General features: G+C 32.9%; 4 protein-coding genes and 2 long non-coding RNA genes across 9 annotated transcripts in view; 5 read left to right on the top strand and 1 right to left on the bottom strand.

Moving 5' to 3' along the window:
- The window catches only part of LOC104883354 (uncharacterized), an 8,347-nt gene extending 5,663 nt beyond the window's left edge, over nt 1-2,684 (top strand). Inside the window, exons 2-3 of the long non-coding RNA XR_007272117.2 lie at nt 1,203-1,332; nt 1,445-2,684. This is a non-coding gene — a long non-coding RNA (uncharacterized LOC104883354). The remainder of the gene's footprint in view (nt 1-1,202; nt 1,333-1,444) is intronic.
- Nucleotides 2,685-18,638: 15,954 nt separating this feature from the next.
- On the top strand, nt 18,639-25,519 carry LOC104883351 (uncharacterized). Of its 4 annotated transcripts, none has more exons than XR_007272109.2 (4): nt 18,639-19,331; nt 19,411-20,203; nt 21,389-21,447; nt 25,091-25,519. It is a non-coding gene; the product is annotated as an uncharacterized LOC104883351 (long non-coding RNA). The 4 variants fall into 4 exon arrangements; XR_007272110.2 differs by having other exon boundaries at nt 18,645-19,331; nt 19,440-20,203; XR_007272108.2 differs by having other exon boundaries at nt 18,645-19,331; nt 19,437-20,203.
- A 7,843-nt stretch (nt 25,520-33,362) lies between these two features.
- On the top strand, nt 33,363-36,096 carry LOC109133696 (uncharacterized). Its single transcript, XM_019247345.3, has 2 exons — nt 33,363-35,165; nt 35,466-36,096. Exon 1 carries the CDS (start codon nt 33,885-33,887, stop codon nt 34,932-34,934), a length of 1,050 nt encoding a protein of 349 aa, XP_019102890.2. The 5' UTR covers nt 33,363-33,884; the 3' UTR covers nt 34,935-35,165; nt 35,466-36,096.
- A 1,625-nt stretch (nt 36,097-37,721) lies between these two features.
- LOC104883350 (syntaxin-related protein KNOLLE) lies at nt 37,722-40,023 on the top strand. The gene is made up of 2 exons (XM_010667860.4): nt 37,722-38,528; nt 39,366-40,023. The coding sequence occupies exons 1-2, from the start codon at nt 38,146-38,148 to the stop codon at nt 39,907-39,909; spliced, it is 927 nt and encodes a 308-aa protein (XP_010666162.1). The 5' UTR covers nt 37,722-38,145; the 3' UTR covers nt 39,910-40,023.
- A 12,554-nt stretch (nt 40,024-52,577) lies between these two features.
- LOC130590874 (auxin-responsive protein SAUR32) lies at nt 52,578-53,625 on the top strand. The gene has a single exon (XM_057393487.1). The coding sequence runs from the start codon at nt 53,003-53,005 to the stop codon at nt 53,420-53,422; it is 420 nt and encodes a 139-aa protein (XP_057249470.1). The 5' UTR covers nt 52,578-53,002; the 3' UTR covers nt 53,423-53,625.
- A 9,986-nt stretch (nt 53,626-63,611) lies between these two features.
- Nucleotides 63,612-65,389, bottom strand: LOC125495452 (uncharacterized). Its single transcript, XM_048640137.2, has 2 exons — nt 64,186-65,389; nt 63,612-63,946 (listed from the first exon to the last, which is right to left on the bottom strand). The coding sequence occupies exons 1-2, from the start codon at nt 65,330-65,332 to the stop codon at nt 63,912-63,914; spliced, it is 1,182 nt and encodes a 393-aa protein (XP_048496094.1). The 5' UTR covers nt 65,333-65,389; the 3' UTR covers nt 63,612-63,911.
- Between the last annotated feature and the right edge of the window lie 6,700 nt (nt 65,390-72,089).

Raw genomic sequence — 72,089 nt, 5'->3', positions numbered from 1 at the left:
CGTAGGAAACTTTCTCACTCATATATGTACACATCTTTTTCAACTTTTTGTTTTTCTTTTTTTTCAATTTTGTGTTAAATATTTAAATCACAGTCGCTGAGTCGCAGCTGTATTTGCTTTTGATTTCGTTCAACGGTTATTATGGGTGCAGGTATTTTTGCTTGTTTATTGCAGACCCACCATAGGATATGGTTATGTTTTTGTGAGTTTTCTAATATTGGAGATATATATATATATATATATATATATATATATATATATATATATATATATATATATATATATATATATATATTAGTGGCTTCACTGGATCATATAAATATCTTCGTCCCTGAACCTCTCAAAGTGCAGCAGTTGGTCTGTTGTTTATTTACCTTGTCGACAAAAACGTCCATGTTTTAACTGCCTCTGTAACTTCATTTTACCCTGCAGCAGACGAGATCGTGAAAAGGGGAAAGTTTCAGTTATCTGAATTTTCTTTACCTGTAATACCCAAAGTTTAGTTTATAATGTGCTTAATGGCTGTGTTTTTTTCAACTAAAACTAGCTGAGTAAAAGTGTGTTAGTAATTGAATATGTATAAAGTAGAGATTTGATATTTCTTGTAACAGGCAATTGTATTAGACACTAGAGATCCTCTATCCCGTTTGTGGTTTATTCTATGTCCTGTTAGCTGCAATCGCGCCACACATGTGGTTTTGACTTGGTGAAGTTCTAGATTAGGGTGTATTCTCTTAACTTGATTTTCACTTATCTGCACTTATAATCCCAAGTCTGAACTTAAGTTGTCTGATCTTATTGGCCATGAACTTAATCTATTTGAACTTATTAGAAACTGTTGTAGTTGTTCACCCTGAACATAACCTAGCCGACCTTGTGTAAACCTAATTATCCTGGTAGAAGTGTAAGCGAGGTGAAGAAAACAGAGCCGTGGAAGCAAATGGAACATAAGAGGGGATAACATATGATCCCAACCCATAAATCACTACCAACAAGGAGCTGAAAAGGCTACTTGATTTAAGTACGGTTTTACGTGAGAATTAAGTCACTTATATGCCCCAGCCCCCAAGTCTTTCTTGCAACTTTGACGCACAATCACATTCTACTTCTATATTCTCTGCTTGTTATATGGCAATTGGTGTTGTGTCTATGTACTCAATGTAATAAGTCATTTTCGTCTTGTTTGCCATTATGTGCTACAGGGCAGAGTAGACTTTTTTGGGAGATAAAATTTTGAAAAGCTAGCAAAAAGGCTGGGTGGTCCTGCGTACCGAATTCATTGCAAAAGAGAATTGGCCATAAAGACAAGGTGGGAAGAGATAGAAAAACAAGGTATCCCTCTATAACACTTGATCATTGGCTCCCTTTGCCGGTCATTTGTAGTTAGGTAGTAATACATTTCATGCTTTCACCTATCTTTTGCTTACCCCATCCATGTGTTTAGGAGCAAGGATGAGCAAAGATAAGCTCAACTGAGCTTGGTTTGGAGGCTTGGAGCTTTCCGAGCCTTGAGAGTTCAAGGTCGAGCTTAGTATGCATCTTTGCTTGATACTTTTCAACTTTTTTGTAATGTTCGAAACCCAAATCCAAATCGAGCTCATCACTAGAATGTGATCCAAATTAACTCAATTAACTTGATCAAAGTTCGATTTGAATGACCTGTTTGCCACATTTCTATGTTGGCTTTGGTTTAGCGTAGGTCAATATGAGCATACATATGCCCTCTCCTTTTATTACTATATACTCCTTCCGCCTCTTAAAGACGTCCGTTTCCATTTTAGTATATCCATATCACATTTCTCATATCCTTTTTTTTGGATCGAGTAATTGAGTTCACTATCTCTACTTACTCTATCCTAAATATAAATTATCACTAACTATTTTTTATCACATCTAACTTTCCCTCTCTTGTCAATAAGATCTACTCTTTTTTCATTTTTCTCTCTTCCCAACATAAATTTGCTCTTTCTAAAACCAACGGTTCAACAGAAATGAGCAATGTTTTTAGAACGGAGGGAGTACTTAAACAGAAATCCACTAATACAAAAATTTTGGATCCGGATCTTATAATACCTCTCTTTGGAGAATTTTATAAGTTGAGCTCGCAAACGCTAAATTTGCGAGCTCAACTGTTTACATTCTTAATTCTATCCTCCACATTGCTGGCAAATTTTGTCCAAGATTCTTTATTTTGTTTGTATTGAAGTTTTTGTGGGTAGAGTTAGGATCAAATTTGGTCCACTAGCTTGCTATCCAAAAGATCTCTTCAATAATATGAATTGGTTCATTGATTTCAGATTACGAGAATGACGTGGTTTTATTAGGAATCATTAGTTTGTTTGTTCAAGCCAATGTCACTTCTTGGTGGGATGATCCGTCCTTACTACCAGATTATAACTCGAAGTTTGGTTGAAAGTAATCTACTGTTGAAGCTACATGACAAATTTTGTGATGAGTTGGTGATTTTAATTAGTTTACGAGTGGTAACATAAGTACAATTTGGATGAGAAAGGTTACATGATTTGGGCCCATTTGGAACATTTTTGCTTTTAAATCTATGGTATACAAATTCAATGCATGTTGATGTTGGTCATGTTGCCCTACTTGACAAGAGATTAATGTGGTAACGTTAGGTTGTTCATACAAGTATTTGTTATGATCACAATTCACATCTTTTGTCTAAATATACTTTCTCCGTTTAGAAATAGTTGTACTGTTTTATGTTTTCACACTTGTCGATGCATGGTTTCGAATGTTAAAATCTTCAATTATCAATGAGTAAAAATTATAAAAAGTTAATATTAAAAAAATATACATTGAGACGAATCTAACAAGATCTCATATGATTATGTTTTTACTAAAATATAAATCGTCAAAGATAATGGAAGTGTAAGATTTGAATAGTGAACACTATGTAAATGGTGCAATTATTTTTAAACGGAGGAAGTGTAAGCAAATTATGATTATACAACCTCCGTCCTCGTATAATTCTCTCTTTCTCCGTCCTCGTATAATTCTCTCTTTTTTTTGTTAATTTGTTAATCTCTATTACCTAAGGGAAGGGGGGAGCAATAGTGTCCTATTTTGAAATGTCTATTCTACCCCCTTCCCTTTCTAAATTACAAAAGGAATGTCAATACCAAAATTGGGTTCTAACAAAGCCACCGATAATTAGATTTCAACATCACTCAGAAATCACTTATATCAGGATACTTTACAAATCATTCATAGAATTGAGAAAATAAAAAAAATCACGAAAATGATCAGAAACTTTACAAAAACAAAAATTTAACTTATAAACTAAAATTAATATACTAGGACGTCAATACATACAAAAACATTCACAAATTCACTTACAAATCATTATTCTCAAAATTTTGATGTCCCCGAATGAAGAGACTATTTTACCCCTTTTCCTTTCTAAATTACAAATTCACTTACAAACCAAAGGGAGATTCAAATAAAAATACTGGAAATAAAATTATAACAATCACTCACAAGTCAATTAAAATCATAGAATTGCATAATTTACATTATACAAATCACTCAAATGAGTAAACTTTACAAAAACCAAAAAATTAACTTACAAACTACAACCAATACACTACAACATCAATACATACTCACAAAAATTTGACTTGAAATCCAAGTGTCCACTTTCTTCACAATATATGAAGTAGTACACTTAATTCAAAAACCAACTAAAAAATTATAATATTTGAAATCATAGATAAATTCAATAAAATTTCTATTTTGTTCATAGAATTTAACTTTGAAAAGTAAACAAAAAAGACTGGTGAGAGACTTAAGTGACAGAGACTAAACCAATAAATTTTATAACTAAAAACAATTATACTCAATATGTCTAATGTTCAAATTTTGACTTTTACATACGTCGAAAAAAAATCAAGTTTATGTCTTAAAAAAAAAATTTAAGCACGCATCGCGTGCAAAAAATGCTAGTATATATATAAGGTAAGGAGAAATGTTGACAAGTTAGGGGAATAAAAGTGATCGCTATTTGTCTAGGGTGAGAAATCGATCGCAAAACCTCTTAAAATCCAAAGGGAAGCTCTAACCATTAGGCTATTCCTTACTCTATTTACCATTCAAATTTAATATTAAATTTTCTAATGTATATTTCAATATATAAAGAGTTAGCTCGTATTAGATTTATCTAAATTTATACTTTCACTATAACAAAGTTTAAATAATTTCTTTTTACATTGAGAAAAAAGGTTTGATAGATTTTAAGTATTAGAAGTGTGTAATGAATATATTAATGGTCAAATTAGTGAATTAAGATAATTATATGAGATACTGTTTTCCCCTAAAAAATAATTATATGAGATATAGAGACTACATCAGGCAAGTTTGACAAGATTATGAGAAATTTCTGATTTTTTCCCCCCTGAATATCTTACAAGCAAGTTGCATACCCACAGAAAAAGAGGACTAGTATATCTTTTACAACATAAATTCCCTTAGGTTTTTGGATGGTATCTTTTTAGCATTGTTTGGTCATCTTTCTTGAGTTACTTTTTTTTGTCTCTCTCACATCATTATCTTTCTCTCACGTTTCTTTTTACTTGCAATGGTTTGCCTTGTATATTATTCACTAAGAGGATTGTTAAACATCGCCACAAAAATACTTAAAATCGCCCAAACTCTCACATGAATATACCATAATACCCTTACTTATATTTTCTGATTTTTTACCCCTCCTCTCTCTCATCTCCTCTCTCAGTCATTCACTCTCTCATCTTCTTCATTCACTCTCTCATCTTCTTCATTCACTATCACCATCTAACTCAAAATGTCAGGCATTTCATCGGAGGGAAATCCAAAGAAAAAGAAAAAACTTATTTTCCGACCTGCAGCGGAGAAGGCACTTTTAAGGGCTGCGGAGGTAAGACGGCAACAAGAGGAGGCGGAGGCGGCGACGTTGGCAGCGGAAACGGCGGCAACAGAGGAGATAGACGCGGCAAAACCAACGACGTCTTCTCAGGTGACGTTCCATCCATGGGGCAACCGTTTGGCTAAAACGTTCCTTCCATGGGGCGAACGAATTGAGCAGACGTACGGTGCAATTTCCCAAAAAATTATCCTGCCCAATGTTTTTGTTCCCTATGTTGTTGTTGTTGTTGTTGTTGTTGTTGCGCCCATGGGTAGAACGTTCTGGCTAAACGTTCGTTATTTTAAAACAATTAAAAAAATATCACCTCAAAAGAAGACGACATTTTCCGGTGTTCGTGCTGCGTTTGGTTGGAGGTCGACGGTGGCGATGAGTGGTGGTAATTTTAGAGAGAAGTGAGAGTTGGAGTAAATTTGAAATGAAGTAAAAAAATTCAAATGATAAAGTAAAGTAAAATGGTAAAATGCTGAAGTAAGGTAAGATTGGTAAAAAAACAACAAGGGCATAATAGTCCATTCATATATAGATTTGGGCGATTTTAAGTACTTTATGGGCGACGAATAGAAGTTCAGTTCACTAACTCTACTTAGTTCGTCTTTGGTCATTTGTAGTTAAGGAAAAATATATTTATGTGAGATTTTGTTATATTTGTCTCAATCAAAATATAAGTGATAACGTTTACAAAGTTTCTTATTCTTTTTTCTAAGAAATAGTTTCTTATCCTTTTTTCTAAATAATAGTTTCTTATCTGTTTACAAAATCCTCGTTTACAACTTATAACCGTTAGGAATATGATATAGGTCTTATTAATATTTGTAATTTTAGGCTCCATTTTTTTGGACTTCTTCTCAGTTTGATTAATTTCAGTTCAATTTCTCGTAATTCAAAAGAATGGGGTCTTATCATTAGATTATTCATATGTCCTATCGAAGTTTGTTAGTGAATACAATTTATAAAAGACCTTCAAAATTCACACTTTGATGCTTTACTTGTTTGAAATTTTAGTTTTCTCCATCTTAAAGTTGAGTTCTTGAGTGTTTGGACAAACTAAGGTGGAGGTGACCAAGTGGATATTAACATCATTTGCCTTTAGTATGAATTTTGCAGATAAGATCCAACAAAGGAAATTACAGAATAATAAGTATAAGACGTTATAAACAAGTGGCTTTAAGAAAGTGAGAGGACTATCATTTTCGCCTAATAACACCAAAACACAAGAGAGAGAAAAGACGCAAATCTTTGTTATTTTTTATTTTGTAAATTACTGCAAATTGTAAATTGTAATGATGAAATTTCAACATCATTTTTTGTTTTCCTTTATAATGTAAAAGAATAATCTACAACTTGATGTTAACTTGGATGTTTGGACTTTGGAACACCTTTGTCTAGACTCTGCCGTTGGATCCTAAGAATTGTGCGAGTCTCTAACACGTTTTTGAACTACGATATCTTTTATTTCTTATTAATAAAAAAAATATAAAAAGTTGATATTATGGATGTACACGTTTAGACGAATTTAATAAAATTCTACATAAGTATGTCTTAGTCTATACATTAACGAAAATATTTGGTCAAAATTTGTAAAATTTGACTCTCAAAATAAAAACAGGAATTATATTTTGGGACGAAAGGAATAATTAAATAACTTTTTATATTAATTAGAAACTTTAATTTGCTTTATAGATGAGAAAAGGAGATGCATGAACTTTTATTCTGCAATTATGAAATGTACTGGTTGATTACTCATAGTCTATGCGGAACCAATTTTTTAATGGGTAGTAGTAGTAAACCATCTGTTTAACGCGTTAACTATTAATATTTCTAGTTACATACTTATAAATTTTGTAACTAGTTATTAGGTCCGTGTTATGCTCCGGGTAAGAAAAAAATTTCATTTATTAATATAATATTTTATGATAATAACACTAAATATAACTTAGCCTAGTAGTTAGAACTAGTACTTTAGTATATGTACTTGATGTCTTGGGATCAAATCCTATACTATGCAATTTCTTTATTTTTTTATTGTACATGGATTACATGAACTAAAACTCCCTAGGAAGAACGCCACGTGACACAGTTTCTTGTTTTCGCACGCCTTTTAATATATTAGTATAGATAATTTATATAAATATATTAAGAAGCATTTTGAAGCAATTGAAAGAGTCATGTGACATTCTCATTTTTAGCTGTTTAATTATTCCATGTCATCATTTTATTTAAAAAAAAATCAAAAACATGTTCCGTATATATTCAACCATGTGACCTCTAGTAAATATACTAAAGTTACAGAGGCGATGAGGGGTGCTAACCCGGCCATCCAAGGTCAGGAGTGGGTCGGCCATAAGTTTTAATCATTAAGCTATGCAACATTAGATAATATTTTTTAACATGAAAATATTAGAAAGCATCGCTTGAAAATAAAAACTAGTTTGAATTTTAAAAATATGAACTAAAATAAATGTAATGAAAGTAATATCGTACATAATAATATTTATTTTAATATATATTTTATTTTAATAAATATTTATAATTTATATTACTACGATCAAAATGAGATATTTAAATAGTACCAAGACGAAACTAGAAAAATAATTAATAACGAGATGAGTACACAATTCGATATAAGTCTACTAGCTTGAAATAACTCCAACTTGTATTTTTTTTTGCCTTGGAAAAGATGGGAGAACAAACTGTTTAAGTTGTTCCATGTTGATTGGATAATTCTATGTTTTTATTTGCTTTACTACATAGAAGAAATCATAGTGAAGTCTTAACTTTGTTGAAGATTCTACAAAATTGTCGTCCTAATGGATAACGGAATTCCGAGCTCGAGGAATCTATAATCTACAGGTGGTGGTACTAAATTTTCAACGACTAACTCTATTATTACAATATAAAATCATCTATTGTTTTCTTATAATCTTATTTTAGATTAGTGATATAGACAATTTATCTTAGAGCATGTATAATGGCCAACGCGTGGGTGAATTTTTGGTGGTCTTTATATTTTTTCCATTCTCTCCCATTTTCTTCTTCTTCCATCTTACATCCGAGTATTCCACTATGATTCGTCTTTTAGTTGCTTCTTCCTTTTCTCAATATGGTTCGTCATCTCCCTCTCTTTATAAGATTTTATCATGTCTCAAATTCCGCTCATTAACAACTTTCAACATGCGTTCATCGACTATTGATGCTACTTATTCCTCTTCGGTGCATTATTTCTTTTTCTCCCTCAGTTTGTGGGCGTTGCTGGTCTGTCACCTTTGTCAAAAATTCGCGAGTGCTAATGGTGTGTCGAAACATTAAGTGAGTAGTAGGGAGAGATAAAGCGAGGATACAAGGGAAAAACGTTGATTTTTGAGTTATTCCATCATAAGTTATAGTGTAATAGTTACACCCAAAGAATTTCTGTAAAACAACACCTAATAGCTTAATACGGTTCGACCCAAATTTTATAAATGATGATTTATTGGTTTAGTATGACTGAATTCAACCAAGTGACTAAATTAGCTCACTTTTCATACTTAGGCCTAATATGTGGTCAACTAAAATGTTTTGACTTATCAATCAAAACTTATTATTAGTTATCATGATTCATCAATTAGAAAATTTCTTCCTAGGGCTTAGGGCCTCGTCATGAAGGTTCTATTTTTGGTGGTAAGTGATAACATAATAGATTCATCGACACACTTAAGATAAGAAAACTACTAACTAAAGTGAAATTGCTGGATAAAAGACAAGTTAGGCAAAAAGAAAATAGCTATGTAATTATGTATAAACCCCCCAAAATTTCAATGTATGTCTCTATCAATTTAATGTACATCTCATAGTGTGGACAATGGCTTAAAAGTTAAAACCCTTGTGTCGAATTCTTGGGGACTATGCTGTCAATTTTGAAGAAATTTGCTCTTAATTTTTTATGAATATGGTAAAGTGGGCTACCACCCAAATATATACTCACAACTACTATCAACGAGGTTGACACTTCAATTTGTCTTTAAACGGCTATATAATTATATTTATAAGGAAAAAACAAACGAGTGTTTCGGGGCGTTAAATAAGATAATTTAAAATGAAAATCAAGTTTGGATTCTCTAGAGTTTTAATGAAACTCTATAAAATAGAGTTGTATCTGAATCATATAATTTAAAATCAAATTAAGAGGTGGATTTTGATGAGAAAAAATATGAAGGATTTTAAAAAGAGAATATACGAGCCATTGATGTTTTATTCAATGGTTGATATTGTTGAAACTCTACCTTGTAGAGTTATTTTACAACTCTAGAAGATCCAAATATAAATCTAAACGTTAATTATATTGATTGATGTGCGATTTTGGTAAGTGTCCCATAATTATATCATTTAAGGAAATATATTTAGTACTTATCCAACATCCGAAGTGTTTGTTAGCAAGATACTATTATAGTAGATATATTCTAAATCTATATCTAATTTGATCCCAAACAAGAACCTAATGCCGGCATATCCAATTTTAGTATGTTGCTTAAGGAGTGGGATAGAACACGTGTATACAAACGAGTGGTGCCACGTAGACGTCGTTACACTTGTCATGCATAAATTTGGAGTGCTTAATATTTTCCATTATCTTCATTATAATTAAGTGTTGGTGGAAAGCTTACGGATTTGACTAGTTTCAAAAATGGAAAGGATTAATTTGAAGCTACTTACAATTTTGTTTGAAGTTAAGGTGAAAATGATGATCAATTGAAAGACTAATTAAAATCTCCTTCCCTACCAAGAGATTAAATCAATTGCTTCCACATGTGATATGTTTGCCACCTTTTTTATCTTTTTCTTTTTTCTTTGGGGGTGTGTGTGTTAGGGGTGTCAAGGAGAATTCTAGAAGGTTTTATAGTGCTTGAGCTTATAAATTAGGTGTGGTTTTAGTCTTGTTAAAAATGAGTAAATTGTATTTTAGTTATTTGTAGAAATCAATTAAGCAAGAACTATGTACAAATTAATAGATTCTTTTAGATGTCATTTATGGAAAATGGGTTGTCTATTTCAACTATTTGGTAATTAAATAGTATCTTTGGATAGTGAAATTCATTTCTTTTCTTTGAATTGGGTGGTATTTTAATTTTTATTAGGGTACTTTATGTTCATCAACAACAGAATTTAGTCTAGTAGAATTACTTTAATTTGTATTGCTTGATGCGTCGATTGAAAATTTAGTAGGGTGTGGCTGAAAAACTCTCAATAATGTAAGTAGCTGGATAAGTAATTGAGTAGTTGAGTAACCAAATAAGCATAATATATGTTATTAAAATCAAAGACTCTCGGTTTGTAAGTTGGCCCCCTTTTAAACAGTACAACTCAAACAACGTTTAGAAGTTTGACAAGCTGAAACTAATTAAAGGCGTAAAATAGTATTTGGTAAAGTAGCATTTATACATACTAGTGTTCAAATAAAACTACTTCATCTATTGAATAAGTGAAAACTTTTTTTGAAAAACCTCTCACATAAAGAGAGAAGTTTCAATTATTTCAAAATAAAGAATAGAAGAAAATATATTATTTTAAAAAAATGTTGACTAGCTTATATTAACAAAATAATGGGAGTTCTACCCAAAATTTAGGGTTCAATTAATCCATTGTTATTATTGATCATCGTATTCTAAGGTTTATATTGGATAAAGGCTCGCATTAAATTAATTTTTTTGATTTAGTAAAAAGTCTACTAGGTAAAGACTCTAAAGAGTGGCTCCATCTTTTCTTACATTGTTTTTTTTAATCATGTACGTTCATACTCGGACTAATTTGTAACCTTATTTGGAGGATGTAATCAAGGAGAGATTTTCTTTAAATCAAAATATTGAAAATTTCTAATAGAATTAGGTACTTGGATTATTTGACTACATGCATATACACACAAGTTTATCAGTTATTCATGTAACTAGTTCTCTCGGAAGGCATTTATATCAAATAATAGGATAATATGTCATCAACTACTTTTTCTTAATACCCAATTATTTACATCCTCTATTTTATACCAAAATAGCATAGAATTGTATTTTTTTTGTTGAAAATTATAATCATTAAACACTAATGTTTAGTAGAATCGAACTAAGTGATAATTTTTTTAAAAAAATAATATTATCTCTATTAGGTAGATTACTCACTAATATATGTATTTATCTTTCTAAGTTTCACTTAGATCTTTTACGTCCTCACGATTATTTTTCCTAATCCCCCCTAAAATCCAACAATAATTGTTGAAAATTGTCCATGCTAGAAACTAGAATTTTGGAGTAGATTAGTGCATAAGCTTTTATAAAGCTAAAAAAACTAATATGAATCCGGTATACATTAAGTCGGTCCATGCGAGATGGATTATTATAAAGCCTGTTTCACTCTTGGTTCTGGACTTTTCAATAGGCAAAAGACTGTCCTAATGTTGAGCCCATCTTTGATGGATTCTTTACCTGTGGGCTGTGGCATGTGCCTCGTTTAGTGCACATATTTTGGACTAGAACACTAAGTTGCCAGGTCTTTAAAACAGGAAGCCAATATGTATAGATTGGGCCATTGGCCCACATATCATCTCTAGAGGCCCAATCAATAAATGAAAATAAGTTAGCCTCTCAACGCCCATTTGATTAGTTTTAGTTCCTCTAGTGTAGAGGGCTAGAGGCCAATGACATGCTTGCGCTATTCTTAATTTGTTTTGTAAGAGATCGCATACTTTTAAATTAAAATTAGGCAATGATAAGTCTTATATTAAAATGAGTCCAATAGTGACTAAATTAATATCTTTCAGTGACTAGTTTAATCAATTTAATTACTCTGTCTACTTTTATATTAAAATTAGACCGTCTCTTTTAATAATTTTTGATTCTCATAACAACAATCACATTCTAGAAAGTTACACACACTTTACTATTCTATCCGTGTTCTACCCTTTTACTTTTCATGATTTTCATATCTTAATTTTGATGTTTTATATTTTTAATTATATACAATTCTATTCGTCTCATGATATGATGCTTATATTCTTTTTTAAATCAGTTATTTTCAACTTATTTTTATTTATTAGAATTTATTAGCGTTCATCTGAATTTATATTTAGAAAGTGAATTTATTATTGTTATTATTATTATTTAATATAATGTTTGAAATTAATTAGAAGCTATCTGAACTAAAAGGTACTCCCTCTGTTTTTTTTTATCATTCCTACTTTTCTGTGCGCGTCTTCCAATGCACGTTTTAAAACTTAAATATCTTTCATTATATATTAGTAAAAATTATAACGATTGAATATTAATAAAGTACTAATTGAGACGAATCAAACAAGACCTCACATGACTATGTTTTTTCTTATAAATTGAGAACATTTAAGAAGATTCTCTCTATGCATGAATAGTGTCAAAATTCTAAGTGAGAAAGATAAAAAAAAACAGAGGGAGTAATTATTAAGATGAAATGAAGGCATCTCAAGTAGATTTATTCAATCCTTCAAAAAAAAAAAAGTAGATTTATTCAATAGAAATTGGGGTTGGCTGAAGTGTGTAGTTTTTCCATCTTTCATATCAAAATTTAAGGTTCAACTAGTTATTAAGCCCGGGCTATGCCCCGGGTAAGAAAAACTTTCATTTATTAACATAACACTTTATGATACAAACACTAAATACAACTTAGTCTAGTGGTTAAGACTTTAGTATATGTACTTGAGGTCTAGGGATCAAATCCTATACCATGCAATACTTATATATTAGTATAGATTCCTACCTTCAATATTTGATTGGAATTTAATAGTGGGGTAGTGGGTTGCAGAGTGTTGGCTTGTAAATTGTAATGGGCTAGTGGATAGAGGCTCTATGCGAGAAGAGTTTAGATAACTTATCAACACGTAATACTTATACAACAACAAAAAAAAATGCCTTGTATAGAATTTTATCTCGTGACTTCAAGTTTATATACTAAAGTATTAACTACTAAACCATATGATATTTAGTGATAGCATTTTAAAGTAAGATATTAGTGTTGAAAATTATAAGTACCCGAAGCATAGTCCGGATCAACAAACTAGTTTATATTATAAAGGTAGACTTATTCAACAAAAATAAGAGGTAACCATCTAGAGAGAAAGGCTTGGTAACCAACTGTTTGAGTCCAAAAAAGACTCAAACACCCAAAAAGAAACACAATGGTACCATTATAACCTGACATTGGTATCAAATTGTTATCAGGACCGGTACCAAGGTATCAATATTTTCGGAGAATGGTACCATTATAACCTAGCATTGGTACCAAGCAACTCTTTGCCACACGCGCGTGAAATCTTCCAACGCATAGAATGACCAAATTACCCCCGTTTGAGTCACCTAAGAGACTCAAACAGTTGGACGCCTAGACAAGCTCCCATCTAGATGCAGAGTATCTCGTAGGCAAAGCCAAGGGAGGTAGCCGTAGCTGTTGCATAGACAATAGATAGACATTTTTGGGGTGCATGGCATTGGTGATCATGGAGCTTGTTTGGCCCATTTATGTCAAAAAAGGTTCCCACGTCTTGTATTTTCACCGTTCTAACTTTTGGTCAAGTCTCCTGCTCGATAAAAACAAGTCAAGTTGTGCCTTTTTGCCTTACCAATATTGTTCCTTTTCTTCATCTTATTGCTTTCTAAATTTTGGAAGTTATAACTTATTAAATTCTTCATCTAGGTAAGCCAGAGATTGTCCCACAATCCAAGTCTAGGCAAGCACTAGAGGCGATAAAATCAAAATGCGAATGGAGTAAGAGTTGGAAAGAGAATAGTAATCAAGGATTTAGAAATCTGGAAAGATTCCAAGCAACTGATTGAGGAATTTCAAGAAAATAAGAATACTCTTTCTACTATACAAAATATTATTAAAGATATTCTTCACACAGCGAACGACTTTGACTCTATTAGAGTAACAAAAGATGGTAGAGAGCAAGTAGAAAAGGCCCATTGCCTAGCTACTCAAGCCAGAAAGATGGGCTAAAGTTTGTAATTTATTTTCTTTTCCTATCTATCCTATTGTCAAAAAAAAAAACTTATTAAATTCTAATATTATTTTAACAATGAGCATGAATTATGTTTGATTTAATATTTTTAGGCTCCATAAATTAAATCAATTATCTGTTCTCTTCTTATTTGGTTCAACTCCTCCTCAATTCATTCATTAATACTGATGGTAACGAACTCTCGTATTTTGTTACTTTCCTTCCTTCTCAATAACAAAATGAATTTCTTGATGGTAATTATTATCATTTTCGTTATTGTTTTTCATTTTTAACTTTCAATTTTTTAAAGACTAAAAAAACAGAAAATCGAAAATCAGAAAAGTGATTTTCACTATTTAGCTGTCAGTTTTCAAACTCATCATATTTCTAATAAGTTTGACTAACTTTTGATTCATTATAGGACATATATCAGATGACTTTTAAATACAAAAAATTGAAAAATAAAAATCACAGTAATACACAACGAACCCTTTTTTCATGGGTGTTATAAAGGTTTTTTTAAAAAAATTTAAAACAACTATTAAATGGGATAAATACAACAAAAGATGAAAAAGTGTATTGAAATGAATTTCCAGCTACGTTGATTCTTTAATATCTATGGATAAAAGTATGATTTCTTATATAACATGTAGTTAGATTAGAGTACTATAAAACGTTTTGTACACTTTTTTTTTTTTTTGGTACATATTGAACGTTAGGACACCCTTCTCTCAGGGGAGACTCTTAACGAATCCAGAATAACTAATTTATTTAACAAAGGTTCCGTAGAAGCATCCACGTATACCGAAGCAGCAGAACTATTGTGACCTTTTTTTGATAGAAGATCTGCTACCCGATTAGCTTCCCGAAAAATATGCTTGATGGTGTAGAATCTAAACTGTCGAAGCAAATTTCGAATGTCATCAATTAGGGTTTGGATAGTCCAGGGGCAATTGTAATGCCCTTGCAACACTCTTATAACTACTTGATTATCTCCTTCAATATACAGATCTTGAATATGGTGCTGCATGACAAGTATCAATCCATTTCTTAAAATGTTTTGTACACATAAATTACTTAGAGAGCCTCCATCCTTCTAAGAATATACATTTTTCTTCTTAAGAACTCTCAACTTGATAAATTAAGCTTATAACTTTATAAATTTACCAACCTTCAAATTTTCTAATCACAATTAGTGAAAACCATTGAAAATCAATTACGGTAATATTCATATCACTGTCATTTTCCCAACCCTTCAACCATACATTAGTCCCTTTTCAGGATAGACTATAGTGAGTAGTGGAATACTTGATTACTACAATGAAAACTGCAAAATCCTCATTTGTTATGGTTTCTTATTTTCTACAAGTGAGATTAAGATTCAAATTTTAATGGAAGCAAATTTCAAAATTGTCGAGAGAGGAGAAGGAGGGGGCCTCTGGGTGAGTAGCCTTTTACGATAGTAGAAATTGTTCTTACCACGAAAAAGAGCGAAAAAAAAAAAGTGAACAAAAACTTTTACCAAAGACCTAATTGCAATGGCTTAGCAAATCCTCCCAGATTGTACTTTAAGTTGCCAATTCATTAATTATTATCTCTGCCTCGTGTAGACAAAAGCAGTAAGCTAAAGTCGGCCAGCAACAATGATAACGGTTGACTAGAAGAATCAATAATAATGTTTGGAGTTATTTTTTATTTGTAATCACCAATACTTTGTATTTTTTTTTTCCATCAAAAAAAAAATTAAAGGTGTTTTGAATTTCTTCTTATCAGACACTAAATTTGAATTTTGTTTTCATTAAGAATGATAAATAATCAACTAAGCATTAGTTAATTTCATTTATTTTATTGTAGAGTAAAAAAGAGAATTTAGGATACTCGACCTACTCTCAATGGAAACTAGTATGAAGTGAAACATACGAAAATGAAGAATAAGTTGAAGGATTTATGTCCTCGACTTAAATGCAATTACTAATGTATAATGGATCATATTATAGAGATAATAAGTTCGTTATATTGGGTCGTCTATACGTCTTGCTAGAGAAAGCTATAGAACTTCGGATTAGTAAATAAATAAACCCGAAGCCCAATGTAACGGATCCTACAAGGTCACACATTAAACTTGGATCAATAAAAGAAACCTAGAGCCCAAGAGGGCCCTAGGGTGGCCGGCCAAGAGATGGGAAAAGGGGAGAGAAATCTGACCTAAATACTTTTATATAATTGGGTTAGGCAGAAAAGAAAACAGTCAGTTTATTCTCTTATTATTTTCTCTCTCCTATTCTCTCTCTTCAAAAGTCACGTTATACTCCAAGAAACCAAAGAAGAAGTTTTCTTCCTTTCCAACTAGCATTGGTGGAGTGTTGATCTGGGTTGGTGGACTAAGTAGAGGAATCACATCTGAGATTCTCAATCCGGGTTCTTCAAGCTTTGTGGAAATCACGCTACAAAGGTTATTTCTAAACCTGTATGTGATCCTTAATTGTATATGCATGTGATCCTGATTTAAGTGCTTATGAATTTGATTCATGAAATTCCGCTTTATAGTACTTATATATTCCTACATAAGTTTGTGTAAAGTGTAAATTCTCATAAATGTTTTGAAACACTCCAAAACGAAATGCTACTAAAAGGTAGTTCTCTTCACCTTATAAAATAAATTTCACGTTCAATTAGTTTAGATAAGTTCAGATAAGTTCCAATAAGGTTTAGTCAGTTTCAATCAGGTACAATACATTTCAATAAGGTTCAAATAATCAATGATCAATAAATTGAAATTAAGTCTTTAATTGAAGTATCACATGAGTATATAGTATTATAATCGTATTATTGTCTATTGTTTTATTATCTATATTATTATAGTTGATTATGTTATTACTAAAAAGAATATTATGATCATGATCAAATAAGGTTAACAATAATAATCATAAGAGATCATTAGAAGATGTTATTCTGTTGAAACCCATTAAGTGCCCACTTGTGAGTGTCCCACATTGGAGACAGGAGAGAATAAACCACTTTATAAGATAAGGAGTTACTTCTCCTATCACCAATTGGTTTTAGGATGGAACCTCCTAGCTTATAAGTGGGCTAAACTCTCCTCCTTATTGGGTTACCCAGGCCCATTTTCAAAAAATTAACATGGTATCAGAGCCCGGGTTGCGGGTCTCGTTTAAAACTGGGTGTTTGATAGCTACTGGATAAGGATTTACCTCGACAGGATGTCCAGTCCCTAAGAGGATTATTGCTCTGACCTTTCCAGTTAGCTCTGAATCTCTAAGGATACTCACAAGTGAGGGGGTGTGTTGAAACTCATTAAGTGCCCACTTGTGAGTGTCCTACATTGGAGACAGAGGAGAGAATAAACCACTTTATAAGATAAGGAGTTACTCCTCCTATCACCAATTGATTTTAGGATGGAACCTCCTAGCTTGTAAGTGGGCTAAACTCTACTCTTCCTTATTGGGTTACCCAGGCCCATTTTCATATAAACTAAAAAATTAACATATTCATAAGAAATTAATAATTACTATTTTTCGAAGAGTAAAGCTTAACAATTACTTATGTTATCACTCATCAAATCTTTACGTGAGTTGGAAATTTTCTTATCCTGTGGACCTATCCACAATAAAAAGAAAACTATTAGAGCTTGCTCCCAATCAACCCTAACTTATCTTTCTTTTCATCAAGCTAAGGAAGTCAAACCTAAAATTGTGTGCTACATGAAAAAAAGAATAAGGAGCATAACTATCTCCTAGGCGCGGTGGCTTTTCTCCATGACCCTAACAAGGCTTGCACGCATTCAGTTTTTTTTTTTCCTAATGCGTGGATGAGATTTGAACCCATGATTTTCTTGTCACGCAGACTCTAATAATATGTCTGAGGACCAACTCAACGAAAAGGTTAAAGTGATGATTGGTGTCCTAAAATTGATTTTGTATTCTATTAAATGAGTTGCAAAGGAGGGACATGATTACCTTATATAGTTTCGACTATGTCCTCATGATCTAATATATACCATATTTAATTTATTTTCTAATACTAACATTTTATTAACTAAAACTTCCATCAACATTGAGTTCTACCTACTCACTAGAGTTTTTGTCTTATTCAATAACTAGTTTGATATATGTTGATTAGTTGTAATAATTTCTATAAGTCGAAGTGAACTAGGCTTGAGTGGAATTCTCAACTTGTTGATAGTTGATATTAGATGAAACATCACCGAGCTAATCAACAAGTAATTTATTGCGTACATGTTTGGTATAAAATAGCTTTAAAATTAAGAACCACAACATTTAGTTTCTTCCTATTAGGATGAGACAAAGAGTGAAACAAATTACAATATTCGTCACTAAAACAATCGCGAGGATAAAGCCAACTAAATCATATATTTGCAAAGAATTGAAACCCCTATCTTACTTGCACTTCTTTTACCCATGATTTCCCTAAGTTTGTCTACTGACATAAAATCTTATAATGGTGACAAGCGAACATATATAAACAAAACAACTTCTTGATTTTTAGATAGGATTGACTAATGATGCGTTATTAATTTCCACTCATGTCTATGCTGCACACGTATCAGAAAACTGACAACACCATTACCCCGATAGATATCTACCCTTATTACGCCATTTAATTTAACTATGACAAATGGCATATGAATACTCTCTTGTTACTCAAAAGGGGGGCCAATCCTATAGTTAACCCTCCTACAACCTCACCTAAACACCTTTATTTCTCATTACACCTTTTCAAACCTCCCCTCCTATTCCTAAACAAACAATGCATTAAGGTCAATGTAGATCCATTTTTCAAATGTACACACAACAACTAATTTCCTAACCTATTTGATTAAGTTGACATATGCAACCTAACTAGGTAATTAGTAATCCTTTTTAACAACATTATTATGGCCATTATTACAGTAATATAAGTTTAGAACAGAGCAGTCAAATGTAGCTCTAGGTCTTTGATGGCACCTTTTTTTTCCACATCTCCTTGTCTTTTAACCAAACAACCCCTTCCTTATCTCTCACTCTCTCACCTCTCCTTCTCTCTCTCTCTCAAATAATTATGCTCATGATTATGTTCTCTGTTTCACTCCACTAACCCCCATAAAATCACAAACTTTCTTGTTTTCTGAATCATACAGACATTATCAAAAAAAATTCATCATAAAAAAAAAAAACTCTGAATTTCACAATAAGAGATAAAGTGGGAAGCTTGAATTTTGAGGGGAATGTTGTTTGGCTCGAAGACTGCTTAAAGTTACAATCTTTCTTCAAATTTTTCATCAAAATTTCTAGAAAATTAAATTTTGTCTTCGGACCAGGCTTCATTCCCCTCAATTTCAGCTTCCAAATCATTCAGATCATCAGACGAATCTACAAATTGGGGTCCTAATTCTTCGATTCGATATGGGTATGATCTAATTTTCTCATTCAATTCATTAACACAATTATTTTGATGATTTTTTTTTATTTAATTTTGGATTATATAGGTGATTAAGGGTTTTGATCTTTGTAGTAGAGTGCAGATTGGTGTAATCATGAAAAGGGTTTTTTTTTTTGGTGGGGAGTTGGCAGAGTAGGTATGTTTTTGAAGATGAGATTTCATCATTGCTGTTTCTTATTATTCCATATAAAATTTTATTTTAATTTTTTCTTGGATTTTATTTTTGTGAATTTCAACGCTAGTTATCATGTCTTGTTATGTTTTTATGTCAGTCATTTGACTGTTAGTTTATAATCCCTAGTTTTCATCATTGAAGTGATTTTTCTCATCATGACACACTTTGAAGGTTCTAAAAAATCCCATCTATCACTTATTCTAGGGTTTATACTACTATCATCATTCATCATCTTATTCATCTTCTTTTTTTTCTTCAATTTCTTTTGCTCTAATATAATCTTATATGCTTGTATTAATCATTAAACGCGTCGTATAAATCCTATAAATCGGATTTATACTGGGGTTGTTGTTGTTGCTGACTTTTTTTTCGCGTAATTAGATTTATATACATGTGTTTCTTCAAGATTATATCATGAAATATGGTTAACATTTCAGATCAAAGTTATCAGCTAACTTTAATGGGTACTAAATTCATTATTTACAAATCTCAAGCACAAGCTACATGTGATTTTATTTAATGTTGGTAGGTGAATATATTACATAAATGGAGTACAAATTATTTTATTCAATGTGGTGCATAATTTTTCAATGAAGATTTTGCAGGCAATAAAATGTTACTGGAAAGTGTCAATGGAAGATATGGGTATAATTTCTGGGAAGAGGTATTTTTTTTATGGATCTTTTTAATAGCCCTAGCTTTATGATATGAACAATAAAAATGGTCCCTTTTTTTTTTGTTTTTCTATCTTCTGTTACTTAGATTCTTTCTTTAGAATAATTTCTTTGCTGAAATATCTCCCAAGAATTAGATGCATATTCGACACTTTGAAAAGTACGTTTTGAAGTTTGTGAAAAATTTGTCAATTTGTTAGTATGAAGTTACAGCATCTCTACTTACAATTACAGCCAATGTTTGCTGAATCTTTTTATGTTTTACCCCTTTTTCGCTTGCTTTTTCTTGTCTGTTATAGAAAGTGAAAAAATGCAAAAAAAGGAAATGTATTACTACATTTTACTATAGTTGTTTTTGCTGAATTATTCATTTTTGGATCTAAAATAGCATTTCCAAGATGACAAATTGCAAGCTTACTAGTAGCTAGGGTTCTTGTAATTAGAATAAAGCATAGGTTATAAGGGTCTGTTCTCCCCAACTTATTTTCAGTTCAACTCAGTTCAGTTCAATTCAGTTTAGTTTAGTTTAGTTCAGTTCAGCTCTAGACAATACTTTTACTCTCACATATCACTATTCATTTCAGTTCAATTCAGTTCAGCTGTTTTATGCCGAAGAGAACAGGCCCTAAGAGTGAGACTAAGGCCCTGTTCTTTTGGACTTATTTTAGTTCAGTTTAATTCAGTTTTTCTTTGCAATTCAGTTCAGTTCAGTTTCTTTCAGACCAACATAATGAGGCCTAAATCTCTAAATTTTTTGTCTATGTACTTCTAACGAGTGGGAACAATGACCAAGATGCTCATATGAGGTGAATCGATTGACTCATTGATTAACGGAATGTGCATTGTTTCTCCAATGTTATGTAACTAATTGTTAAGGCAAAAATATCATTGCTAAGCTATTAATAATGATGCAATTTTCAGCTATATGAAGTCTTAAGGGTTGACTCCGAGTGTATAAGCATGAGGTGAATTTGTTGTATTCGGGACTTGTTTATAGCTATATTAAACAGTGGATGACATGAGAAACGCCTTCGATATATTGAGTATGATATACAATTAATTATCGAGCTAAGAAATGTCCAAAGTCATTGCATTTAATATGAGACTAGAGTTTGATTTGATCAAATGAAATTATTGAAAGAATTGGTGTAGATCTTTAGCCTTACTTTTTGCAGATGACTTTGGTGGATAAGTGTTCTTGAAGATCCATGGGTCTCAAGTTTCAAGCCTTACTGTAAGCTCTCCCTGATTTTTTTTGTGCATAAATGCTAACCATTGTGTAGATAATCTATTGAATGTGCAAGGAAAATATAGCACCTTCTATAGTTACTAATATATTATCCACTTGCCATGCCTCACAATTTTGGCATTAACCATTTTAAAGATCCAATTTATTTCTTTTATTTGCAATTCTATATTGTGGTTAGCAGTAAACGTAAAATTTTATTACTTATATATATGATAATATATATCTTGTAAAGTTTGGAAACTTTAGAAAACACCTTTTTTTTTTGGAAAAATTCAAAATTACAAATAAATATGATCAATATATGCACTATTTGCATGAGCTCATGTACTTTCGGTCTTCCGCCACTCCAAAATGAATGGAACACTTGCATTTTTAGAGTATTTCCATCACTTTTTAAATAAAAATATGGCCATATCTATACTAATATATTAGAAGACGTTCCTAATCAAAGAACGATGACATGTGGCGCTAGAGTGTTTTATGCCATGTTATCCACATACACTAAATAGAAAATGCATTAGGTAAGATTCAATTCCATGATCACAAACATATATACTAATGTCTTAACCACTAAACCTTGGGGCATGTTCTCCCCAGCTTATTTTCCGTTAAGTTCAATTTAGTACAGCTCTGGACAATATTTTTACTTTCACATATCAGTATTCATTTCAGTTCAGTTCAATTCAATTCACTTCAGCTGTTTTACGCCGAAGAGAACAGGCCCCAAGTGATATTTAATGTCATTAGTTCAAAGTAAAATATTAATAAATAAATAATATAATTACTCTAGACATAGCTCGGACCTAAAACCTGGTTGTAATGTTAATTGAGCATGGGAGATTGTAAGAACTCAAAACATAAAAAAAATATCCCTTGCTACGTCTGCCAATGCCAATCAAAAAGGTTATAGAAACTTGAAATTCCTCTAAATTCAATTTCAAAAACCCCACAATATTGCCTTCACAACCACATGCCTTAACTAGTTTACTGTAGCCACCTACTAGTAGGGTAATTTCATTAAATAGATCAGTGTCCAATAATAGAAGAAATTTGGCTCAGACGAAAATACAAAAAATGACGTAGTCAACATGTACTTAATTTTTTAGGCCCATACAAATTGAGGGCTTTATCTTTAAAATATTGACAAGTCAACTTATATAATACCAAAGTGGCAAATCAAAGCCTCCTATATTGGTTATATATGATACTTCATATATGTAAAATTGTAGATATAAAAACAACATGCTTGGTCATTCTAAGATCACATACAATAAGATACAACTTTTAAACAAGTGAATTTCTTTTTGTTGTTGTAATTTGAGGTGACTAAATGATAGTACTATTGTATTGTACATTTGTACTTCATGAAGTTTGATACTTTATACTTCATGTAAGTATAATAAAATTTCTAAATAATGGGAACACAAAAATCTTACTATTTTTACCTAAAAATACTCATCACTTTGTTTAGACCAAAGGTTATCAAGCTTAATGTACTTCTATATTGTAATAATCGGTTTATATAAGTTTAAACAAAGGCTGTACTATTGGATTGAAAAAAAAACATATGCCTTATCCGATAGTAGTACATATGTATATATCATTTGGAATTGATAGTCATATATTTTTGTTAGATGTATGATTAACAAGGAAATCGGATATACCACTGCAACGTTTTTTTATTAGTTTAATTTCACCTATGATCAATGGTTAACACGAAATAACCAATGAAATACAATAGAGAGAACAATTCACAAAGATGATATTCTAAGGTTGTGAAGAACACTTGAGAGAAAGAGTACAAGATTTTCTCTCAAGAGAAGCAAGTTTGTTTTGTGAAAATACTTAATTATTAATTAAGACGATGTGACAACTCTTAAAGCTTACGAGCTGTTAGAGGTGAAATAAACAAGGTTTGCTAAAGTTATATTTAAAGAGAACTTTTAAATGAAGAGGTAATTCCTAGAAATAAATAAAAAAAAAAAAGTAACTTTTGAGGTAAAGAAAGATTTGCTAATCAAGTGAGTCAAGTTACTCCCTCACAACCTCATGGTGTGTGGTCCAATTCTCCTAAGGGGTAAAAAGAGGCTTGGCTGCTACAGGCCTAGGTTGTACTGCTGCACCTTGAGATGAACTGATGAAGCGGCCGACTTGATCTGTAGTTGTACCCAAAAAGAATAAATATATATAAAGAGATTATAATCAACTTTATTCACCAAACTCTACCTGTTCAAAAACAACTATATTGATGTTTACGACAAATTTCACATAAAGATCAATTTGCTTGGAGAGTGGGTTAACAATTAAGTTGTAATATTTGGTAATATAAATGAGCGAAATATAGTGTATAAATAAAGAAATAACACACGGCAATTTTACGTGAAAACCCTCTAAATGGGGAGAAAACCACAGGAAAATCGGTGAAGACGAGCAACTTAGATTTTAGAGAAAAAGAGATAGCAAATTAAGAATATAAAAGAAAAATAACGAAGAGAGTGAGGCGAAATATAGGTTTTAGGGGCATGAGTTAGTGGGAGAAACTTTATATGTTTTGCATGGTTTACAATAGGAGTATTTATAGTTGGAAGAATGGCGGTTTAAACAAAATCTGTCAAATGTGGTGCAACTTGTTAGTTCCTACCTTTTAGGAATATCCCTTGATCTTCTCAACAGTTTGACAACCGCTTTGACTAGTGACTTAGGGCCTGTTCTCCCCAACTTATTTTCAGTTCATTTCAGTTCAATTCAGTCAGTTCAATCCAGTTCAGTTCAGATCAGTTCAGTTCAGTTCAACTCTTGACAATACTTTTACTCTCACATATCACTATTCAGTTCAGTTCAGTTCAGTTCAATTAAGTTCAATTCAGTTCAGATCAGATCAGTTCAGATCAGATCAGTTTAGTTCAGCTGTTTTATGCCGAAGAGAACAGGCCCTTACTGTTTATTGATCTTCCTCCACTTACCATTATTTTAGGAACTACCTACCAGCATGGTAAGAGCTACCACAACAACTTGCCACATTGACAACATGCTTGATGCTTCCATCTTCAAACCAGTCGGTTGCTGTCACCTGTACACATATGCTACCACTATATTGCTGTTACGTGGGCTGAAATTTTACCCCATAACAATCGACAATTAAATTCTAACACTATACTATAACAGATGCAATAAAGCAACAAAAAATTAAAAAACAACCGACACAAGAATTAACATGGTTCACTAACAATGTGTTCGCGAGATTCCATGCTTGATTAATCCTAGCGTCAGATATTCAGATAATTAATTCAAGATATAGTTCAACACACTATACCATTAGACATTAGTAGAATACAATTTAAGCCATATTCTTTTGGATTTATTTTCAGTTCTGTTTTTCGCATTTCAGTTCAGACACTCTTTTATGTTTAATTTTTTCTGAGTTTTAGTTCAATTCAATTTCTCCCAATTCAGTTAAGTTTCTCCGAGTTCAATTTACTTCAATTCAGTTCAAATCAATTTGTTTCAGTTCCAAAGAACGGGCCCTTAGCCCCTTACTAGTGACTACCAAAGACAATCATGTGTAACTATTTGACCTTGTAATGTGTTTGAGTTCAAGTTTTGTTCATATTTACATTGTTGATTGTAGGCTATCAAAAGAATTCAAGGATCAAGTGTGGCCGTACTATGAGTATATGAAAGAGACGAAAAAAAATACTGTAGTATAGCAGTAAACTTTAGAGAAGAGGACAAGAAGCGCAAACATCGGGTGTTGGCTGGCATTTCACAGTAGCAGAGAGGACGCCTTTTTTAAGCTTTACCTTTTAAAAAATGTCAGATTCTTGCCGATTTTGCATTTTCACCTCTACTTTCATCTGCATATCAGCATATCCATTTCTCAAGAATTACAATTGTTTGGGATAAATTTGGCAAATTCTTTAGAGTGATTTGGTTGAAATCTTATAAACTCAATTGACTGTAAATTATATCCTTAAATTGACAAAAATTGGGTTCGTTATCTTGTAATAATTTCAACTATAAATTATTTCATAATAATCTCAACTATTGTCTTCTGAAACTAATTCAGTGAGCTGAAAAAAACTCATTTAAAAGGTTACATATAATGTGTCAAATTCTAGTTGGCTAGATAAAGGAAGGTGACACGGGAGAGGAGCGAGAAATGTGAAAAAACAAACAAAAAAAAACTAATTAATATTCCATCTGTCCTATAATATACTCCCTCCGTTTCCTAAAGATCTTCCCACTTACTGTTCCTACAGATACCAAGGAAAATCAAGTTGTGAAGAAGGAGTTAAGATAAATAAACAAATAAAAAGGGGTTAAAGTAGGAGAGAGAAAGGGAGTAAAATTGAATTAATAATGTCATGGTGGACCATATGATAGTGACATGAGAGGGTAAATAGGGAAATTTATTTTGCCAAATAAGGAATAAAGCAAAAGAAGGAAGATCTTTTGGAAACACCCTTAAACGGAAAGAGGGAAGATCTTTAGGAAACGGAGGGAGTAGTGCTTGTTTCTTCTTTACACGTTCTTCAAGACGTAACTTTTATCTTTAATATTTTCAATCGCGTATGAATAAAAAATATAAAAAGTTGATATTATGATCAAAGTACATGTTGAGACGAATCTAACAAGATCACACATGATTAGGTTTTTTTTTTGTATATAATAATGAGAATATTTGGTCAAAAATTTTAAAATTTGACCCACCAAAAATGAAGTAAGCACTACATTATGAGACGGAGATCATTGCAAAAAGTAACCCCATAGTTGTGACTTGTGATTATTCTAAAATAATCTATAATTGAGATTAATATGAAAGACAACCCATAATTTGCATAATTCTTGTGAATATTTCCTTTATAATTTCAAACATATATCTATAAGTTTCTTATCCCCTATATGGGCTATGGCTATATCCCTTGAATCACATACCATCTTCACCATATTGAGAATAGGTGGCATCTCCTTTGAGTAATAAGAGCTTTACATCAACGCTTTGAATAAACCAAAATATAATTCAAAAAAACAGTTGATATAGCTAGTCTTCACTCAAATTCTCCGCGGTAACTATTACACCATAATTTATGATGTAACGATCCACAATACAACGCTTCTTTTGTAAATAGAAATCAAATAACGTGAAATAAATGACTGAATGACATAAGATTCATACCATTATGTATATAATCCATGTCATACCATTATTGTTGGAATCTATGCCATATACATGTCGTTATACACAATACGCTATAGTGTAAGTTGTTATACCCAAGATGTACGCTCTCGCATACCTATTAGTATTACTCTTTGAGGTTCTCATTCTCATAGTACGTTTCAAAAATTTGAACCCAACATAGCCAAGGAGGGTTAATACGGAGGTGGAGCTAACCAAGATGAGCCCAACGTACGTCCATCAAATGCTCGAGTAATTATAACAACAATGGGAGTATAAGAATTAAAGCATGTGTCACAGAAATATCATTTGTAAATTGTAATATACATCAATGACATGGTAGTTGTTTAAGAACTCTTCAACCCATCAAATATTGAAATAATATTTCAGCTCAAGCAAAGACTATGTGACTAAGTTTATTCCTTGCACGACACAAGTTCAGCAACTAACAAGGAACGACTGCTAGGAAATCAATTTTGACATAATATTGTTGGAACAATCAATTTGTTTCAATATAATGATAATAAGTCACAGTTCCTCGATCCCAAAAAGAAAAAGTAACAACTCCTAACAAGTAGATACATCTAACAAATTTTTTGTAGATGATAAATCGTGTTTAATTTATGTATATATATAACCAATAACAAATGCGTTGTTCCTCCTTTATTTTACTACTTTACAAACACAAACAATATAAATACTATTTGTTTACCCACGAACACTATCTGTTACACGAATTCTTTTGTTAAATATATACTCATAAAAATATAGTCTAAAGAGAAAGAAGTAAAGAACCATCAAACAAGTAAGATAAATTGGTTATGTCATAATTATGAGAAAGATATATGCACGCATGGTTTTCCGGAATCTTTCCTTCAATTTTTTCACGGACCGTATTTATTTTGGGGTACCACCTTATATATATTATTCTTATAGCTTTGAGCCTTCTTCTATATACTCTCTTTGAGTATCAGTGTGTCACCCTATAGATCTTTTTAGTTGTTATCTTTTTGCCTTTGCTAGACTATTTTTCCACAGTTCCACCTACAAAATTTAACTTGTATGCTACTGAAAGGTTTGGGAAGGATAGTCACTTCAATAGAACAGAAGTAGATTTTTCATGGTGATAAAAACACGACCGATAAGAGTTGGCTTAAGTACGTAAGCAACTAGATATCGTTTAAGGAAGGTCTTGGATTCCAGCGTCACTCATTGTATGAAGAAATTTTTGTTGGGGGATTCATCCATCGAAAACAAGTGTGCAACACGAGTGGATCTGGATATAATCGGAGCTGAGTTCTGGTGAATCGGGTATAAAGTGTAATGTGAGTATATAATTAAGAACTTGCATATACATAAAAATTGTACACGTAGAATATGCGATCCTTGGACCACCTTGAATGAGTATGGCTAAACAAGCATGGATATATGAGTATCTTATAAAAAATATTACAATTTATGTATATAATAAGACTTCTCTTGCTGTCAAAGCAATATGACAAACTTCGTGGGAGGCAGGTGCTCAATTCTGTGCAGGGGAAATATTCTACTAGCTAGGCAAAGGTGGAGTACAGAATGTTGTGCCTTGGATCTGTCCATCCTATCTTGGTATAATATTTTTAAGTAGCGCAATACTTGTTGTTAGGTGAGGAACTAATCAAGATTAGCAATAGCTAGCAACATTTATCATTATTTTTTTTCGATCCATATAAGTCACGAAGGCAGTACAAAGTATAAAGTAGTAAAGGGGGGATTCAAACTTGTAATCTATCGTTCACAACATTAATCTTAACCACTAGGTCAAGACATCGTTGGTAGCAACATCAACCATTATAGCAACGATGACTTGATGTATAGTTGTATTGCTATTGACCATATTACATGATAACATTTATGTATGGCTATGTCATCAATTTGTGAACTGGAACTTTTTAGAGATATAAGTCGGTTTCATTGTCGAGTAGTTAGGGTATTATTTTAACTCATATGACTTATCTATAATTATCAAAATTATTTTGAATTTAATAGTTGAAAATGAAATTTATTATGACCTATCCAAACTTAATTATTTTGACTTATATGTACGAATTTGTTCCTTTTGTTTAAATGATTTATAAAAGTTGAATAGCTATATTGCATCCTCATCAAGGTGTGTTTCAAAGCAATTCGAGTAAATTTGATAGTTTTAGTTCAAAACTCTATTAGAAACTGAAATGTGTTGTTTGGTAAAATGTTTTGAAAAAGCTTCAACATAATATAATTCTTAGCTTTTGAAGAATAGCTATTCTACTTTTAGAATAGCTTTAAAGGTAAAAATATATATGATTCATTTCTTAATCAAACAACTAGTTATACCAACCATTTAACATCTACTAACATCATACTACGTAATCCCCTCAAAAAAAAAAAAAAAAAAACATCATACTACGTAACTGTGTATGTCATCTAACTTAGTAGGTAAAGTCTTGTACGGATAATACCCAAAACTGCCTAGGACCAAATCCCGTCTAAATCACTTCACTCGATCAGCTCATTTTACACCAAAAAAAACATACTACCACGTAACTACTATACGTACAATAGCCAGTGACGACAACTACTACTATGATGGTTGAACATGTTCTTACTATGATCATACAGTAGTATTTTTTTTGTTTTAATCTAAGGACAATAATGTTGATATATAAAACTTGACTTTGTGTTTCAAAATTGTACCATACTTCAGTGATACAACTATCATGCTATGGAGCTTGAATTGGCGTCTTATAGTGAGATGTTAAAATAGCATCTCACGAAATTTTTCGTACCAAAATAGAGTCATTTGATACCAAAACCAAACTAACTCTATTTTGGTACCAATGTTACATTTTGGTACCGAAGTTAATTACATTTTAGGATCGAGGTTACATTTTGGTACTAAATGACTCTATTTTGTTACCACTTTGACTTAACTTTGATACCAAAAATTTATAAAATGTCATTTTGATATCTCACTATGAGTTACCAACACTTTCTCCATATGATGCATTCTTAACCTCAGAAACGAAATGTAGCTGCCAGTTTAGACCGCATAGGCCATAGTTTGAGTTGATTCACTCTCGCTAGCCTACCAGACTCCGATCTATAGCCTATGTATACTAAAATAAATATATATGACTAAGATATTTTTGGGATTGATTCAAAGTAATGAACTAAAACTAAATACATTTGAAATGGATCTTATTCTGAGTTCTGTAATAATTATAAACTGTATTTACTGCATATTAGGTATTTAGGTATAATATTACCAGAAGTATTACATATTTCTGGTAATATTAGGTAAAACTAAATACATTTGAAATAATGGATCATATTTCTGCATATTGTTAACATGTGAAAATTGAAAATGCACGTAATTAATAACTAGCTTACCTTGAGAAAATATTATTGATTGTCATGCAAGGAATATTTAGTCTTTATGTACACTCAGCAAATTGTTTCATCTTTTCAGAAAAGTAAAATTTCAACATAAAGGTCAAGAAACAGTAAAGTCTTTTGTAAAAAAAAGGAGAAAAGAAACCGGCACTTGCTTAGTAGTGCTTTTGTTTTTCTTGACATAATTGAAATATTATGCTTGTAAGTTGTAATTGTGTTATTGATGCTATTGTACGTGATTGAATTTTAATGGCTTTAGGGCCTATTATCTTCGGCATAAAACAGCTGAACTCAACTGAACTGAATTGATTGGAGCTGAACTGATTAGAGCTGAGCTGAGCTGAACTGAATTAAATTAAATTGAATTAAATTGAATGTAATATATATATAAATTAATATTTAAACAATAATAATGAATATTAAATAATAATTATAATGATAAGTAATAATAATGAATAATAATAATAATAGTATTTTGGATATTTCTAAATGATAGTTATAAATATATAATATTAATAATCATAAATTAATAATAATAATAATTAATGATAATAATGATAATTAATAATAATTATTTTATATTATTTGTATTAATATATTAATACTTGATGATGATATATAATAACAATAATATTTAAGAAGTAAATTAATATTACTATTTTAATAATTAGATATAATAATGTAATAATATTTAGTAATAAAAATAATGATTGGGTTGGACCGCGAAAATTACATCATAAACCGTCTTGACGCGATTTGATTGGTTTATAGGCTAAAAAACGTGGGTTTATTTGTTCTTTGACCTAAACCATGTTCCTCCTAATAATAATAGTAATAATAATGAGTAAAGCTATAATAAACAAAATAATATATTGAAACAACAACAATAATAATAATAATACTTAATAGTAATGATATAAAAACAAAAAATAATAATAGTAATAATGAGAGTAATTAGTAAAATAAATTATACCAATATAATAATAATATTTAACAAAATGGTTATAAAAGAATGGAGATGAACTGAACTGATTGGAGCTGAACTGAACTGAACTGAAAATAAATTGGGAAGAACAGACCCTTAGTACTTGATTAGATCCTTAATTTGAGGCTCACTATCAAAGATCAGGCAACACATGTGCAAAAATAATGACAACCTACTCAACACATAATCGTTCATAAGTTAAGGTGCATTATATATCGAATCAAATCTTTCACTAAATTTTCATTCATATGAATCTAATATATATTGACTTAACTATTAGCCTTGAACTAAACTTATATGAATTTATTTCTTTATATATAAAATTTGTGTGAGTGTATTAGTCTAAACTTAGGCATGTTCTCTTCGACATAAAACAACTGAACTGAATTGAACTGAATTGAATAGTGATATGTGAGAGTAAAAGTATTGTCCAGAGCTGAATTGAACTGAACTGAATATAAGATGGGGAGAACAAGCCCTTATAGTAGTAAATAACTAACTGCGACTATAATTAGGATAGACTTTATGGCTTTAATAATTGATTAACTTATATTTGAGCTTACTAATTAATAATATACATGAATATTTAGCTAAGATGGCGGGAATATTTTACTTTACAACTTATTGTCCATATGTTTGAATCTTTAATTTCTATACGTGGCAAATTGGTACATATATATTTTATTAGCGATGTTTTAAAATATATTAATATAGATATGTAAAAACAATGTTATTATTTAACATGTAATAGGATTTGTCTCAATTACTATTTTCAGAAATACTAACTTTTATCTATATAACTTTTATTAGATGAATGATAAAGATTTTGCTATAACGAAAGTTGGCCGAAGTCGCGGCTTCCACTAGCCCCGTAATGTTTCGCACTAGTACTTGAAAACCCTAATCAGTAACCAAATTATTCAGTAACACCTAATAATGTACATTTGGGCATTGGACCAACACATCTACTCCATTATAGAAGCACAAATAGCTGCCGACGCACCAAAACCATTGTTTTTGACCAACAATTCATATGATCGGAATATGAAAGCAATCCTCATTCCGTGCATTTGAAGCAAAACACCAACCCCCATTTTTTTATAATTTAATTTATGTTGCATTGGATTACTTTGTGCAAACTTTAATCAGCAATCCCACAATCTTTAAATTTTCATAATTACATTATGCTTCTTTTGAGAAAACCCCAAATAATCTTAAATGATTGAAGAGATTAGTCATTATATAAAATTCATATTACAACAATAACAATGTCAATGATCTTAATCTAATTAAAATGTGGTCAACTACATGAATCAAGACTTACTTTTGGCATAGGTCGTTTTACATGTATATAGATGCTTTGCCTCCATCATCTTCTATCAAGTACTCCCTCCGTTTCCTAAAGATTTTTCCTCTTTCCGTTTAAGGGTATTTCCAAAAGATCTTCCCTCTTTTGCTTTATTCCTTATTTGGCAAAACAAATTTCCCTATTTACCCTCTCATGTCACTATCATATGGTCCACCATTACATTATTAATTCAATTTTGCTCCCTTTCTCTCTCCTACTTTAACCCCTTTTTATTTGTTTATTTATCTTAACCCCTTTCTCTCTCCTACTTTATTCACACCATGCCCCACACAACTTGATTTTCCTTGGTATTTGTAGGAACAGTAAGTGGGAAGATCTTTAGGAAATGGATGGAGTATTATACTACGCTTCCGCAAAACTAGTTTTTTTTTTCTTATGTTCTATCCAAGGTGGGATCTTGTTAGATTCGTCTCGTTGCATACTATCAAATTATAACTTTTTTATATACGTGTGCACAACTAAAAATATTAATGATTAAAGAAGCGTGTTATGTTACATGAAAAAGCAAACATTTCATTTAAATCAGAACGGAGAAAGTATTTCTTCCGCGCTAAAATAAATGATACAATTACTATTTTAGGTCGTTTCAAAATAAATGAAACGTTATATTAATTGATACTCACTTTTCTCTATCTCTCTTTCATCACATGTGTCCCTCTTTTCTTTCCCTCTGTGTCTCTCCTTTCATAAATCCCTGTGTTAAGGTCCTACCATTTCATTTAAATCAAAACAGAAAAAGTAGTATTTTTCACGACAAATCTAATGAGACAATTTTATTAATCATATTATAAAAGATATTTATTATCAAAACAAATTCTCATAAAGCGTAAGTGTCTTATATTTTAATACGGGTGTTTATTCTTTTAACCGTTTACTTTATTCCTTCATTTGTAGTATATCCATAAGCTAGTGGTAATACAAGTATACAACCCAAAGATCCAACTCTCCCACCACTCAGCTAACAAATCAACGCCAAAGTATTATACATATCTAATCTCTCAAATTCAATCCTTTCCAATTTTTAAAACACATAATCATAAATAATCCACCATATTCCAAAACTAGTAAACCCCAATTAAAATTACCAATTCTTCTTCTTCTTCTCTACTTAACAATCTAATCTTAACAATTCTCTCCCGAAATTCAAGCTTTTCTCTCTTCAACATCCCCAACAAAAAAAAAAACTTTTTTTTTTCTTTCTCTCCAATTTTTTTTCCTCCCCATTTTTTTTCTCTCTCTAAAAAAACACCCAAATTTCCACAAAAAAAATCAATCTTTTTTTTCTTCTTCTTGTCAAAACTCTACAAAATCTGTAAAATCCCCTGTTTTTGATTACCCCCCTGTTTTTCTTGGGAAGAAAACAGGGGTAAGGTGGGGTTTTTAACCCACCTTCTCTTTCTCTCTCCTCCCAACCAAAAATAAAAATCCACCCTTCATGAGAAACAAAAAATTGATCATAAAAAAATCCCAATCTTTCAATGAAATCTACCACAACCACTACATTTGATGTTTCCGCCGTCGTCGCCGCCGTCTCTTCTCCTTCATTATTCTCTCCCTCTCCTACGCCGGCGTTTTTTCCGGCGAGAAAATTAAGTCATTTGACATTTCCAAGTGTTCCTGTAATAGATACTTCCTTTGATTTAATCACCATTGCTTTAATCCTCTGTTTTTTCTTTCTCTCTCTTCTTTCTCTCTCTTTTATTCTACACCTTAGGATTAAATCCCGCCATTTTTTAAAGCTTCAAAACTTCTCTCTTCACTGGACCCCACGTTTTCTGTTGGTAGTTATGCTTTTTCTTTGGTCTATTAACGAACTTTTTCGTTTACCTATTTTTAGAAAGAGTTTTATTTTTCCATTTTTACCCTCACTTTCTCTTTCTCACCAAACCCAATTTTGTAAATTCCATCTTATTTTATCATTCGGGTTATATGAACCCGGATTCTTGGTGGTTCTTTTGTTTTTGGTTAATATTTCTACCAAAAAACGGAGCCCCGGTAACTTGTGGGCTATCGGGTTTGTTGCAATTACGTGTTTACCCTTGGTGGTGGCGCTATATTTAGCTGTTTATGTTTTACCCGGACGGTTATATTTACCGCCTGTTTTTTACCGTAGCTCGGTGTTGTTAAAGGATGAAAATTACGGGTCTCATATTGTGTATTGCACATACCCTTTATTGGCTATTGTGATTTTTGGTGCTTTTGGTGTGGTGTACATACTTGTGTTTTTGGCAAATTGTTGGAAAATCGTTGCGATTGTTATCAACAAGCGCCTTAAATCGCGTGTTAATGTGCTTGTTGGGACGGTTGTGGTGTGCCTCGGGGCTCAAATATTGATGTTGACAATAACTGCGTTTTGGGTCCCAGATGATGTTTTGTATTACGTTTTTGTCCTTGTGAATTTTGCGAGTTTTCTAACATGTGGAGCTGTAGCTGAGGGTATTTTGGTGATTATGCCGACTACCGACTCGCTTAAAGAAGCGAGTGATATAAGAGAAGAAGGGATCGATGATTTAGACGAATGTGTTTGAAAGGGTAAATTGGATATTTTAATTGGTTATAATTGAGGGCATTTTCGTCTATTTGTGAACAAGATGGAAACGGCCACGCGCGCAGCACGGAGATAATTATAGATTTGAAAGTGAGAGTAATGGTGAAACATGCATAAAGTTTGAGGATTGATGATTATGAGAAATAATGTTGTGTGATGTTTTGATGATCCTACATTATAATGATCTTCTCTTCATCCTTTGAAATCACTTGTAAGACTTTGCTTGAATTTTTACTTCCAATTTTCTATTGTGTTAAATTTTAGTTTATCCTTTATCAGTATATGTTTGTGTATAAATGCTTTTAGCACTAATCGGAATAGGCACAAGTCAGAGAGAAAATTTTGTCATCCAAAGAAGCATAAATGTAAATATTTGTATGCTTCAACTAACATAACAAATGAATGTTCTTTTAGATTTATCGATTTGTACACTTTTTTTTACTTAATTGTTTTTTTCTAGCTTTAGTACAAGCGATTTGTTAAAAGAGTTAGTATGTATATGTATTTGTAGGGTTACTTATCTTGATGTGAGGAAAGAAGTCTAAATCTTACAATTGGATACATTATCAAGCATGGCTCAATGATGATGATCACCAAGTATGGTGCTTCAAAATACAAGGTTCTCCTGGTTCGGTACTTGGACTCTAGGAAGATAGCTGACAATACAATCTAACATACTTTGGATGTCATTCGTGAGGCAGCCTCGACGCTACATTGGTGCCATCTAATGAAAGTCAACAGGAATCAAGTCCAACAGGCTCATACTATAGCTAATAGTTGTCGTATGCATAGATTACATTTAGATTAATTGTTCAGTACGTTGCTTTGATGTAAAAAAAAAATAAAAAATACAAGGTTCATGAAATGAACATCTAATTATTGAATTACGGTGGAAAATGATATATCCATGGCCGCAAAGAAAACATTATTTGTTTAAAACTTATTAATTGAGATTTATCAATAATCTTAGTTCTTACCCATTGGAAATGTTCAATCCCATTAGCCCAAGAGATACCACAGACTACAGCATGACATGCGCTCTAATACACAGATATATTGAATGTTTCAATGTCCTATACATGATGAGCTATATTTTGTAATTGTAAGACTATCATACTTCTTACAGGAACTTGTCACCACTATGACAAGTTATACTAATTAGCTACCTTTTGGGCGGTGGTAAGCTCCTTTTCTCCCTTTATTATTAGTTTTTTATGTTAATGTTTCTAATAAACTTAAGTCTCTTTCTAATGGAGAGTTTTTCTACCCATATAGTAGGTTTTATCTCTCTCCATGTGAGAGTTTGGAGACTTTTTGATTTTGATTTTTTGTGTAATTCAAGAGGTTGACTTGTTGATCGAAATTTGTGCGGGGTTACAACATATGTCAGTATTTCGTTTATCACTTGAACTGAATTCAGTTCTACTTCAAAACTACGAAAGATCGAAATACCCCCTTATAAAAGGCTGCATCAGACAACAATGTGAAAGACGAGGGAAGTGTTACGATCGTGGTTTTGTCATTTTAGAATTGTATTTGTTTCATTTTGATATTTATTTGTTTAGTTTTGACTTCTATTGTAAATGTCGTATGACTTTGAATCAATGAATTAATTTTAATTTTTAAAAAAACTATTAGAACAGGGTTAGATATGCACACATCTTACTCTAGTATATCTTCTTAACAAGTTGCATGGAATGATCACTAGTTCACATGCTATTCTCTCAAAAAGTAAGTAAAAAATGTTCAGATTTTTTTGTTTAAATAAGTCGAATATGGATTGAATTATCATCTTCAACTAGCTACCAGTTATAAATTCAAGATATATGCACACTGTTTATCAATACTAGGTATGCACAAGACCATAAAACTCTAGATCTATTGGCATACTTAGCTTTAGTTTTACTTAAATATAACTACTTGCATACGTACTTTTTACTTCTAAATTAACTTGATTTTATATTCACATAGATCCTTTTAAATTATGAATTTGTCTTGTAAGAGACTGCCTAATAATTTAAAATTAAAATTAGACAATGATAAGCTTAATATTAAAATAAGAATTAGTTCAATAATGACTAGCTTAATTTCTTTCGGTAACTAGTTTAATCCATTTAGTAACTAAGCCTACTTTCATATTAAAATTAGACGGTCTCTTTTAATAATTTTTGTAACTTATATAACTTTTCTAAATCAAAATCTTATATCGACTTTGTAGTCTTAGATGATTTATATGAACTCAACATATATGAACTTATTAGATTTATTATACTAGATGTGAATTGAACCCAAATAATCTTTATTGGCCTTAAACATAACTCATATAATCTCCTTAGCCCTAAGTAAAATTAGCTTGCAACAAGATTTGAACCCATGACCTTTTGCTATTATACATGACATAATTACCATCTCAATCAACTTTTAATCATGTTTTAAGTGTCCAAATTATTATATTTATTTTAAATGTTGAGTTTTCCTTAATAGATTTTAATGAAAATGGAAAGTAAATGCATCTCAAGTTCGGAAAACATGACAACGCACGGGTCGATATACTAGTTTTTCTAATGAAACTTGTTTAAACCTTTTGACTCCAAAAATACTTGTTGAACCATCTTAACCTTGAATTTAACACATCTTTTTTTATTTCTTGAAGAGAACTTAACTTATCTTAAGTTCTTAACCATGAATTATTCTGAAATATATTTTCAAGTCCAAAACCTAGAAAGCCCAAAGTAGTCCAGCCCAAAGATCAATCCAAGCTTAAAAATAAAAGGAGTAACAACCCATCTGTGGAAGCCCAATAATAATAGCTGTCTTCCCTCCTCAAGCTACAACGGCTATATTATTTAAATAAACACAAATGACCAAAAAGCCCTCCGCGCCCCTAAAGCACAAATCTTAAATTCTAAACGTTACTCCCACGAAAGAACCCTATTATAGTCTTTTCACCTGAATTCCAACGTTCAAATATTTGTCAATTCTACAACGGTCATCTCAATTTCAAAAAAAATATAACATCCCTCTTTCTTCCCTTCTTTGATCAACAGACACACTCTCTTTTTATCTCCAACAAAGATCTAAACTAGATTCTCTAAAAAAAAAAAAAACCAGCTACAAATTAAAAAAAAATAAAAAACTTTCCATTAAAATCCATAATTCTAATTTCTCGAATTCCTTCCATTTTAGCAAAAATGAATGATTTGATGACAAAGTCATTCCTGAGCTATGTTGATCTAAAGAAGGCGGCGGCGAAAGATGTCGAAAAAGATTTGGAATTGGGAATGTCAGTAGCTAATTTAGACCCAAAAATGGAAGCATTTTTGGAAGAAGCAGAGAAAGTGAAGGCAGAAATTGGTTCAATTGAAGATACATTGAAAACCTTGGAAGCGTCGAATGAGGAGAGTAAATCATTGCATAAACCAGAAGCTTTGAAGGCGCTTCGAAGCCGAATTAGTGTTGATATTGTAACTGTGCTTAAGAAGGCTAAAGCTATTAAAGCTCGCCTCGAACAGATGGACCGTGCTACTGCTGAAAATCGCCGCCTTTCTGCTGATATGGGTACCCCCATTGATAGGTATGTTCCACAATTTTCTTTAATTTGGGAATAATTCATATTTTATATATGTATATTGGGTGATTTTGGAAAATATTGTAGGTAATAAAGGGTTTGTGATCATTGTTTGAAGAAAATTTTGTGGGTAGTTTTTTTTTTTTGGGGTGAAAGAAGATAAATACTTATATTATCATACTATATAATTCTCCAAACAATAATTATTGATGGAGGGAAAATTTTGTGAGTAGTTTTTATAGATGGAAACTTGTTGAATTTACCTAGCTGTTAGGGTTTTATATGATTTTTGGGCAGTTGTAATATTTCTTTCATGAGCTTAATTTTTTTTTGTTCATTACTGGGTTTGATACAAAATGACTTCTAAATTAACCAAGAGTTTTGAATTTTATAATGGTTGGTTCTGTTTAGGGTTTAACTGAAATTGGACAAGTTTTGCAGAATCTATACTAATATATTAAAAGGCGTGCATAAACAAGAAACTGTGCCACGTGGCACTCTTCCTATAGGAAGGAGTTTTAATTCTTGTAGTTCATGTACAAATAAAAAAATTTAGAAATTGCATAGTATAAGGTTTGATCCCAAAACTTCAAGTACATGTATTAAAGTCTTAATCACTAGACTAAGTTGTATTTAGTGTTATTATTTTAAAATATTATATTAATAAATGAAATTTTTTCTTATCTGGGGTGTAGCCCGGGCCTAATAATAACTAGTTTCAGTTCTAAAATCTGTCAATGATAGAAAATTATGACATGAAATTTTATGCAGTCAAGGGATCACACAATTCACAAATTATCTTTAGTGAATTTCCTAAAATGTTGTCAATTTTTGTAATGACAGAACTAGAACATGTGTGATAAATGGTCTAAGAAAGAAGCTGAAGGAGTTAATGATGGAATTCCAAGCACTAAGGCAAAGGATGATGTCTGAGTACAAGGAAACAGTAGGAAGATGCTACTATACTGTCACAGGAGAGAACCCAGATGACGATGTAATCGAAAAGATCATATCAAATGGTGCAGGAGAAGGTGAAATTTTATCCCATGCTATCCAAGAGCACGGCCGAGGCAAGGTGTTGGAGACAGTGATCGAGATCCAAGGCCGCCACGACGCGGCCAAGGAGATCGAAAGGTCCCTGTTGGAGCTTCACCAAGTGTTCTTAGACATGGCTGTGATGGTTGAGGCTCAAGGGGAGCAAATGGATAACATTGAGCATCATGTTATTAATGCATCAAATTATGTTCAAGATGGTAATAAGAATCTTAAGAAGGCTAAAGATTATCAAAGGGGTAGTAGGAAGTGTATGTGCATTGGGATCATAGCATTATTGGTGATCATACTATTGATTGTCATTCCTATTATTGCTAGCTTAAGTCATTCTTAAGTTTATACTTTGTTTCTTTGTCTGTGTTCTTGGATTATGTGTAATGGATGATGTGTGTAATTAGGGGCTGTTACTCAAAGCTCCCTTAATTCTATTAAGAAATTATTTCATTCATTTGTTACTTGATTCATATACAATTTATATTTTGCTTATATATGAGATCTGACAATACTTACCAAGTGTATCTAAGCCAATGTAACTTGTGTTTAGCAAAGGTATTAATGTTACATTAACAAAAATATGTGTTAGGACTTTCTGAATTCGTGGCCTTTATGGTCCGTTTGGTTGATGGTCATAAATGGTAGTAATAATAATGTTGTAGTGTAATTTTGCAAGAAAATTTCATGTCCACGCCCATGGTAATGAAACTGCATCTTCAAACATGTGGATTTCTTCATGAATTTTCATTCCTACTTAATACCACCTTTCCTTACAATAATGGATGGTAATGAAAATTTAGGAAGAAAATAGATTATTTGGAATGACATGGCATTACCATAGGTAATTGACATTAGAACTATTTACAAATTTATACTAAAATCAGTGGCGGAGCCACGTTGTAACAAGGGGTAGCACGTGCTACCCCTTGTTTTAAAAAAAAAATAATTAAAAAGCCTGAAAACCTAAAACTCTGTTATGCGTCTCTCTTCTCTTGTTATCTCTCTTCGCGTCTTCTCCTGTTCTCTCTCTTTCACAAGCTAAAACCTACTCAAACTTTACTTCAACATTTATTAATGGCGGATGAAAGATCAGAATTTGTGGAGTTTTTTTATCTTATATAAAGAAGTATGAGACAGCACAAGAGATGGACATGAGATTTGATATTTATCGCGAAGTTTGAAGTTGATTAGATCGTCTAACAAGAAATCTCACTCTTATAAACTTCATGTTAATCGTAAGTTGTACTTGGGTTGTTTGGTTGTTTAATTTCATCATGAATTTGTTTTTCAGAATATTAATTTGGTATAACCTGTATTATTGAACTAGAAAAAAAAAATTCAAAGAATTCATAAATATCATCAGATCCTAATATATTTTTAGTATTTAGTTTAGCTTTTTATAAATAATTATTAGTCAAAATTCTAAGGAACTTTTCTATTTTTTGAGATTTTAATTATTTAATTTATATGCAATGGTTGGGTAATTGGGTTTTCAAGCTTTTGGATATTTGAGGTTTTGTTACTCTTCGAAATGTTTGGATTTCTCTTTTTCATTGCATTTTGATTTGATTTTGAATCTGATTTTGAGTTCGATTTTGATTTTTATTGTTCTAAATTAAGATAAGTTTGCATTAGAGCTTTTTGGTATGTTATGCTCTCTTTATTGGTCAATTTTCATAATAGATTTGTTAGAATCAGCTTGTCTTTGGTTTTGCTAAATGTGTATGCTTATTTTGGGATTCTACCAATGGTGAATGGCTTTCATTGGTTTCATCTGTCATGTTAATCTCCAAAGTATTGTAGTAATTGTTAATTGAATTTGGTGAATCGTTTATTCTGAATTGCTTACAAAAACAATATTGGTTTGAAATACAATATATTTGAATTATGGATTTACAATGTGGGTAAGAAAATTGATAATTGATATCAAGGCGAACTTACGCTACCCCTCTTCGGAATTCCTGGATCCGCCCCTGACTAAAATACATTACCATTACCATCATTTATGACTATCAACCAGACAATTAGTGTCAACCAAACATGTTCCTTTGATAAAAAGATCGCAAAACAAGATGTTATTTGCTCGATCTTTCTATACATTTCACTACTAGATTTACAATGCATATTGTTATTTATGACTTGAAATCTTATGAATGGCATAATGCTAACTTTGAATGCACATATATCTCAATATATAAAGGATTTTGAGGTGATAGCTTGTTCAAAGAGCTTTCCAACGATAGGTCATATGCCCAATTCCGAGAGTATATCGCGACTCGCGGTTTGCAAGATACGTTTCTAAATCATTTTTTCTTATCTAGGGTTTTGTGCGGAGTATACTCTTGGTGCTCATTATTTACACACAACCTATGGAACACTTTTAGCCTCTAGAATTTAGGACTCTTTGTATTATTCTCTTTGATTTTCTCCATTATAGTGAATAAGCTCTAATCCCCCACCTGTGAACGTATGTCAAATTTGACTGAACCACGTAAATCCTTGTGTTCATTGTTTGTTTATCTTTATTATTTCATTGATTTTTTGTTCCGCATTAATCAAACTACAACACCCGATTTCCTAACACATATTATCTAGATTTTTCTTGATGAATATTCTAACATATGTTTCTTAAAGTCTCATATCAAATGCAAGTTTTGCATCCCCCAGTACAAAGATATCTCTTGCAGCCAAATCAGAACATAGATGAGGCTGGACTTTTTTATGGCATTGCCAAGCTAAATGGGCCACGAGCCATGGGCTAAAAGTTAAATGATTTGCACGCATTTAGAAAAAATTATGGCTCAAATGGATGGATAATATCAAATTATGAGTATTGATGATAGTCTTGGCGTCTTTGCTTTCATTTCTTCTTATATTTTTTTGGGCCCCGTTAAATAAATGTGCCTTTTTTCTCATGGCTTAACCCAACTCCTATCAATAATACCTTCTTCCAATTGCTCTACATGCATGAAACAATTGAATATACATTCATAAGAATTCAAATTATTATAAGTACTTCCTCTATTTCGTTTTAAATGCAACAAATGAATTAAAAAATTACTTCAAGAGTATTCACTAGGTTTATGAGCCACAACTTGTTTTCCTTGTACCATGTCAACATAGTAGAGAGATGTAAAGTAGAGAAGTTCTTACCATTGTTTGTAAAATCGAACTTGGTTGAACTTGTTCTTGAAAGAGTGCTCGATACTAACTCTTGAGAAACCGCTTCAGAAACTTACATGGCTATAGTCTCAGCCACACGCTCATTAGCATGTGAAAAGCTCCATTCCTTTTCGAGCAATTGAAATTGTCTACCTTCTCCTTTGTAGTGTAGGTAGACACATATGGAACTTATTTTTAAAAGAGTGCTCGATACTATTCACATCTTGCATTTTGATTATTTTTGGTGATTTATGTTTTAGGAAAAACATAGTCATATGAGATCTTGTTAGATTCGTCTCGATGTATATTATTTTAATATCAACTTTTTATTACTTATTGATAAATAGAGAGATTAATATTAGAGTAACATTGTATATAAAAAGGATAGTATTATCTTTTACTAAGGGCCTATCTACTGAATTGTTTACTAAACATCGAACCAATATATCCGTTGTTTCACCCCATACAGATGAGGTGTATATTAGAGTAACATTGTATATAATTAGGTGTTGTTTGGTTGGAAGCTATTTCCCTTGGAAATACAAATTCCTAGAAAATACAATATGGGTGTTGTGTTTGGTTAGAGGGAAATGGGAGAAGCATAGGAAATACAAATTCCAAGGGAAATAGAACTTCCCATGAAACATGGGAAATCACTCACCAAGCCCCCCTTGGTGAGTAATTTCCTAGGAAATGCAATTTCCTATGGTGTCAACCAAACAATTTTGTCTAATTCCTAGGAAATTAACAAGGGAAATAATTTCCCATGAAATGTAAATTCCCATGGGAAATTACTTCCCATGTGAACCAAACGAGTCCTTAAAAGGATAGCATGGTCTTTTATTAGTCGTAGGCCTGTATTGTAAACATTTACTAACGTTAACCCTAATCACAATTATTCTCCACACCGTACAATTGATATTTGAAATAATGGACTGGCAAACGTGAAAACATGAAATGGTGCAACTATTTCTAAACGGATAAAGTATATAAGAACTATTATCTTAGTTGACAACAACAAATATCTACTATAGACTAATAGTTTCATACAATAATCATATGCCACTAAACCAATACTTCAGATTTAGGTCGGCTTGGCAAACTTGTCCATAAATGCTAACGTTTAGTGTGAGATTATTAAACTGCATGGGCCAATTAAGTAAAACAGTAGCTAAGCACCCCAGTATGAAAACAACGATCTAAAATTTGATCGATTTCCAAAATTTGAATAAGAAATTTCTCACATTTTGGCAGTTTGAGAAACAGATACAATTTGGACCCACAATATTAAATAAAATAGCTCCAAGGATGGACCAACATTTAGGACTTAACAGTAGTACTCCCTCCGTCTTTTTTTATTTGCTACAAGCACTTTTTCACAAAGACCAAGGAGGGAGTGGGAATCATTGACATAAATGGAATTAACAAAAAAGCAAATAGGTAAATTGTGGGACCTATGTATTATATATGGAAACATTTACAAAATCAAGAAGGGAGTGATGGCAAATTTGTAAATAAAGTGTGGGACCTATGTACTATATATGGAAATATTTGCAAATGTAGCAAATAAATTGAAACACCCCTAAATGGCAAAATGTAGCAAATAAAAAAAGACGGAGGGAGTAGTTTATTCAGCTTTAAGCATACTTCATAGTTAATTTGACGTCAGTAAAAGGACATATTGATACTGACTTTTGGTTGCAATTGGAATCCATGGGTGTGATTAGGCCATGTTATAACATGACAAAGATAAAAATGTTATAGAAATAAAGTTTGGCAACAAATTTGTAGACTGTTGATAAATAGCAACATCGATTATATTTTTCGTTGCCTAATTAAAAGTGATATTTTTTATTTAAGGCCTCAATTAAACGATGGTACCATATTTTCAATTTGTTTCTATTGAAAACTAGTCATTTTACGATTTGTCTCTAGATGATATCATATCTTTCTATTTGTTGCTATTCAGCAACTACCAACTTCGTTGGCAAAAACCTAATTTGTTGATATTCGGAACAAATCATCTCAATATTTGTTCCTAGATGGTACGGGATTATAATCTCGATTTGTTGTCATTTAGGAGCATAGTGGACAAAAAATCTCATCGATATTTTATGTAAGTTGTTCTACATTGGTGAAAGATGAGAAAATTACAACCTTATAAACTAAAGTTAAGGGGCTTCTCCTATTATTACCAACTGGTTTAGTATGTAGCCTCTTTTTGGCTTATAAATGGACTAAACTCTCATCTAATTTAGCAGAAATAATATTATTGGTCATTATTGTCATTAACCAATGTTAATAGCAACAAATTTTAATTGTTGGTAGATTGCATTATTTTTGTAGTGTGATAATAAATATATTCACTTCGCTTCTAATAATTACTTACCTATTTTCTTTTATAGATTAAAATTCCTGAACTTTGACCGTAAAAACTCATTGATATATACATAGAATGAAAACTATCATGTAGAATAATCTATCTCGTTGGTTTCATCATAAAATATGCTTTAAAACTATCAACTTTCAAACTTTGACGATAACATGTGTATTTTTCTTTTTTTTTTTCTCATTAATCTCTTGAGAAAAAGCTAACGAACATTCTTAAAAAGTTAAAAAATAGGATAAATAAACAATATCATTTCAAAATTATGCAAATAGAGTTTCGTATATGGTATGTTTACATCACATGCATGATACATCATCGGAAAACAAGGAAAGGATATGTATGAAATTGAATTATGGATAGGCCAAAGCTTATGCACTTTACTTGCAACAGTTACAAATAACGATGTAAGTAATAATGTAAAGAAACCGTAGATAGAAGCAATTATATCATTATATGCACAGTTTATATGTGAATGGTAGTTGTATGAATCACCGCAAAAACAAACAAACACAAGTAGTAACAACTAACAAGTTCCTCTTTAACTTGTCGAATAAGCTAAGCTAAGCTTTACGGAGGCATAGCGGTGCCGTGTCTGTTGACCATTATGATTTATGATTTAGGTGTGGACGACTAGACCTTCCTTCTTTTCTTTTTTTCCAAATCTCTTGCAACGAACTTTTGTGACAATCCTTGAATAAATGAATACCCTTCTACTTCAACCAATCAGGTAATCACATGGGATGTATTACTTGTTTTCTCTGTCTTTGTTCTCAATAGTTGTCTTGTACTCTTGTGGTTGATACTATGGTTGGGTAAAGTTGACCCATAACGAACCGAAATACCACGTTTAGCTTGTCCTAATGATAAGAAAATAACTTTTCAATTTTAAGGTTAGGGGTTCGATCCCCACTAGCCGCACCTTTACGAAAGGATTTTCCCTCACCACCTCCCACTCTCAAAGTGTCTGCCTGCAAATAACGGTGTGCATCGGTCCAGCACAGAACAGGAACCGGCTGGACCGGTGGATCGAAATCTGTCTTTTTCTTCGACCGAAATTTTCCGCATTTGGATTGGACCGGATCTAAAACTTGGAATTAGAATTTTTTGTGAATTGGTCCAAATTCCGGTCGGGCCGGTTTGTGCACACTACTACCTGCAAATCCAGGCCGGGTAAACCTACGAGAGACTTCGGTCTCGTAGAATCCATCATCTTACCATGAGGTCCCAGTAGGGGGCAAAAAAAAGACCCGAAGTAAAATGAATAATAATGAGTTGAGATTTGGATTCTAGCTTATTTATTTTAATAGATTGATCTTATTAATCCATTTTCTTAAATGGGTTAAATTAAAATTATCATGTCCAAGCTACATCACTTACTACAACATACACTATATGTATAAACGTTTAGTTCGTCCAAAATTTTAGGCTTATTAGAGTAAAAAAAAGTTATTAAACGGAAGAAATTAAGATTATTAGAGTAAGTTAGGTTTGAGGCAATAAATTGTGCTATATACAGCAAAAAGAAAGGCTAAATACAGCAAAATATATTAATAGACTGATCTATGACAAATGACCCCCTAAACAAATGACCCCGCTTGGGGGGGTCATCTATGACAAATGACCTCATTTCGGTAATCACAACCTGAAAAATATAAAATATGACCTACCAATTTTGAATAATATGACAATAAATTTGAAATTTAAACAATTGAGACTCATCGAACTGCTGTTATTAATTATTATTATTATTTATTAAAGCGACCTCCATAATTGAAGCTCAATTATAATAAAAAAAAAATGGGTGCAGCGACGAGAGAGTATTTATGTGGTGAAGGAAAAAGCATTTGTGGTGAGTGAAATTATATTCTCAAATTTGCTATGGGGTGACTAATAGTTGTGAAATTATATTATTAAAAAAAAAAAAAAAAATTAACCATGGTTAAGTTAGGCATAATTTTAAATGTTGTATATAGCTTTTTTTTTTTGCTATATATAGCACTTATGATTAAGATTTTCAAGTCTATGTATTAGATAGGCTAGGTTTGATGCAAGGGATATTAACACATTGATTGTCAATCAAATACTACCCTGACATCTTAACCCAAGTCCCAACCCAATTTGTTTAAGAGCCCTTATTGGTACTTGGAGTATTACTAAAAATGTAAAAATTGGTACTTGGTAGTATTATTTGAAAAAAAAATATAAATACTACCACTTATGTTGATGAAAAAAATTGCAAATAGCACTTAGTCTTTTGGAAGCTAAATTTCATAAATAATTTTGACAACATTAAAAAAAAGGTGTAAGATAATATTTACACGTACTTTTATCATACACGTATAGGCTCTCATGTTGTCAAGCAATCGTGCAGATTCCCTTACTTTTTCCTCCACGTGCTCACGAGTATATGATTCGCAAATATAATCAAAATAAGAGATTGTACAGAGTTGAGATTTGGTCACAATTTTTCTCCTTACCATTGAAAATAAAAAACTACACATATTTTAATAAATAAAGCAATGAAGGTGCGCATATACTTATTTGTATAGTGTGTGAAATCATATTTTACATTAAGATGTCTTCTTTTTTTTCTAAATAATAAGACTACCTATGTAATTATTTCAACTTCTGAAATTTAGGATTTGGTAACACCAAACTGTGGTGACAAATTTTTGCATCAAAATATGTTCTCCTTTCATGGGATCAAAAGGATTTAGAATCTCGTGAATGATTTGTTGTGACAATTTGATCAACTTTTTGCATATCTATGTTTCGATCTTTGAATTTCTCATTCCTTTCAAACTTTTGAGGCAACCAACAATAATCTGACTTTGAATATTCAAGTGATATAATAAGCTCGATGATGAATTTTTCTAAGTCAATCATACGTGATTACGTAGTATGCATGTCTTGTATAAATTTTCCAAGTCAAACATTCATGAAATTATACCTACTATTTCTTGCATAATTCTTAGATTTACTTATTACTTAAAATGGAAGATCTTTGTATTGCAAATGTTTTGCTTCCGTAATAGTGATATCACTTCAGATGATAAAGATATAAAAAAACATGTGTATATATCAATTTTATTTTTTTTTTGTCGGAAACTACCTTTTAACTTTTAAGTTTTTGCAATTTTGTTGTTGACAGATACCTTATGCCGGTTTTCGACATTGACTTTTGTTTTTTCTGGTGTTTGTCACGTTACATCATTTGACCTCTTCAAACCCTTTTTCATTTTCCCCACCCTAATTTTCCCATTTCCTTGTGCGCGTGCGAGCTCTCTCTCTCATATTTATGTGATAGTTTGTACCAACAATTCACCATTAAATTCCTCTTCTACTTAACCTAAAATTGAAACAATCATCCTCCTCAATCAGGTGCATTCCTATAAGGGGGATTTGTATTTCGACATTCTAATTCATTACATGTATACGTTATTTCATGATTTATCATATAGCAAGAGTGATTCTTGGTCCATGCAATCACGGCAACATAATAGGTCCCTCAAAATATAAGGATCCCAAAATATATTTATTTTAAATTGTTTGAAAATTAGACAAAAATAAACATTCGAATCAGTAGTAAAGTGTAAGGGACGGAATAATGAGAACATAAAATTCATTAAAGTTTCATTGTTTAAACTTTTGAAAATAATCGTCAGTTGCCTTTATTATTTTTGCCCATATTTACCCGCCACCGTCGTATAGTTATAGGAAGTAGGAATCATGAATGTCACAAATACACAACCAGCTTAAACATGAAGTCGGTTCGAGTTGTGATAATAGGACCATTACTTAGCTGTTTAGATGTCGATGTCGGCGGAAGATTAACTAAATTGCTATTTCACCATTGCCCATTTGTTTAAAGTTGATGTCATGCGGTAGCCACTCATTGTTACGTGATCCACCCTTTAATTTATTAGAAATTTTCGACCACCTAAAAATCTTACACTTATTATTATTGCTTAGCTTAAAATTTCAATTCATAACCTCTGTTCACAGTGCTTATTTCTATTGTTTTGGGTAACTGCCTCCTTTATTTGACTTTCTCTCCGTAATTATTGTTTCCCACTATCGTTTGACATTTTCATGTTATTAATATTCATTTAGCTCAAACTCATAACCCATAAGTCATAAGCGGGCAATACTACATCTACCCAATGGGTAGTTAACCCACTAGAAATAAAGCATTAAAAAACTATTATAACTGATGAGTTGGATTCCACTATTTATTTATTTCTATTAATAGTGGGTTGTTGACCCACTGGGTAGATAAAGTTTTTTCCGTCATAAGCAAATGTAAAATTGAAGAACAGGTCATATAAAAAAGTGTTTCTAAATTGATAACCCTTGTACCTTCTTCAACCCCGAGAGGTGATGAGTCGATATCGAGGTGCCAAATAAAATTTATTTGGATGTTGAACTTATATATTTTTAGTAACTTTTTTCAATTTTTTTTGAATCTATGATAGTGTAGATCTCAAAAGGTTATACGATTTTTTAAAACAATTGTCTCTTTATCGTACACTGTTAGGTCTAATAAGTTCAATTTAAGTAAGGACGAAACTCCCTTACTCTGATTTCTCCTCTCTCTCATTTTCATAATTTCATAACATTAAGCATATGTAGTTCTAGATAGGGTTTCATAAAAGCTTGATAAAAAAAAGTAACTCAAGTTGGCTTTTTGTCGGGTTTTGGTCAAAGTTGCACGTAACCAATATTAAATTCTTTCAATCGGATACTCAATCAGTCAAGGTTAAAAAAAATTGAAAATCAAATGTATTACCATCGGTTTCGAGTGAGGAATGTGTATCAAGGGCATATTCTCTTTGGCATAAAACAACTGAACTGAAATGAATAGTGATATGTGATAGTAAAAGTATTGTCCAGAGCAGAGCTGAACTGAAAATAAATTGGGGAGAACATGCCCTTATTAATTTACTCACTGAATATACATGCTTAAAAAAAATTGGGAATCAAAATGTTTTGAGTATTTTATTTCTTTTATTATGATGGAAAATGTATTGAGTACATTAAAAATCAGCAAAAAGGAGGGAAAGAAAGTGCACTAATGGGAAGGAGATTTGTTTCTACTTTTTACTACACTGTAATCTTCTTATAACTACTTTAGGAATCCAATATCATTTGAAATGGCAAGAAATATATGATTTTATAGGGGACAATCAAGCAAAGGAAAAGGAACTAAAATCAACAATCGAGAAGATTTTTAGTGTCCTAATGTCGTATTTGAAATGAAATAATATATTAACACAGCTAATTATAGTACAAATCTACTAGAAAATGAAGTACGTAAAACAACAATGTAAATAAGTAGAATTTTATGAGTTTCTTTCAGCCATTCTATCAGTACATCGTCAAGTATGTACAACATATAAGAATCGAAGATGGAAAAATCAATTCTCTTAACATTGCTCAATATTGAAGATCAATAAGATGATGATGAGCTACATTATTTTCATTTTTTTATATGACTCCATTAATAAATACTCCCTCCGTCCCATAATATAAGTCCTGATTCTGTTTTTACGCGGGAATTAAGGTTAAATGGAATCTTGTTTTATTTGAATAAAAAAAGCTATTTTTATTGAGAAACACTTGCATTGATTTTTTTCTTTTAACTAAAAAATAAAAATTGTCATTTAATGTTGCATGGTTTAATGTGTAGAGGAGTTCAATGGGGTAAAAGATTCCATTTTGTCATTAATAATGGTGCATTGGAAGCTGAAATTATGATGACATTTTGGAAATTAAACTATTTTCATGAGGGTATTTTGGGAATAATTATTGATTGAAAATAGAAATAAGAATTATATTTTGGGACACCTTATAAGGAAATAGGACTTATATTATGGGACGGAGGGAGTATAAAAGACTTGAAAGTAATTATCGTTGGACATATAATTAATCAAGATTAATCAAGAACATTGAATCACTAGTAAAGCGACTATCTCTTGATATAATCACTCAATCTTTTTCTATATTAAGGACGATTCTTCTTTTCTTTATTTACAAATTCTTTTGACGTTTATATAATCACTCAATCCCTTTATATAAACTCTACCATAAAATTTGTAAAAGTTGTGATAGGACCAATTTCCTTTTTTAAAAACCTCCACATACATATATTATTCTTGAAAATAGGATAAAAAGATTACATAACTTTATTTATTTTTTTAAATAAAAAAGATGAAAGTAAAAGGTGAGTCTTGTAGCCACTAAATGAAAAGGAATGAGGACATCTTGTAAGAGCCACACCACATAAGAATATCGAGCCTATAGGTCAACCCCACACGATTTTTTTCCTTCTTTTTGTTTAATTTGGTGCAACCCCACACGATTTATTCCCTATTTTAAAGGGTATTTTTTATTTCCTTTCTCCACACTTCTTTCTCTCTCTAGAGACAGCAACATTCATCTCTGGCAAATTGCAATACACAATTCTAGTTTCCATTGCCTAGTAAAAGTCACAAAGTCAATTATAATTTTTTAATTTATATCCTACCAACCGTCCTAAGTTCTAAACTTAACTAAGTACTACTACGTATTATATAATTACATTCTCCCTTCAACAACAAAGAGTTTGTTTTGTAAGAGATCGCCGACTTTTAAATTAAAATTAGGTAATAGTAGCCTAATATTAAAAAAAGAATAAGCTAATAGTGACCATGTTAATTTCTTTCGGTAACTAGTTTATTCCATTTAGTGACTAGGTCTACTGTTATATTGATACTAGAGCGTCTGTTTTGATATTTTTTGTTAACAAAAGAAAAAAAAATAATTAAGAATCTATAGTGTTTTTTATTTAATTATTTAAAAATTAGAAATATGAATGAAAAAATTAAGTTTTTTTGTTTTCCTCTGTCCCTCGATAGGCTTCTCATTTTAATTTTGCCATTATTTATAAGGAAATAAAATCTTCCTACAGTATGATTTGATTCGTCTCATAACGAAAATCAAACTTTTATGATTTTGACTAATAGGTAACTAGAGAGATTAATGATACAAAAAACGTATTCATAAACTTGAAAAAGAGATGTGGGAAGTCTATTTGTTTGGATCCTTTAGAGTTCTAAAATAACTCTAGAAGATAGAGTTTGAACAATATCAGTAATTGAATAAAAAATCAATAGCTTATATATTATCTTTTCCAAATCTCCTCTATTTTTTTCATCAAATTGTGCCCTTGTCACCAATATGAACCCTTGATTTTAAAACGCATGGTTGAAATAAAAATCTACCTTACTGGTAGAGTTGTATTAAAATTGTAGAGGATCAGGTTTCAAAGGTATCTATTGGAGGAGAATAAAGGGACTATATCTTATTTTAAGATATATAAAATCTTTTTTAAAAAGGTAAAAAATAACTTAAAATTGGTAATGATACCAAACGATAGCAATCTCTATTAAGGAAACTCTACTCTTTCAATAATTTCATAATATATATTTATAAAAAAAATAAAAAAAACTTTGAGTGTAAAATAAGAAACTCTCACCCAAAAATATAATAATAATAAAAACAAAAATCCTTTTTTTACCCTCAAAAAGCCAAAACCCTCCATATAATAAACTTCCCCGGTTCCCCCCTATATAAATAACAACCATATAACCCCTCAAATCCTTCTTCATCTCCACCAAAAAATCATATGTAAATTTCTGTGTAAACTATAATGAGCAACATCCCAATTTCTTTAAGTAATTCTTCTCTTACTCTTTTTCATCTTACAATTTCTTCTTCTGATCCTTGGCCTTTTTCTCTCTTTTGTTTATAACACACAATTATTCTTAAAACTCTCTCTAAAATCCCCTCAAAATCACAAACTTTGATTATTTTTTTTTCATATTTGCAAACAACGTACAATATGGGTAGTGGTGAAAAACATCATATGATCAATTTTAACCTCTACATCTCTCATCTCCTCCATCATCATCATAATCATCATCATCATCATCATCATCGTAACAAAGATGAAATCAAGGGTGTACCAAAAGGATGCATGGTAGTTTTAGTTGGACATGAAGGAGAAGAAAAACTTGAAAGGTTTGTAATTCCAATTGTTTATACTAATCATCCTAAGTTCTTGGATCTTCTTAAAGAAGCTGAAGAAGAGTATGGATTTAATCAAAAGGGTCCCATTACTATTCCATGTCATGTGGAGCAATTTCGTCATGTTCAAGGCTTGATTGATCGTGAATATCATATGATGAATTATCCGCATCATCATCATCATCATCATGATCAACATCATCATCATCATAATTTCTTGTGCTTTAAGGCTTGAATTTGGGAGTACTTTGTCAAGATGTAAATTTTAGGTTCTTGATTTGGTTTCTTTTTCTTTCTTTTTTTTTGTTTGTGATTTTTGTGGGGTTTTTTTTTTCTTTGCGTGAGATAAAAACTCAAGGGATTAATTGTAGTTGATAACGATGAAAACATTGGTTACGAATATTATTATAATACTATTGTTATTATGTTATTATGTTATTTTCTCTCTATTAATTGATATTATTTTTCCCTTAAGATAATTTCTTTTTTGAGGTCTGAAATTCTGGTTTATTTTACATGCTAGCTAGTACTAGTACTCCTCTTCGTCCCAAGATACAGTTTTCGATTTTGTTAGATTCGTTTCAGTGTGTAGTTTTATAATATCAAATTTTATAATTTTATTATTATGTAATTAAAGATATTTGCATTCAAAAATATATGTTGGGAGACTGTAAAAAGAAACAAAGATTATATATTGGAACAGATGGAGTATGTGATTTCTTTTTCTTTTCAGGTGAGGATGATATTTTCTAGTAAAAAAATTCAAATACCACTGTATTATTGGAAATACAAATACTCAATATTTGATTTCTCAAAGTCTTTAAAGAGATAAATTTGATACATTAGCTTTTCATAACCTAATAAAAATTAAAGGAGTTTAGTAATTTATTTTTTGCAAGATTATTGTGGAAAGAGTGAGAATATTTTACGAATGCGAATAGAGAGGCGAAGGTTATGTTTGGTTGAAAATAAACTATGAAATTGGCAGCAATTGCAATGCAAGTATTGAACATAAGGTTAATAAGATATTCAATAACATGAGTTGTTCGGTATTTTCTCTGTATTTTTTTTTATCTTTCTCACTTAGAATCCTGACATTTTTTACAATTAGAAATAATCTTTTTAGATTTTCTCAGTATATAAGAAAATATATAGTTATGTGGGGTTTTGTTTGACTCGTATTATTGAGTACTTTCTTAATATTCGATTATTATGATTTTTACTAATATGTAATGAAAGATAACGATATTTAATGTAAAATAAGTGCATTTGCAAACGTGTAAAGTCAAAGTAGGAAATGAATACATTATAATTTATAGAAGTGATAGATGGAGCTGAATTGAATTGATTGCAACTGAATAAAATTGAACTGAAATAATTGCAACTGAACTGAACTGAAAATAAGCCGGGGAAAACAAGTCCTAATTCTATACAAGATATGTACCAAAAAAAAATTATCGTTTCAACACTTTAAATATTTTAGCTACCAAACATAGCCTAAGATGAATTACTTACAAATTGGAACATAGTACAATGGGTGAATTCAAGAGGGTATTTTTCTTGAAGGAAATATTTTACAACACCCAAACAGAGTAAAGAAGTTTCTTCTGTTTACATTTATTTTCTTTATTGCGCCGAAAGAAACAAAAAAAAATGAATTTCTAAAAATAAGTCATTTGCTTGTTTTATTGTTTTAGTTTGTGTGAGTTGTGACTTGCCGAAGGAGGAAGGCAGCAGCTTACTAGAGAGAAGAATGGCTCGGCACGAGTGGTGCGCCCGCACCAAATGTCGGTGCGCCCGCACCATGTCAGGTGCGCCCGCACCAAGTAATGGTGCTCCCGCACGTCACTAAGACAGATTTCAAGAGTGAGGCAGAACACTTTGGTGCTCCCGCACTCGAGGCATGTGCGCCCGCACATCAGGCTGGTGCGCCCGCACCAGATGATGGTGCTCCCGCACCTATCGGGGATGCGAAATTTTTCGGGTTTCTTTTTTTTTACGACTTAGGGCTTGTATCTTAGACTTCATATAAATATGTTTTGTCATATTTAGGGTTTCTTAACCACAAAATACTAGAGAGAGATTAGAGAAAACACAATAGAGAAGATTAGAGAGAGTCTTTGAGATTCAATTGAAATCATTCAATTGAATCTTGCCTATTGTATTTGTAATCGTCTCGTTCATAGTGAAGCGATCTTTTTCCCTGCCTTGAGGACGTAGCTATCACATTGATAGTGAACCTCGTTAAATCTTGTGTGTCATTTATTCGCTTTCTTGTTTTTCTTGTGTGTGTGCTTGGTTGTTGTGGATTATTGTTGGTTTAATTAAACGCTTCCGCATAACAAGTGGTATCAAGAGCTACAGGTTAACACCGGGGTTAATCGCTTTTGGGACATGGCAACAACAACCTTAAAGATCGACAAGTTTACGGGAAGGAATAGTTTTGGGCTATGGCAGATAAAGATGAGAGCTTTATTGAAACAACAAGGTATCTGGAAACCATTGATTAAGGGTTTCACAACGACATCAAAAGAGGGAAATCTGACTGGTCTAACTGAGGCTGAGTTGGAATCTATGGAGGAAAGAGCACACTCCACTATCTTGCTATGCTTGGCGGACGATGTCATCACAGAGGTTGCAGATGAAATCACGGCTGCAGGTTTGTGGTTGAAACTGGAGAGCTTGTACATGACAAAGTCGCTCACAAACAAATTGCTATTGAAGCAAAGGTTGTTTGGCCTACGCATGAGAGAAGGTATGTCCCTAAAAGATCATCTCGATCGTTTGAATTCTATTTTACTGGACTTGCGTAATTTAGATGTTAAGATTGAGGATGAGGATGCTGCGTTGATATTGTTGGTTTCATTGTCAAGTAGCTATGAACATTTTGTAGAGTCTTTTGTGGTTGGAAAAGACATTGTGTCCCTAGAGGAGGTAAAGTCGGCACTTTATACTAGGGAATTGCGTCATAAAGCAACTGGTGATATGGTAGAGGATCGTGATTATTCTGCAGGTTTGGTAGCAAATGCTGAGAAAAATAAGGGAGATTCGAGTAGGGATAGGAGAAAACCTAGGTCGAAGGGCCCTAAAAGTAGTGATCTTTGCCATTATTGTAAAGAACCGGGTCATTGGAAGAGTGAATGTCCTAAGAAGGATGGTTCGGCTTCTTTTGCAAAACAAAATAAGGTTGACTAGATTCTGAGGAGGATTTAGCTCTAATTGTCCATGAGGAGAAACGCTTAGAAGATAAGTGGGTTCTAGATAGTGGATGTTCTTCACATATGTGTTCTGACAAGGAGATGTTTTCGACCTATAGCTTATGCAAGAGTAGTGTTACTTTGGGTGACAATACGTGTGTGAGGTGGTTGGAGTAGGCTCTGTGAGGTTTAGAATGCATATGGGAGAGTTAAGGATCTTAGAGGCGTGAGGCATGTTCCACAACTTAAGAGAAACCTTATATCTCTTGGGATGTTAGACCGTAAGGGTTTTCGATTCCAAGGAGGGGATGGAGTTTTGCGTGTGGTGAAGGGTTCTTGTGAGTTACTTCGTGGCGTGAAGTCAGGTGTGGGTAACTTGTATGATTTGCAGGGTACGGCACTGGCTAGAGATGATTCTGAGTTGAAGCTGCATTCTAAGTTGACAAGTGATGGTCTTGAGTGTGAGGTGGAGCTTATGGGGGCTTCTTCACAGGTTGAGAGGTCAGGGTCAACGAGAATGAGTTCAACAATCGGGTTGGAGAGTACTACTTGGGCTGAGGATGAGAGTGTCAACAGTGAGGTAGAGTTTGTGGGAACTTCTACACAACTGGTTGAAACTAAGGGTCATCAAGAAGAACACCAAGGGTCTCTCAGCAGCAGATTGGTATGATAAGGTTCGGTTCTATCGATACTTGTGTGCCAGCTTATAGCTATGGGATCTCGAGCGACATGTCTTTGCCAGGGAGTGTTGGGTTGAGAGGTGATTCTGGGAGAAGTCACCAAGAGGTAGCTAGATTGGAACTCCAGGAGGAGTTACCTGCGTTCCAGTGAGAACGGGGTGGAGTGCTCCGGCGCGAGCATAGAAGAACTTCGACGGAAGTTCCCTGCGCCAAGGGTGATTTGTTTTGGGTACTTAGACGTAAGTGCAAATGGCTCTAGTTGGAGCAACTGGCAGGGTACTGGCTCGTCTTGATTAAGGTGGAGCTAGTGTGTTTGTGGTTCAATGAAGGCGATTTGATTTCCGACGGGTAATAAATTGGGTTTCAGGTGAATGCGCAACATGGGTCTCATAGGCTGTGAGACAGGGTCGTTCATGATGAGTGGTCAGCGATCTTGGCGAGATTGGGTGAGACTCATATGAGGGCAAGCCTGGCATCGGGTGAAAGATGCATGAGCATGAGGGGAAAGGAGTATCTCGCGTACTGTTGCAGAGGTACATGATGGGTTGATGGTTTCGAGGTGGAGTCGTGTGATAGATGCAAGTCAAGGTGGAGATTTGTGAGTTGTGACTTGCCGAAGGAGGAAGGCAGCAGCTTACTAGAGAGAAGAATGGCTCGGCACGAGTGGTGCGCCCGCACCAAATGTCGGTGCGCCCGCACCATGTCAGGTGCGCCCGCACCAAGTAATGGTGCTCCCGCACGTCACTAAGACAGATTTCAAGAGTGAGGCAGAACACTTTGGTGCTCCCGCACTCGAGGCATGTGCGCCCGCACATCAGGCTGGTGCGCCCGCACCAGATGATGGTGCTCCCGCACCTATCGGGGATGCGAAATTTTTCGGGTTTCTTTTCTTATTTTACGACTTAGGGCTTGTATCTTAGACTTCATATAAATATGTTTTGTCATATTTAGGGTTTCTTAACCACAAAATACTAGAGAGAGATTAGAGAAAACACAATAGAGAAGATTAGAGAGAGTCTTTGAGATTCAATTGAAAGTCTATTCAATTGAATCTTGCCTATTGTATTTGTAATCGTCTCGTTCATAGTGAAGCGATCTTTTTCCCTGCCTTGAGGACGTAGCTATCAAATTGATAGTGAACCTCGTTAAATCTTGTGTGTCATTTATTCGCTTTCTTGTTTTTCTTGTGTGTGTGCTTGGTTGTTGTGGATTATTGTTGGTTTAATTAAACGCTTCCGCATAACAGTTTGTGTGGTTACACAAGGATGACTACAAAAGGATTACTAAAAAAGATCTAATTCTAAATTCTAATAACAATTCTATTTATCCTTCTCTTTCGAAATTAACAAAATAGTTGGGTGGTGTTTGGTTGTCAAGGGATAGATTGAATTCCACAAAAGTTGGGTGGGGTTGTGACTGTTGGCTTGTAGCTTTGAACAAACACCAATGTATAAACATTTGTCAATTGTATCTTAGAATTATTCTACATAAAATGGACCCAAACAAGGAACATCTTGGGTCACAAAGTATTTGATTGCATTACAGAGCAAATAAATTGCAATTTGAGACATGTTTCAAACATCATAAAGTTAGTTTTTTTTTTTTTTTTTTTTTTTTTTTGAATAGTAAAATTAATTCATAAATAAAAAAGTCATACGACATCTACATAAGCAATCGAATCAAACAAATACATAAGTTGAATCAAACAAAAATTTCCTTCATAAAAACTACGATCGTCAAACAAATCTTGCAATGTGGAACATCTCCCGCTTATATCGCTGGAAAATACAGCCTTGTTGGAGAGACAATCTAACGATCCCTTGTAGTCGAGAGGATGATTTCCGTCGGATTCATCTAACCGTATTCGAAAAATTGATAACCTTTGAGATCCCGCATAATTCTTCACCAACAAAATAATTTCACGGCAATCCATTAGATCTAGTATCCCGGATTGTAACCTGTAGAAATTCCCCTCTAAAAAGGAGAAAAAACCCTGTCTTTCGAAGGAGGTCGAAAAACCTTGTCTTTCGAAGGAGATCGAAAAACTTTTCTTACGAAGGAGATCGAAAACCCTGTCTTTCGAGGGAGAAATTGTTATTGGAAACCTAAAAACAAATTAAAAACCAAAGGTGGGGGCTTTCCAACGGTAAAAACCGATGGAAGCCCCTTTGAAAATCAACAATGGAGGCTAGGGTTTTTGAAAGTAGAGAGGAGAGAGGGGAGAGAGAAAAAAAGGGTATCAAATTCTTTTCGAAAAGTGATTAGTATATTGTGATTCTCATAAAGTTAGTTAGGGGAAAAGAAAATAGTCTTTTTCCCTCCACCACTAACATTGTCACAAAAATATGTTCCTAACAATTAATGTCCACAACCCAAATTAATGCAATCATATTAGCACCCATGTGAGATGGCATCATTATAAAGTATCACTGTATCATCCGCATTTATAGGAATGACTTTATTTTCTTTTGATGTTCATATACTAATTGTTTTGTCATATAACTAAACTTAGTTATGTATTAATAGAGATGAAAGTGGAAGGAGAATAATGATAGTATAGTGACTTGAGACTTGAGTTAGATTAAAGTGTCTCCATTGGGTCCTAATATTTGTAATATAAAAATAGAGATCGCCTACTTTTAAATAAGTAATGGTAAGTTCAATATTAAAAAGAGAATAAGTTCAATAATAACTAGGTTAATTTCTTTCGATGACTAGTTTAATTTATTTAGTGACTAGCTAGGTCTACTTTTACATTAAAATTGACCGTCTTTTTTTAATAATTTTTGTTATAATTAAGGATACAGTAGTTACATTAATCAATTCATGGATTGTTTTTGACACTCCTGTGCTTACTATATATAATTTACTCATGTGCATGATAGAAGGTGCCTTATAGTTTTCATTAGCACCCTTAGGTTTCAATATACCTAAATGTAATTATGTACTAATATTCATTATTAAGGATAAATAGTAATACGTATTATACATTCAGCTATACCATATGTTATATGTATAGTGTACATAAAACTATTTTTTTCTCATTAAGAGCCTTAGACAAATGGTAGAGTTTTATATAGTTTTATAAATAGTTATGTCTAGCCAGGAGTTCCACACATAAAATGAATAGATATGGGGATAGGGGGTCTCCTTGTCTAATTCTCCTGGATGGGAAAAATTGATCAGACGGGATCCCATTAACTAGGACAGAGAAAGACACTGTGGTAATACATTCTCTGATCCATTGGATCCACTGTTGACAAAATCCCAATTTCTCGAGTATAACTATATAAAACATCATAGTATAACCCTCGACCTGGTGGCACCTACATGCTTGACTATTATTGTTTGTCTCACGAGTTCACCTACGAGTCCACCATTAGTATCATGTTGTCCGCTTTAAGCATAGCCCGCACAAATTTATTTCTACTTTGTTTTTGGCCTTCTTTTCAAGAAGTTTCATACTAATGGAGTAAGAGGTGAACTCCTAAAAGAGTATAACACTTTAGCTTCATTAGAGTAAGTAATGCACTACGCCTCCGAGCCATGCCATGCCATGCCTACAACCAACATGTCCACTCCAAGCTTCGAAGTTACACCCTTAATTTATTTCTACTTTGCAACTGTATCCAACTAACTCACCTATCTTTGAGAACTATACAAATACCACGAAATACTTGTATCGACTCCCTAGAGCTATACCGTTCTGCACTCTTTCATGCTCCAGCAAGCCAACCGTGGGTGCAGTGTTGTATGTACATTCTCCAAGTCAAACCATCAACTCTGATACCACTTATAATTGTGCCAACGAGTTCAGCTACAAGTTCAGCATTAGTATGTGAAGGAAATGTTTTCCGTGCCTTTTCCATCCTTTCCAAAGGTTAATATACCAATTATACAACATAATACTAGGCTATAATTAAGGAGCTAAATCAGCCTAAAGATATTACATAATATTCTACCTAATATTTACATAATCTAATACACCCCCGCAGTCGAAGGGGGAGGTTCGCGGACGCTGAGACTGGCCCGAAAATCGTCAAATAAGACCTGTGGTAGACCGTTGGTAAAGATATCGGCTATCTGATAGCGGGATGGAACATGAAGGACACGCACCTGTCCTTTCGCTACTTTTTCGCGAACAAAATGAATGTCCATTTCAATGTGTTTGGTGCGCTGATGTTGAACGGGATTGCCAGAAAGATAAATGGCACTGACATTGTCACAATATACCAAGGTAGCCTTATGAACAGGACAATGTAACTCCAAGAGCAAATTCCTAATCCAACATGATTCAGAGACAACATTAGCAACCCCCCTATATTCGGCTTCAGCACTGGAACGGGAAAGAGTAGGTTGACGTTTGGAAGACCAAGAGAGTAAGTTGTCCCCAAGAAAGATACAATAACCAGACGTCGAACGACGTGTGTCAGGGCATCCCCCCCAATCAGCATCAGTGTAGGAAATAAGATCGGTGATAGTGGAGGGATAAAGATGTAATCCATGATCAAGAGTACCCTGAATGTACCTGATGATGCGCTTTAGAGCAAGCATATGACCGTCCCGGGGATCATGCATATGTAAACAAACTTGTTGAACAGCATAAGAAATATCCGGTCTGGTGAAAGTAAGATACTGTAGTGCTCCTGCAAGACTGCGATAGAGAGTGGGATCATCGTATGGATCACCAGATGAGTGGCTGAGTTTCAGTTTAGTGTCAACCGGTGTAGATGAAGCCTTACACGAAGACATGCCAGCACGATCAATAATCTTTTCAGCATACTTGCGCTGGGAAAGAAACATGCCACCTTTGTGGCGAGTGACGGCAATGCCAAGAAAATAATTTAAAGGACCTAAATCCTTCATTGCAAATTCAGAGGCAAGCAGTCGCATAATAGAGCAACGAAGTGAATCTGAGGAGGCAGCAAGAATTATATCATCAACGTATAACAAAATGTAAGCCATAGCTGAGCCCTGTCTGTATATAAAAAGGGAATTGTCAGATCTGCTATTAGAGAAACCAATAAAGGACACATAATCTGCAAATCGTTTGTACCATGCCCGCGGGGCCTGCTTAAGCCCATACAAGGACTTACGGAGCAAACAGACATAGTCGGGATGAACAGGGTCACGAAATCCCATAGGTTGATGCATATATACTGTCTCCTGTAGTTGTCCATGGAGAAAAGCATTTTTAACATCAAGTTGATGAATGGACCAATCTTTTGACAAAGACAAACTGAGAACAGTGCGGATCGTAGCTGGTTTCACAACGGGACTGAAAGTGTCACCACAATCAATGCCCACCTGCTGAGTTTTGCCATCACCTACAAGACGGGCTTTATGCCTCTCAAAAGCACCATTAGACTTATGTTTATGAGTAAAAATCCACATAGAACGAATGACATTCACATCAGGTGGACGGGGCACCAACTCCCACGTCTCATTTTTAATAAGAGCCTCAAATTCATCATTCATGGCCATTTTCCAATTCGGGTCGCGAAGAGCAGTCAAGGGGGTTCGAGGAAGAGGTGATTGGGAAACCGTGGTAGTTAAGTTAAACTGGTGTTTAGGCTTAAAAATACCGTGTTGACTACGGGTCATCATGCGAGACCGAGGTGGAAGAGAGGGCTGAGGGGATAATGTGTTTGGGCTCAAGGAAGGAGGAGGGGGGTCCGGTTGGGCCACGGTAGAAGGGGGAGATGGGGAGCGCTGCACAGGAGACATCTGCTGGGCCGGCCCAGTAGCATGGGAAGGAGAGGTATGGGCAGAAGGGACGCGGACCACAGCAGGAGTAGGCTGAGGGTCCAGTGGGTCAGGAATTGGGCTCAATTGAGACCAAAAAGGGTGCAGACCATCATCTAAGAATTGGTACGTTTGGGGAGTAGGTGTGTGTAATTTAGAAAATGGAAAAATCGTCTCATCAAAAATCACGTGACGAGAAATAATGATCTTATTGGATGATAAATCATAACATTTGTAGCCACGGTGATTGGTAGGATATCCCAAAAAAACACAAGGTGTAGAGCGGGCTTGTAATTTGTGGAGTTTAGAAGATGAAATGAGAGGATAGCACAAACACCCAAAAACCCGTAGATGAGAGTAAGAAGGGACTCTTTGGTAAAGAATTTGAAGAGGAGAGAGATGACCCAATAACTTACTAGGTAAGATATTAAGGAGATAAGTAGCCATTTGTAGAGCATGATGCCAAAAAGAAGAAGGAAGGGAAGCATGAGAAAGAAGAGTTCGAGTGATGTTATTGATGGAGCGAATTTTTCTTTCGGCTTTACCATTTTGTGAGGAGGTATAAGGACAAGATAGACGGAAAGACAACCCATAAGACTCACAAAATTTCCCAAATTGACCATTATCATACTCCCTCCCATTATCACATTGGACTGTTTTAATATTCCGTTCAAATTGAGTTTGAATATGGGCTTGTAAAACTAAGAATTTTGCATAAACATCAGATTTCTTAGCAATAGGAAAAGTCCATAAAAATTTCGAATAATCATCCAAAAACAAAACATAATATCGATGTCCCATGGAACTTAAAACAGGAGAGGTCCATAAATCACTATGAATGATATCAAATGGCATCACAGTTTCAGAAGTAGATGAAGCAAATGGTAACTTAACATGAGTACCCAAAACACAGGATTGACAAACACAAGAACTACTAGTTTTATTACAAGCAATATGGTTATTGAGCCGAAGAGACTCCAAAATAGATGCTCCCGGGTGACCCAAACGAGCATGCCAAAGTGTAGGAGACAAAGCAGCAAAGGTTGATGGAGTTGTGTTTGGAAGAGTAGTAGGGGTAATGGGATATAAGTCACCCCCGCTATCACATCGCATTATCGGCACCCCCGTCCGAAAATCCTTCACAGAAAACCCATAAGGATCAAATTCAACAGTTACAGAATTATCAGTAGTGAATTTCCGAACTGAAATTAAATTCTTAATGAGTTTAGGAGCATGTAAAACATTACGTAAGGATAAAGGGGGATTAGGAGAAGGCAGACATGCATCACCACAACCACGAATTGGAATAGAATGGCCACTACCGACAATGATACCACTATTTTGAGTACTCAAATTAAAATAGGACGAGAGATTACCGTTTGTGGAGGTCATATGAGATGTGGCGCCAGTGTCCATGTACCATGTCGGATCAGGAGGAGTCAAAGTCATGGTGTGTAGAGCTGTCTCAATATCCGTGGGCACCAAGGAAGCAGGAGCTTCTGCATTATATAATTGAGGAGCTGGATGTGAGCCCAACACTCCTCCCTGCCTCGTTGGGCCTGCTGGGGCAGCAGTGGGTCGAGCCCAACGTGTAGTAGGAAAAGGGCAAGGAGGAGGGGGAGCCGGTATCCACTGCCAATGGCCCATCTGCCATGGCTGCTGCTGCCGAACCGGACCGCCGGTACTGCGACCACCACCGCGCTGGCCACCAGAGCCAACCCTGCCGCCACCGGAGCCCCGACCAGAACCCCCTTTCCGGCCACCAGAAGGACGAGCAGTATTTTTATTTTTTCCTTTGGAGGAGCCCGAATTTTCAGATGGAGAAGATACCTCATCAAGAGTAGCCACTAGAACGGAAGCAGAACCGTGTGAAGCCATGGCAGCAAGTTCACGTTCTTCCAAGACAAGAGAAGAACGCGCCTCGGTGAAAGAGGGAAGAGGCTTAGCATGGCGAATTTGTGTTCCTACGGCTTTGTAGGCGTCGGTGAGACCCGACACAAGTTGAAGAACCAAGCGGCTACTGCTAACCGGGGCCCCTACATTTTTAAGTTGATCCGCAAGGCTCTTTAAACGCTGACAATATGCGGAAGCCGACGTAAAATCCTCCATGCGAGTGGTGGTGAATTCCTGCTCAAGAGTCACTGCACGTGAGTTTTGGTGATCTTGAAAAATGTCACGTAACCGATCCCATGCTTCCATGGCAGTAGCATCGGGTTCGATAATGGTGTTTAAAAGGTCATTCGAAATAGTCGAATATATCCATTGGAGCACAGTGGCATCAATGGTGGTCCATAGCTCAAGTTCGGCATTGGTCGACGGTGTCGGTTGCTCTTTCCCTTTGGGTGGAGGAATAATGTGATGAAGAACTTTGTGAGAGCGGGCATGGATCTTAAAGAGCTCAGCCCACGTTCCATATTGAGAGTTTTCCATCTCAAGAATCACAGAGACATGATTTTTGATATTGGATACGGCGAGCGCCGGATGGAACGTGTGAGGGGATTTGACGGGAGTGGCACCAGTCATGGCTGAGCAAAGAGGAAGAAGGAAGAAGAAGGATGAGAGAGAATAGGGCAGCGGAAAATAACCCTAAGAATCTGATACCATGAAGGAAATGTTTTCCGTGCCTTTTCCATTCCTTTCCAAAGGTTAATATACCAATTATACAACATAATACTAGGCTATAATTAAGGAGCTAAATCAGCCTAAAGATATTACATAATATTCTACCTAATATTTACATAATCTAATAGTATGATACTATCCGCTTTGGGTCTAACCTACACATATTTGTGTTTGGACTCCTTCCGAAAAGGCCTAATACTAATGGAGTAGGTGAACTCTCATAAAGTAAACAACTCTTTTTTATCTCTCTAGTGTGAGATTTGAGATGTACATCCAACAAAAATTCCCCTTCACCCCTAAAAATTGTATGGGTTTGCCCCTTGTGATGGTCACTTTTAAAATGAAGTACTAGTTTATAGGTGCATTAACGAAAAATTGCCAGCATCATTCTCAACTATGGTTGATTCACTTTAAATGATTCCAACTCTTGATCACAACAGTCCCAATTTTAATTTGGGATTCTCTTCTCTGAACGATCCTTCAGCTTAATTAATTTGATAAAAATCAGTTAATTACCATGTATTAAGAGCTTTAATTAGTTTAACTAAAGGGTTATTGGTTGAGTGTCGTGTATTTTAATTAACTAATTATTCAGCAAATTCATTAAGTTGATAAATCGTTATAGAGGAGAACTCTAATTAAAGTTGGGACTACTATGAGAAAATTAAAAGTTGGGACCTTTTAAACCAAATTAACCACAATTAGGAGTTTGGACTAATGTCAATTTTTCCAAAAGTTCAAAACGTGACTTATATAAATAATTGTATATTATTGAGTGAAAGTAGGGTAGATTAATCTTATTTTATTGAGATTCACCTTTTACGTAGTTTTATCTCTAACTTTCCGTTTAATAAATTTGGGCAACATGTTTATCTAGTTTTACTCTGAAGGACACCATAGTCCATACGTCTATGTGAAGATTAAACTCATAAAATTTCCCCATTATATGAAAAGTCAATTACACAACAATTTTTTATTATCTTGATTTTACTAATAATATACTACTATATACTCCTAGTTGCTTCATTGCTTGAGTAGCATTGTTTGTTGCTATTTCATTGGTAATGTGCTACGTAACATACTAGAGGAATCAGTCGAAAGATTATTGATACAAGAATTGCTCCACGTAATGCAATTCTTCTATAATCATCCTTAAAATAAGGTTCCAAGCTAAGTAAATGAGGTTCCTTCAACTTATTTTAACTTACATAAAATTTTATAAAATCAAATAAGATAAGATAAAATAAGATGTTATGTTAATTTATCTCCACTCATTTTTAAAAAAAAATAAGATAAAATAATAAAATAAATTGAACAGAACAGATCCTCAATTATTTAATTACTATAATCTATTCCATCATTACATATTTTTTCTCTTAAATTAAACTTGTATCAAAATATCGCTTGCTACCTAGATAATATCTTAATGCCTAATCAAAACTATAAGAAATTGGGAAATATAAAATAATTATCTTGATTTTGAAAGGTAGAAGGAATTTGCTTACTTTATGGTATTCCCTCTTCTACTTTATCTTTTTCATATTTCTAATTTCTTGCTTTTCAATTTACAAAGACGAATCTTATTCCATCATATTGATAGAGCTATAAGTATTTACTTAGCTATCTATGTTAGAATCCTATGTAATGCCGCAAAATTCCACACCCAAGACTCAATGAACGTGGAAAACACTGCAATTTGACTTTCAATCATTCTAGAACTATTATGATCATTAATCATCAAATTAAGAGTATTATTTTGTAGGCGCATATAGGTGCAATAGTTTCACACTTGTCCACATTTTATCCAATGTTGTTCATATTATTTTTCAGGGAACCCTAAAAGTGTACTTAATATTATTCTCATGGTTAATTGAACTTTGAGGATGAGTTAGTTTCATCCTATATAATGGATCATACTGCAAAATACTATGTTTATCATATTTACATTTGGGTGTACATACTTAGAAGTAGGTATACTAACGCCTAAATTTTAGATTTCTCGTATATCATTAGAACATACGTATCTAATAATAACAACAACAATAATAAATTATTAAACAAAAAAAGAGGGTCTTCGTTTGCATGAATTAAGCCAATAATACATGTGTCTAAAGTGCACTTATCTCTAGGTCAATTTGGTACATCATGTAAAAAAAAGTATAACCACAAAAACCTCCTTAATAATACTTGGTTTTATTTGAGATTTTGTGTTTTGATACACAATGATACCGTGAATATTATTACTATCTTTAGTATTACGGTTAATAATGTATCATATAAAATTAATCGAGATTAAAGTTCAATATTGATCTTTATTTCTTATTACCCTTCTAATTTGAAACATATATATTGTTAATAAATACGTATAACAAATTTAGAGTATGGAATATAAATATTAGAACATATTATATTATATCATGTAAGTTTACTTGTCTAGACAAGGTTGCACATGATTAATGATCACTGCATCTACATGTGACAATGAGCTTCTTCATAAACATTAATTATCTGCTTATATTATAAGTTTCTTAATCAAATCTGGAAAGCACATAACTGGCCACAGGATTTCAAGATATTAGTGATCGAATAATTGATATGGATTAAATTAAGTTTGCTTAAGAATCAAAGATGCCTCATATCAAGGAGGCCAAAGCAGGATACATATCAAATTGATTAAACCGCCCAAAAAAAATGCAAACTTCAAGCACATCAAGGGGGCGTTTGGTTAACGAAGTGGTATAGGTCTGAAATAAGGAATGAAAATGGGGTAGTATGGGGTTGGAACTTGATACTTGATTTCATTTGTTTGGATTTATCTTGAAATTTTCTTTTATTTTTATACATGAAGGTTCAGTAAAGTTTAGTATGAGTCATATCCACCTCCCTGCTTGGGTTTCTAAGGTTATGTTTAGTTCACCTTATTTTTGCTTATTTCAGATCTAATCAGATCAGATCAGAAAAAATAAGTTCAGATCATGCTTATATTTATAAATCATTATTACTATTAAATATCTTTCATTACTATTAGTAAAAATTATAATAAATGAATATTGATAAAGTACTCATTGAGACGAATCAAACAAGACCCCACATGACTATATTTTTTCTTATATATTGAGAAAAATCTAAAAGATAAAATCTTGTAATTCAGATCAGATCAGAAAAAATAAATTCAGATAAATTCAGATCAGAAAAATTCAGGTGAACTAAACATAGCCTAAATTCCATACCTTATGGGTTTGAGGTATGGGTTTAGAAATGTAAAATTTTGCAAACAAACACTGTATATAAATTTTAGTCGTTCTAAACTCATACCTCATACCTTATTTTTCTCAACCATACACTCAATAGGGTTTGTTTATGTGATGTCGCTTTGTTTAGGTTTCTTTTGATGGGATGTTTGTTTGTTCTCACTCTAAGGGTGTCTTTATCGCTGGTCTTGAGCAAGAGTCTGAGGTACAGACTTTGCCAAGACTCAGAGAGTCTCACGGATAATCTTCAACAAAATCAATGTGAGTCTTGAGATGGGTTTGGATAATCAAGACTCCACCAAGACTATTGATATGGGACCCATACTTTCTAGGCCACCAAAAATCTGCCATGTGTCTTTTATTTTTTTCTTTGTAAAAATCTGCCATATTTTAAATTTTTGGTAGATAGTATGGATAGAGTATGAGGGATAATGTATAAAACTGGAATGAGTCTGGAGTGAGTCTGAAAAGTAAAAAGTAGGTAAAAATTAGTGGAAAGCTGATGTGGCACAGTCTGAAGTTTGGATTTAGATCTGAGGGATAAACACACCCTAACTATTCTACCAGGAGTATTTGTTTGTTTACTTCTGTAATTATTTGCTCCATTATTTTGGCAGTTTTTGTTGGTCTATTTTACTACGTAATGCATCATGCAGGATCATCAAAGCATCATCTTAATTCAGCATAATAATTTAAGATTACTGCTAATGTCTTGAAAACTTGTAACATTGCCTGATCCCGTATAATTAAGGGTATAGTACAATTTTACTAAAACAGACTCTACACTAGCAAGACTTTTCTAATTGATCTAGTACTCAATCTCAATTGCTACCATAATTTCTTTTGGGGAAGTTTTTGGCTAGTGGACAAGTTATATATGGAAGATAGACTTTTATACTTGGTAAATTTCAATTGAGCAAGGGTAGATGGAAAATTTCTTGTATGATAGACTTTTTATTAGGTTGGTAAGATGAAATGTCCTATTAAAACGAGACTTTTCTTAAGTCAAACTAGGTAAATTACGTCGGCAAGACTCTTTACTATAGGAGGAAGGTAAGGAAATCCCCATACCTAAATTGTCTCTAGGAGAGGTTTGGTTTCATACACAATGCAACCTAGAGGTTGTGAGTATAAAACTTTATCACTCGGTCAAATATCTATTCTCTATCACATACCAATCAAAACAAAACTTTTATCATTACTATTTATAGTTATCAACTAGTTTTTTTTTTTTTGCCCGGGTAATTCCCGGGGTCAGTTATAATAAATAAATATGTTATCATTTTTAAATTTCATAATTTATTTTGCTACTTTTCGTATTTTTTATCCATTAAGAAATTGAAAAATTCAAGTAATATGATATCAATATTCTCTAGTAAGTTATGTAATAAGAGTGTTAGAGATATATATACTTGTTTAAGTCTTTTTAGTTAATTATAATTATTACAAGACTTTATCATATTTTATTTGAAATACTATTAGACAACAAAGTTTGAGTGTATTGATGTTTAAACTCTTACTTTTCATTTCAAAAGTCACGTGTTCGATACCTTGCACTTAAAAAAGTGTAAGTGCAAGGTATCGAACACGTGATTTTTGAAATGAAAAGTAAGAGTTTAAACATCAATACACTCAAACTTTGTTGTCTAATAGTATTTCAAATAAAATATGATAAAGTCTTGTAATAATTATAATTAACTAAAAAGACTTAAACAAGTATATATATGGGTAATGTTATATGTAGCCCTTAGGGCTACATATAAGCATTGAATACATTTCTTTAAATGGAAACAGTTTAAAAATTCAAGACACATTTTCACGTCAATTGAGGTAATAAATGTTTGATTCAATATTTTATTTCCATTTTAAGCACCTTATACATAGCCCTAAGGGCTACGTATATCATTTTCCTTAAAAGTATTCTAAAAGAAGTTAATATATCGGAAATATGCATAGAGTGAAACGCTATAAATTCTTATGGTGCAATTTCAAATTAAGAATAAACAAAGGATGGATTTATATATCCAATATGCTATAGTATTAAAGTCTCATAGAAGTATTCTTTAACTTTATCAGAGATGGATGAAAAGAGAGCAAGAACTAAATGGGTGCTGATCAGAAACACAATTATATCAATTTATCACTTCAAAAAACAAAATTATAGCAATTTATCATATTACCCAACCTTTACTTTTGTCTAGGAAATAGATGTTATCCAACTTGACAAATCATTGCCCAATTTGAACCCATTCTATAATTTTTTTTTCTTCTAATCACCAACAAAAGTTGTTTCAGCGCGTTTACAAGTGTGGTCGTGCGCAACACCCTATCAGCCAGTCAGCTCATTTTCAAAAAGTCATATCTCACTCATTTCTCATCAAAATCGAGCTTTTGACTAGGCGTTGGAAAGCTATCGAGCCAAATCTTATCTCTAACTTAAATATTACCAAATATTAAGTTTATTGTGAGATATGACCTTTTGAAGTTGACCCTTATGGACAAACCCTTATGAACAAATGGAGTTACTGATCTTATGAACAGATGGAATTATTCTTATGACCAAATGGAGTTACTTGTATGAGTATGTGGTTAATTTTAACAATAACGGGTGACACTCCTATAAAAAACCGTGGTTACTCTTATAAGCAAAAAAATGTTAACAACGGTTTAAAATATTTGAAAAAAGCTTTTTTTGTTGATATGTACAAACAATCTGTCTGTTGAAAAACTTGCACAAAGAAGGCATAGGTGTTAGCCAATTCCCCACCATGTTTCAGATCTGGCTTGACTTAGTACACCAAAATGGGGCCAAAATTTATATTCTCTACACCACAAAAGAAACAAGGTCAGGACTCAGGATTTTTGAAGAAGACAATTAATTGTATCCTTAATTGTCATGTATTGGCACTTTCACAGTTGCACTTAGCACCCCAACACTTTCAATAGACATATCACATGCTGATAAAGTTAGCAACTTCCAATTGTTAGCATAACCTGAACCTAAAATATCCAAATTTAATGCAACCTGATATCTTGACATAATTTTTTATATATTTTAAACATGTCATGAAGAAAACTTAAACCCATACTCGATGAGAATTGTCAGCATGATTAAGGGCATGTTCTTTCCAGCTTATTTTCAGTTCAGTTCAGTTCAATTCAGTTCAGTTCAGTTCAATTCAGTTTAGTTCAATTCAGTTCTGATCAGTTCAGTTCAGACCAGTTCAGTTCAGCTCTTGACAATACTTTTACTCTCACATATCACTATTCATTTCAGTTCAATTCAGTTCGATTCAGTTCAGATCAGTTCAGTTCGGATCAGTTCAGTTCAATTCAGTTTAGTTCAGTTCAGTTCAGCTGTTTTATGCCGAAGAGAACAGGCCCTAAGTACTTGCCTACCATATTAA

This window comes from Beta vulgaris, chromosome 3, assembly GCF_026745355.1.
Source record: "Beta vulgaris subsp. vulgaris cultivar EL10 chromosome 3, EL10.2, whole genome shotgun sequence".
Classification (NCBI taxonomy): domain Eukaryota; kingdom Viridiplantae; phylum Streptophyta; class Magnoliopsida; order Caryophyllales; family Amaranthaceae; genus Beta; species Beta vulgaris.
This window is presented reverse-complemented; position numbering and strand designations above follow the sequence as displayed.

Bases quoted from the DNA above. Each gene is read 5' to 3' on its own strand.
- LOC104883350 (XM_010667860.4), top strand. From the start codon at position 38,146: ATGAATGATTTGATGACAAAGTCATTCCTGAGCTATGTTGATCTAAAG. The intron at 38,529-39,365 runs GTATGTTCCACA...TTGTAATGACAG, and splicing joins ATGGGTACCCCCATTGATAG to AACTAGAACATGTGTGATAA.
- LOC125495452 (XM_048640137.2), bottom strand. From the start codon at position 65,332: ATGACTGGTGCCACTCCCGTCAAATCCCCTCACACGTTCCATCCGGCG. The intron at 63,947-64,185 runs GTAATCTCTCGT...TTTTCTGTGAAG, and splicing joins TCATATGACCTCCACAAACG to GATTTTCGGACGGGGGTGCC.
- LOC130590874 (XM_057393487.1), top strand. From the start codon at position 53,003: ATGGGTAGTGGTGAAAAACATCATATGATCAATTTTAACCTCTACATC.
- LOC109133696 (XM_019247345.3), top strand. From the start codon at position 33,885: ATGAAATCTACCACAACCACTACATTTGATGTTTCCGCCGTCGTCGCC.